We start from the raw sequence: 72,089 nt of genomic DNA, 5'->3' as shown, positions 1-72,089 counted from the left end.
GAATATAAATTGGTGCTCTCACAAAAAAAAGTATGGATGTTCCTCAAAAAATTAAAAATAGAACTACCATACCAATTCCAATTCTGGGTATTTAACCAAAGAAAATGAAAACACTAACTCAAAAAGAATACATATCTCTGTGTTCACTGCAGCATTATTTACGATAACCAAGATATAGAACTGAAGAGTTTATCAACAGATCAACGAATAAAGATGATATGCACATATATACTTGCCTGGAGAATCCCAGGGGTGGAGGAGCCTGGTGGGCTGCCATCTATGGGGTCACACAGAGTCGGGCACGACTGAAGCAACTTAGCAGCAGCAGCAGCACATATATACAATCGCATACTACTCAGCCACAAAAAAAGAATGAAATCTTGCCACTTGTGACAATATGGATGGACCTAGAGGGTATTAGATCGAAAAAGCAAAAGAGTTCCAGAAAAAACATCTATTTCTGCTTTATTGACTATGCCAAAGCCTTTGACTGTGTGGATCACAATAAACTGGGGAAAATTCTGAAAGAGATGGGAATACCAGACCACCTGACCTGCCTCTTGAGAAATCTGTATGCAGGTCAGAAAGCAACAGTTAGAACTGGACATGGAACCACAGACTGATTCCAAATAGGAAAAGGAGTATGTCAAGGCTGTATATTGTCACCCTGCTTATTTAACTTATCTGCAGAGTACATCATGAGAAACGCTGGGCTGGAAGAAGCACAAGCTGGAATCAAGATTGCCGGGAGAAATCTCAATAACCTCAGATATGCAGATGACACCACCCTTATGGCAGAAAGTGAAGAGGAACTCAAAAGCCTCTTGATGAAAGTGAAAGAGGAGAGTGAAAAAGTTGTCTTCAAGCTAAGCATTCAGAAAATGAAGATCATGGCATCTGGTCCCATCATTTCATGGGAAATCAATGGGGAAACAGTGGAAACAGTGTCAGACTTTATTTTTCTGGGCTCCAAAATCACTGCAGGTGATGACTGCAGCCATGAAATTAAAAGATGCTTACTCCTTGGAAGGAAAGTTATGACTAACCTAGATGGCATATTGAAAAGCAGAAACATTACTTTGCCGACAAAGGTCCATCTAGTCAAGAGTATGGTTTTTCCAGTAGTCATGTATGCATGTAAGAGTTGGACTGTGAAGAAAGCTGAGCACTGAAGAATTGATGCTTTTGAACTGGGGTGTTGGAGAAGACTCTTGAGAGTCCCTTGGACTGCAAGGAGATCCAACCAGTCCATTCTAAAGGAGATCAGTCTTGGGTGTTCTTTGGAAGGAATGATGCTAAAGCTGAAGCTCCAGTACTTTGGCCACCTCATGCGAAGAGTTGACTCATTGGAAAAGACTCTGATACTGGGAGGGATTGGGGGCAGGAGGAGAAGGGGATGACAGAGGATGAGATGGCTGGATGGCATCACTGACTTCGATGGACGTGAGTTTGAGTGAACTCTGGGAGTTGGTGATGAACAGGGAGGCCTGGCGTGCTGTGATTCATGGGGTCACAAAGAGTCAGACATGACTGAGTGACTGAACTGAACTGAACTGAACTGAGAGGGTATTATGCCAAGCAAAATACATTAGACAGAAAAAGACAAACAGCATATGATTCCACTTATGTGGAATGTAAACAACAAAACAAACAAAACAAAACAGAAAGAGATTCATAGAGAACAAACCGGTGATTGCCAGAGACAAGGGGAAGGGGGGTGGGGGTTGGGTTAAACAGGTGTGTAGGGGGGATTAAGAGGTACAAACTTCCAGTTAGAAGTTATAGGGATATAATGCACAGCACAGGGAAGGCAGTCAATAATATTTAAGTAATTTGTATGGTAACAGACGGCTATCAGACTTACTATGGTGATCAGTTTGTAAGGTATAAAATGCCAAATCACTCTGCTATACCCCTGAAACTAATAGAATATTATATATCAATTATGCTTCAATTTTAAAAATTGCTTCACATTTTAAAAGATAGTTGTTTCTTGGTCATGGTGAAGATAATAGAAGCAACTCAAGCTTTGGCAGCTTCAGTTTTGGACTCCTGCCTTAACATGCTACCAACCCCCATTCCAACAGGGAGGTTGCAGCTCACTGGTTTCTATAAGGGCTTATGTGACTGCTTCACAGTGGCCACAGACAGAAAACCCATAGGCCCACTCTGGCCTTGTAGATGCACTTGGCTCAAGTCACTTTTTATTTTATTGCTCCAACATTTAGAAATTGAAAGCATAATCCAAGTTTATGGATTCTGAGGAAAAAAAAAAAATCAGAAGATCTGGCAACTTTGGGCCTACATTCTTTTGTGGTCATGCTTGGCTAGAAGTAGCAGTGGCGGCCCCAATTGTATGCAGTACCCATCTCGTATTTATGTTACTTTGTACACACTTGTGTTTGTTCTCTCTGCTGCTGCTCAGGCTGGACCAAAACAGTCAGCCTTTTCCACTGTGAGTCAGGATGCCTGCCACAAAAAACAGGGGAGACCAGGCTATGGCCAGTGGAAATGGCCAACGCTCATGTATAGGCTGACTCCATTTCTACTCCCTGAGCGACAGAGAAGGTTCTTGCTTCCACTGGAAACTGACAGCATGGACTTTTGGAACACTGGGAAGGAGTTCCCTAAAGCATTAATGAGAGCTTCTTTTCCCTTTCTCGAGGACATTTTTTTTCTCCTTCGTATCCCTTGGGGGATTTTAAAAGAAGTATTTGGGAGGGAATTTCATGGGAGAGTCAGAGATTTTAATAAGAGGACTTAGAAAAATTTTGTCAAGTGCCAGAAGTTGTATTTTAAATTGATTTCCTCATCTAGAAGGGCCAACAAGCAGCCCACAGCCAGGCAGGCAATCGTTAAGGGTGGGGATGACTCATTCTGTGGGGTGTGGAGAAGATGACCCAAAACTTCGGAAAATCTAGTTTTAACTCTCATTAGGAAACAGCCCCAAACAAATTTACTCCCCCACCCCAGACTTCCCCCTACCTCCTCCAAGTGTATTAAATTCTAAGTATACCGGGGGCTTTCTAAGTCCTTTATGGGTCAGTAGAGTAAATTCCTTTTATATGGTTAGACTGCTGCTTGGAAATCATTGTGTGAGATTTTATACAGCAAAAGGATTCTTCACACAGGCTTGAAATCTCCTCTCCCCCCCTTTTTTTTCCTTGGTTCCCATAACACAGCTTGAGGTTTGAACACAACGTGGGCTCAAGCCTTGATGGAGATCTATGCCAGAGCTACCTACTTTGATTCTTCATGGAAACAAAGCCCTAATGAGCTCACAATATGATAAACAGGCCATTTTAGTGTTTCCAGCAGAATTATTTGGTAGGTAAAATAAGAAAGTATCCTCCTCCCAACTTTTTAAACTTCTTGCCCCAGAGCGAGAAGTGGCTGGTAATTAGGAACATTTCTCTTAGTCATCTAGCTACATGTTTAGAGATACCACTTTGCTACCAATAGATAAACCTTAACTCTAAAGGGAGTCATGCATGAACCATCTTATAGAAAGCAGTATACTGTAAGATTAGGGCTTTGCAGGTGGCGCAGTGGTAAGGAATCCATCTGACAATACAAGAAGATGCAGGAGACGCAGGTTTGTCCCTGGGTCGGGAAGATACCCTGGAGGAGGAAATGGCAATCCACTCAGTGTTCTTATCTGGAGAATCCCATGGACAGAGGAGCCTACTGGGCTACCCTCCATAGGGTTACAAAGAGTCAGACATGACTGAGCACACAATACCACAAGATTAGGAAAGAACTGTTTCTGTATTAAATATGTGCAAATTCTTTAAATCATTTCCTTAGCTCAACAATAGCCCACAAGAGTTTCATTCATGTGATAATCAAAGAATATTTACTTTCTATTTCATTTCTGGATTTGGGAAACTGAGTGGTGGCCAAGATCATGAGGTTCCTTGCCCTTAAGAAAGTTAACTTCTAATGGTTGCAGAGGTTGATGGCAGGGGTGATGGAGATGGACACTAATACATTCAAAGAAGAAAGCAAAGCATGGAAGTGACTAGGGATGCTTAGATTAAGCGCTGAGGAAAAGCCTCTTTGAGAAAGTAGGAAGAGTGTTTACTTCTGCATGATGAGGAAAATGGTAGCCATGAAAAGAGCCAGGAAAAAGCATTCTGGGAAGAGAAAATATCAAATGCAGAGGCACTGAAGCTGGGAGGGAAGAAGCTTGGCAGATTAACACAAAAGACCAGAGTGGCTGGTGTCAAGATAAAGAGTTGTACCAAAGTCAGATAGGTAGGCAATCTCCAGTCATAAAAGGAAGCCATCAGAAAGGTTTTCATGGTATAGCAATGCATCTTTTGGGAACTCCAGACCAGGGCTGGCGAACTACACCCTGCAAGCTAAATATGGCCTTCCACGTGTTTTGAAAGTAAAGTTTTATTGAAACATAGTTTGCTTGTTCATTTATGTAAGGCCTATGGTTGCTTTTGCACTGAAATGGTAGTGTTGCTTAGTTGCAACAGAGACTCAAGTGGCCCATAAAGATAAAAAATCTTAACAAGCTATCTGGCCCTTTACAGAAAAGATCTATCAACTCTTACTTTCAACTATGCATTCTTAAAAGTTTTTACGGATCTTGCGTTTGGTTTACACAAAACTGACTACCATGTTAGCCTTTCTCAAAAGACATTAGATAAAACTGCCAACACAGGAATATTTCAGAAAATAAAAACTTGTCTTGAAACAGGGATCAGACTCAGCCATATGAGATTATTTTATCAAGAATGTTTCATCACAGCAAGATGTTATCTCACATAGCAAGAAGTCTGTGAGTTTGATTATTTCCATGGGAAGACACTGTCATCCAGGTGCTTGACATTTTTCTGCCGCCTTCAGAATGTGGGAAAGCTCATGCCTCCTGGTGGCAAGATGGCTACCATGAGCTGATGACAGTTTAACCCCAGGAATTCCTGCAAACAAGAGGGGAGCTAACTGACAGCAAACTAGGCTGGGTATTTCCTCCCACGTGTCTTTTTTTAGGGTAGAAAAATCCTCTCTGACCCACTGCTCATGTCATCTACTTATATCTCATTGGCTAGATCAGCCTGTGTGCACACCAATATCTGGTAAGGAGAAAGGACTTATCATGATTGGTGTAGGCTACCTAACACTCATTACCTGGGAGCCTGCACATATACATGGAGAATGGATGCCTGAACAAGATCAGGTTTCTACCAGCAAGGAAGACAGGCAGGAAAGGCTGAGAGTGAGGCAACTAAGAGTACCTGCCACAGAGTGGGATCTTCATAAAAAAATCCCGTGCCTGTGCCTGTTCCCGTCTATTTGGAGAATGAATGGGAAAGGTGGAAACAGAAATTGAGCAGATGCCCTCACTGGGAGGTGTGTGGGCAGTGGCAGAATACAACTGATTGCTTAGTTCTTTGACAATGTAAATATCACCTATTGTACCCACAACAGGTTGAGTAATTCAGTCCAACATATGGAAAACTTGCTCTCAAGGAAACATATACATTCAGCCTCTCTGGTGAGTCATCTTTCTCCCAGACAGCTTTCTCCTAAGCTCGAAGAAACCACAATTATTTGAATGTGGACTCTTTTCAACTGAGTTTTTCAAGTAGGGGCTTGAAACCACATTGGGCTTCCCTCCGATTCCCAGACAGGTTCTTCTCAAACACATCTCTAGTTATTTGCGTTCTTCACCTCTCTAGCTGGCTGGAAACCACAGTCTGCTTCAGGATTTGTTTTCACCTCTGGGGAAAAGGTACATTTTCTCCTTCAGTCTCACACGTATTCACCATGTATTTAGAGTACCTACTACCTGGCCCTCAGAGAGCTTAAAGTCTGGTTCTAAGGAAGCTGAATTAGTTGCTGTGTTAATGGCATTTTCTGTGACAGCTGAGGAGTTATTGTAGAGGGTAACGTTAAAAGTTAAGAGAGCTGAAGCTCAGCAAAGATGAGACCAGAGAGAACTGTCTTGAGTTGAGCTGTATTAGATGAGTTTATATAATATCTGGTTTTGTTTGATTTTCTTTTTAGTAGAGGAAATTATAGCAACAGGGAAGTGACTCAAGTTCTGTGATGTTTATGGAGAGCTGGTCAAGCCAAGTCATTTTCATTTTGAAACGAATTCACTTGGATTGAACTGAATTTGCAAAATACAGGCTGTAGTCGTTTCAGCCTCTGAAGAGCCTAATTACCTTATTACTACTCTATGAAGAAATATTCCTGGTTTTGGCCTCAGTAGCCATCATTCACACCCTCTTTCTTTCCTTCATTTACTTATTTTATTAGAAGAACACCTGTTGTGTGTTAAGCTATATCCGGCACTGAGAAAACAAATGAATAAGACATTAAGTACCTGTTTTGAGCTAGGTGGAGGTTAATGCAGTGTCCTTGCTCTTAAGGATCTCCCAGCGTAGTTACTTGTCTGGCATCTAGACAAGTAACTCTAGCACACGGGAATGACATACAAAGAACATCCGTAGAATTGCCTCATAATTGAGAGTATGAAGTTAAGCACCAGATTCTGGACTCACACTTAGAATGTGACTTTGACTGAGTTACCGAGAGTCTGCAAGCCTCAGTTTGCACACTCGAGGACTGAAGCAACTCAGCCCGCACACGCTCACAAAGTGGAGGCATGGCTAGGGCATGCCTCACACGGTTGCTGTGAATGCTAAAGAGACAACAGCTCTAAAGTTAGTAGCATAACACTAGACACATGGTGAATGGTCCAGAGTTTGCCAGCTGTCGGCTGTTGATATGTGCTACCAGAGGGGCAGCACTGTCAGAAGACTGCTGGTCAAGCACAGAAGTGCCTTGAAGATCAAACTCTGTCACTTAATGTTCAGTGACTTTGGGCAAGTTATCACCCTCCCTATCATCCAGGTTTCTGCTCTGCAAGATGGAGGTAATACCTAATTCAAATAACTGTTTGTAAGAAGTAAGAGGAAATACATGGAGAGCTCTAAGCATGATGACTGGCCCATATAAACTCAAATAAATGTCAAGCATATTACTACAGCTGCTGTGGGCACTGAAACAACAAAGGCAACCACCCACAGGGCCAGGACACATTTCTTGGAGAAGATGACCCTCAAAACATGCTGTTTATGGCAAGGGTCAAAGTCATCAGCCTTCATGGCTGTGAAAACAACTCTATACCTGTTTTATGGATCATGGATCACTGGCATCTTGTTTGTGCAGTTTGAACAGAACATTAAATTATGGAAAATTTGAGAATTGCTGCCTCTGTATTTTCATGGGCTAGTACAGGGTGTGACAAGTCTAGACCCTTGTCCCCCTCCCTCCTAAATGGCCAAACTCTCCTAGAAATTTTCTTCTCAGGTTACAGAAAACACCTTCAAAGCATCAAGGTTACTATACTATGCTAACACTGACTTGTGATGTACTCCCTTCCTTCCTCCAAAGCTGTGCCAGTGCACAGGACTCTAATTTAGTCTGTGAGGAGCTCTGTGCTTTGGCAGAAATCCTAGGAAATGGGTGTGAAGGAAGCAAATAACTGGTGAGCAGGATGACATGGGAAACCTACAAGCACTCTGTGCTCTCCAGACCCTCACTGCCTGACAGGCAGCCAGTGTCTCTTACCGGAAGTGACATTACCAAGATGGCAACATACGCCACTCTCCCCTACTGGTTTCCTTACCACAGTGTTTGGGTATTAAGTGTTCTTTTGGAAATAGTATCATCATCTTTTCCTTTTAGGGGATAACTCTTTCTCTACTCACAGTTCAAGTATTTCAGTAGAGTTAGACCCATTGTAAGTGGTTCCCTAGTGGTACATGTCTGGCCCAGGCATAAGCCCACTGGATAATTCCCTTCTGCCAGCCTTGGTTTAGGAAGGGACACAGACTCAATTCAGGCCAACAGTATTCAAACTGAGGATTCTGGTCCTTTCTTCTAGGTCATACTTTATCCCAGAAGAACACAGACCTGCATCTTTCAGAAAGAACCACAGCTTATGTAAGAATGCAACAGATACCATGCAAGCAGAGGAGAGAGAAAGAGAAGCAAAGCTAGGGATGTTATTTAAGCTCCGAAAACCTCCCAAACCCTGGACTTGTCATTTACATGCACCTATAAGTTCACCTTTCTATTTAAGCTGGTTTTATGTTTTATTTTCTGTCTCCTGCAACCAGAAGAATCCTAACGTCTTCAAGACCAGTGTTTAAGTCTTGCACAAGGAAACTGGTGAGATGCATGCAGTCGAGGTACCATAGATTATACTTCTTACTTGGCTAAACCTTGTAGAATATAGCAAAAATAAGTCCAAAACCACTTTGGCAGCTCAAGGGGAGAGTATAAAAGCAGCGCTAGCAAATACTCCACTATCAATTAAAAGCCTGGACCTGAGATAGGCAGCAGCTAGTTTTTGTGTCCCTATTTCTATCCTCATCAATTGGAGTATACTCACAGCACCCCTTCCAGGGACGATTCAGAGAAAAAGGCAATCCAGGGGTTGGCTTGAATAAGAAGCCTGTCCCTGGAAAGTAGTCTGTGAATAAGACTTTTTACCCAGACAGCAAATTGTTTTCAAAAACCATATTTTGAATTTCTTTGAAAAATAAACAATTATCCTTAATTTTTAATCTTGAGGCCACACTGGGCTATTAATTTCTATTGGGTTTTCTAAAAACGAGCAAACACTAGCTGGCTGTAGGTTTGTTTCTAGGATTGGTATCAGGTTTTATTGTGCTATTTATTCTGAGTTGTCTTAACCTCAGACTGTTACTCAATTTTTAAGGATATTTTGTTTGAGGGTGAGGAAGGAACAGTAACAATAAGACCAGTTAGTTCAGTTGCTCAGTCGTGTCCGACTCTTTGTGACCCCATGAATCGCAGCACGCCAGGCCTCCCTGTCCATCACCAACTCCCAGAGTTCACTCAGACCCATGTCCATCGAAGTCAGTGATGCCATCCTGCCATCTCATCCTCTGTCGTCCCCTTCTCCTCCTGCCCCCAATCCCTCCCAGCATCAGAGTCTTTTCCAATGAGTCAACTCTTCGCATGAGGTGGCCAAAGTACTGGAGCTTCAGCTTTAGCATCATTCCCTCCAAAGAACACCCAGGGCTGATCTCTTTCAGAATGGACTGGTTGGATCTCCTTGCAGTCCAAGGGCCTCTAAACAGTCTTCTCCAACACCACAGTTCAAAAGCATCAATTCTTCGGCGCTCAGCCTTCTTCACAGTCCAAATCTCACATCCATACATGACCACAGGAAAAACCATAGCCTTGGCTAGACGGATCTTTGTTGGCAAAGTAATGTCCCTGCTTTTGAACATGCTATTTAGGTTGGTCATAACTTTTCTTCCAAGGAGTAAGCGTCTTTTAATTTCATGACTGCAGTCACCATCTGCAGTGATTTTGGAGCCCCCCAAAATAAACTCTGACACTGTTTTCACTGTTTCCCCATCTATTTCCCATGAGGTGATGGGACCGGATGCCATCATCTTCGTTTTCTGAATGTTGAGCTTTAAGCCAACTTTTTCACTCTCCACTTTCACTTTCATCAAGAGGTTTTTGAGTTCCTCTTCAGTTTCTGCCATAAGGGTGGTGTCATCTGCATATCTGAGATTATTGAGATTCTCCCAGCAATCTTGATTCCAGCTTGTGCTTCTTCCAGCCCAGCGTTTCTCATGATGTACTCTGCATAGAAGTTAAACAAGCAGGGTGACAATATACAGCCTTGATGTACTCCTTTTCCTAATTGGAAGCAGTCTGTTGTTCCACATCCAGTTCTATCTGTTGCTTCCTGAGCTGCATACAGATTTCTCAAGAGGCAGGTCAGGTGGTCTGGTATTCCCATCTCTTTCAGAATTTTCCCCAGTTTATTGTGATCCACACAGTCAAAGGCTTTGACATAGTCAATAAAGCAGAAATAGATGTTTTTCTGGAACTCTTTTGCTTTTTCCATGACCCAGCGGATGTTGGCAATTTGATCTCTGGTTCCTTTGCCTTTTCTAAAACCAGCTTGAACATCAGGGAGTTCACGGTTCTCGTATTGCTGAAGCCTGGCTTGGAGAATTTTAAGCATTACTTTACTAGCATGTGAGATGAGTGTAATTGTGCTGTAGTTTGAGCATTCTTTGGCATTACCTTTGTTTGGGATTGGAATGAAAACTGACGTTTTCCAGTCCTGTGGCCACTGCTGAGTTTTCCAAATTTGCTGGCAGATTGAGTACAGCACTTTCACAGCATCATCTTTCAGGATTTGCAATAGCTCAACTGGAATTCCATCACCTCCACTGGCTTTGTTGTAGTGTTGCTTTCTAAGGCCCACTTGACTTCCCATTCCAGGATGTCTGGCTCTAGGTGAGTGATCACACCATCGTGATTATCTGGGTCGTGAAGATCTTTTCTGTACAGTTCTTCTGTGTATTCTTGCCACCTCTTCTTAATATCTTCTGCTTCTGTTAGGTCCATACCATTTCTGTCCTTTATCGAGCCCATCTTTGAATGAAATGTTCCCTTGGTATCTCTAATTTTCTTGAAGAGATCTCTAGTCTTTCCTATTCTGTTCTTTTCCTCTATTTCTTTGCATTGATCGCTGAAGAAGGCTTTCTTATCTCTTCTTGCTATTCTTTGGAATTCTGCCTTCAGATGCTTATATCTTTCCTTTTCTCCTTTGCCTTTCGCTTCTCTTCTTTTTGGCAACCTCCTGCCAAATGAACTAACAGGTCTTCATAAAAGAATAACTATTTATTACTTGCTTATGTGGCAGCCACTGGGTAATTGTTTTATAGACTTTATCTCGTCTTTAAAACAACCTGTGAAGAAGGTATACTTCTACTTACATCTAAGGAAAATAAGGCAAAAAGATTTTTTAAAAATAAGCTTACAGCTTGTAAGCAGCAGACCTATGAGCCACATTCTGGTTCTATTCCAAAGTTAATTTTCTATGCTTAGTCACTATTCTATATTGCATCTTTCAAATCTGTACAATGGCATTACATGTGATACTACATAAAGTACTCAAAAGAGAATCTGTTTTTTTGGGAAAATTTGTGCTTATAAAAGATGCAAGAAACTAAAACATTTTCCCCAGTGTTCTTCCTTATGAGCCTACAATATTAAAATTTTTTTCTCATCACATAGGATCTTTGTTTTTGTTTGGTTTTTAAACACAAAAGAAGTTTTTATTATATTAATAGGTGCAGGTGGAGCTATATAACTCTTAAAGTATTATGCATCTTTATGCTTTTTGGTAGGCTGTAAAACATTTTATTACTGTGTTAAATCACTTGGAAACATATGCTTTCCAAAGATGAAAAAGAATGCTATTTTAAGACAGTTTATTAAAAACAATTACCCCGTTTAAAGCCTGTTTCTGTGTGTTTATTATATTGACTATTAAAATTACTTTGTTTTCTTGGCGCCCACAAATTAAGAAATGTCACATAGACAAGTTAATTCCTGGGAAACTCTTAAGCATTTTTATTGTGAATAAGCTTTTTCAAAACAGGAGGGTTGTTTGGTAATTTATTGTTGAAGTAGATACCAAGTGGCATTTTAGGTGTGAAAAGGAGGGTTCTCTTCCTGGGAGAATTTGGCTGAGCCAACAGATCTTACAAACTACTGGAGGGAGGATGAAATTAGAAATGGCTGTCACATCAGAGTGATTGCTCCGCGACACCCAACACCAAATGCTTTGATTTTCTACAGACTAAATTCAGGCAGAACAGTTAGATTACAAGTCTGCTAACCAGAGACACAATTTGTCTTTTGTTTTTGCATTTGAATGAAACTGTCATAGCCTAATGGTAATGAAATGCCATCTGGCATCTCTCTGGATGGCTCTAGGGAGAGCTGGTGGTTTTCACCCAGTTCTCAGAGCATAGTACTTTCCATCCCAGAAATCTCTGTTAGAGTGAAATTTGCCAAATGTAAAATAAGCACTGTTTAGAATACATTAACCTTAAGAGTTAAATGTATCAGTCAGCAGCATTGTTTGTTGCCCACTGTCTTCAGTCCTAAGGGGGGCGGGGGTGGATAGTGGAAAGTCACAATTAAGAGAGAACACATGGGTCGTAGACAGGGAACATTTCACAAGCGAAAATGTCAACTATCAAATTTTATAGCTTAAAGAGAATTTGGAAAACCGTTTTCCAGATTATTTTCTAAGGAGCAAAGCTCTGTAAGATATGACTAAGTGTTCTGGGGTCAAATAAGTTTAAAAAGTGTTGTGATGCCTTTAACATGTTAATATACATAGAGAATCTCCAAGTGTGGATCTATAAGGTGCAGGTTTCCCTGACTATCTGGACCAGATTTGGGAAATATTCCCTAGAAATTATCAGTCAACTTTCATCACTTTATAAATGAAGAAAATGAGGTAAAGTGATTTATCTGAGATCACGAAACTAATTATTGGCATAACCAGAAGCAGGACTTAGCATTTTCATTTTGAATCCAGTATTTTTCAGTTGAGACTGCTATATAATCCAAGTTTCATAGCATATGTATTAGAGTGATTTCTCCTCATCTCACTAAATGGATTTGTTGTATCATTATATGATTGCAGATTAGGAGAATGAAAGCAGGTCAGGGATTTAGAGGATAATACCTAAGGCCTTGCTTTCCCTCTGCTACTTGGGAAAAATTCACAAGTTTACTTATGTTCCTGAGCCTCGGTTTCTGCATCCATGAGGTAGGAATAATAACACCTGTCTGGTTGAATTGTTCAAGGATCTTAATGTAGAAGCTGGTGGTAACCAGATCATCGAGAATCTGAGCTCTGGCTAGGAGGTCAGTCTCACTCCCAAGGCAATGGAATTCACTGGAGGAGTTAAGAAGGTTGAGGTCATGAGTTGTCCAGATTGAAACCTTTTAGAGGAAAAGTATTTCCTCTCTTTTCTCAGTGCCTGCTCTAACACATATTAAATAGACATTTAATCGACAATAAAGGACAAATTACACAAAATGTAAATAGAAGTACACTGATAACAGCTTTGCCATGCTACACATACAAAATGACACAGAGAAGAGATACCATCCGTATTTGTGTCTCTTATGAAAAATATGTTTTGAATAATAAGACTCCTCTCTTTCAAGTTCTGTTTGATATTGGAAAAGGAAACATCAGCATGTTGAAAAATAATTTGGGTGCTTAACTGGCTGGGCCCAGGAGGGTAATTTATAGTACTTAATAGTGTAGTTAAAGTTAATTCCATTTTCCTAAGATGGATTGCTTTTCCAGTGCCCTGGCAGGTTACTCATTTCATAGACCTTTACTCAGAAGCATCAAGCTCCCCAGGACTGGATACAGAGTTGCTTTGTTACCTCACTTGAAGGATAGGAAAAATAAATTCATTTGTCAGGATTTTGTAGGGTCATTAACTTCACTCTGCCTTTACAAATAAATATGCCACCTTTAATTTTTCATGCAAATGATTCACCTACATCCACAGTTCCATGTAGCCCCCCTTAGGAGACAAATGTCATAAATCACAAGGAGCTTGGCTCTTTGTAATCCCACAGAGTTGGGTCCCCAATGCTGAGTAGTTGGAAATGCAGATAAAGAAGAAAGGGACAGAAGAGGTTAGATCTAGCTGCTCTATGTTGTGAGCTGCCTATGGAGAGGGCCATGTATGAAACTGAGGAAAGCCTCTAGCTGACAGCCAGCAGAAAACTGAGGCCCTTATGGTGTCAGTTTGATCCTCCCCCAGCTGAACCTCTGATGAAACTCCAGCCATTGTCAACACCTTGACTGCAGCCTTACAGATGATCCACTTCAGCCTCGAGTCTTTTCTAATGCTGTGGCATGGGGTGTCCATTGGAACCCACTCTGCACTCACAAATGCACAAGCCCAAATTGTAGGGGAGTTAATACCTGTGGGACCACTGTTGAACACTGGGCAATGGAGGATATGGATACATACTTCTCCCCTTCTTCCTTAGGCAATGCATTTCATAAAGTTCCTTAAGAGTTCTAATGGACTTGAGCACCCAAAGCCCATAGCAGGTGCCAACTTGACAAAGCTTCTTTGCATTGGTCTTTCTTCCTGTTTCTATCTTATCCCTTATTCACAGAAACCATGAAATAGTAAATATGGATTGTTTTACACTGCAAAACTGGAAGTATTGCTAAACAACATAGATAACTAATACTCCTAACTAATTCTAGATAGTAAATCACTCATAGCTCTGGGGAAAACAAATAAACCAGTACAACATTTAGCAGCGAATTTGTAATCTATGTTTATGAGAAACCAGACTGTTCCATATCATATTCATCAGTGTTATACGGATGCAAGTGATCTGCCTCTCCATCCCTCAAAGCCCTACTCTGCCCTTTGATTAATAACAATCAGTCAAACTAACTGCAATTTCTCCAGACAAAACTATATTCTTGTATGATACCACATAGTTCTGAAAATATAAGTTTTAGGGCTTCCCTCATAGCTCAGTTGGAGAAGGCAATGGAGACCCACTCCAGTACTCTTGCCTGGAAAATCCCATGGGCGGAGGAGCCTGGTAGGCTGCAGTCCATGAGGTTGCTAAGAGTCGGACACGACTGAGTGACTTCACATTCACGCATTGGAGAAGGATATGGCAACCCACTCCAGTGTTCTTGCCTGGAGAATCCCAGGGATGGAGGAGCCTGGTGGACTGCCGTCTATGGGGTCACACAGAGTTGGACACGACTGAAGTGACTTAGCAGCAGCAGCAGCAGCAGCATAGCTCAGTTGGTAAAGAATGTGCCTGCAATGCAGGAAACCCTGGTTCTATTCCTGGGTTGGGAAGATCCCCTGGAGAAGGGATAGGCTACCCATTCCAGTATTTCTGGGCTTCCCTTGTGGCTCAGCTGGTAAAGAATCCTCCTGCAATGCAGGAGACCCAGGTTCGATCCCTGGGTTGGGAAGATCCCCTGGAGAAGGGAAAGGCTACCCACTCCAATATTCTGGCCTAGAGAATTCCGTGGACTGTATAGTCCATGGGGTTGCAGAGTCAGACATGACTGAACGACTTTCACTTTCTTTCTTTTAGTCAAAAAACAGAATAAGTTACTGACCTGACATATATAAATTTTATGTTTTAAAATGGGAGAATCATCAGGGCAGTGTTAGTGCCCTTACAATTTTCTTTGTATTTACTTATATCAAATTATGTTAGAATAAAACATCTAAATGCTTTATCTAGTGCCATCTAATATGCACTTGGGCTGATAGAGTCATCTTCCAAAAGTAGGGCACGGAAGCCAGAAGTGGTTGGACTTTCTGTTTACAGAGTACTTTCTGTACCAAGTTCCACTGCATCTAATCTTCTGACCCCTGAAGACCCCTGACCTATCTCATTAGGTGGCAAACTCTACCCTGGGAAATGGGGGCAGCAGCAGATCGGCGAGCAGGAGGCCTCATGATAAGGTGGCCCAGTTCTTACTGTCTCTTCAACTTGCACTGGTGGGAGGGGGATGACAACAGAGCCTGTTTGGGAGTCTTCCCTTTGTCTAGTTGAATTGGCAGGAACAGATGCTTAAATGGCAGAAACATGCAAGTGTGGGTGTTTAAATGAGGTTATAAGACACAAGAAAAAGAGCAATTGCAAGTTGTAGGTCTTGGCTCCAGAAGATGGTTAGATCTAGCACCATATGAAGCTTCAAAAAGTCCCACTCATTTGTACATTAATCATTTGTCCATTTAAATATGTAGGTCAACTATTACTTGCCAGGAATAAGGTTTCATGTTGGGGATCAAATGGTATACAAGACAGACATGGTCCCTGTTTGAAAAAGTTTAACAGCAGCATATAAAGACCCCAAGCAATATGGTGAGCTGTAGGACTAGGCTCTGAGAGAGGCAGGGTAGGAGAGAACAGGCAGAGCTTGGAAGCCAAGGCAAGGATGTCTGAAGAAGTAAAATTTGTAAACAGCTCCCCTGACTTACTCTTTTGTACTTCTCACTGCTATTGTATTGCTGGAAACCTCATATTTTGCTTTTACCAAGTGACCCCATGCCCTTTGCCTTGGCACTCTAAAAAGTCCTGGCTTGTCAATATCTGAACCAATTCTATTTCATTGGAAGGTATTGGGGGTCACAAAGCATAGTAACAAGGGTATGGTGTTAGACAGTCTTGGCTTAACCCTTCATTTCTACCACTTCAAGTCCAATGACCTTGGGTAAGCTGTCCCATCTTTTTAAGAGCATAAGGTTGTTGAAAGCCTGTTGAGCTTGTTGCCTAGGAGACAGTGTGTCCTCAATCAATGATAGTCACTATTAATATTTTCTGCTCCTGGAGGGCTATAGCTGTTCATCAGCTAATGCTGACAAATCATACACAATAACATGTTAAAGGAATATTTTATCAACACCCTTGGGAGGAGCCTTTTTAAATGCTTAAACCCACAGAAAGTGAGCAAAAGTGGCTCAGTCATGTCCGACTCTTTGCGACCCCATGGACTATACGGTCCATGGAATTCTCTAGGCCAGAATACTGGAGTGGGTTCCCTTCTCTAGGGTATCTTCCCAACCCAGGGATTGAATCCAGGTCTTTCACACTGCAGGTGGATTCTTTACCAGCTGAGCCACCAGGGAAGTTCTACCACACAGAAGTTGTCCTCTAATGCTGGAACGTCAAATGGTAGGGGAGGCCTGTAGGAGAAAGAGTTCCCATCTTCCTTTGCATACTATGGACCAGGTAACATAGTAAGTGTTTTGCATGTTTTCTCTAACTTAATCCCCACAATAAATCTGTGCGGTAGAACTCCCATTAATTTCTATAGGTGAGACAACTGAGGTTTAACAGGTCAAGTCATGTGGCTGTCACTATCAGGAGGGATTCCTACACTCTTCCCCAATGAGGTTTCCAGAGTGAGGGATGCCCTTCAATTATGCTCCTGGTATCTGCACACCTGTGTACCATGGGGCAACCAAACAGGGCACATGGATCCAGATGGAAGTTTCCTTTTAGTTTCTGGAGAATAACAAGTTTGGCCCCACAGCACCTCCCCACCCCCGAAATGTAACAGTTTATAGTTTCGTGTGTCCACCACACTGCCTGCTTTCCAGTATTCCAGGCCTCAGCTTCTTCACCATCCTGTCCTGCTGTCCCCAAGCCCCTTCCCAAAGTCATCATTTGGACCCAAAAAAATGTTTGCCTGGTCAGTGCTGAAGAATTTAACTAGTCCTGAATTCAGCAAACAGAATTTGAAAAATGTTACCCATGGCTCCAAAGCAAAAACAAAACTACACTTAAAAAAAATCCTGGTTTCCTCCAGGCACATTTCATCTGGGAAGGGGTACAGGAAGATGAACAAACAAAGCCACTTTGTCTGGACTTCAGGCACAGAGGGAAAAAACCAACAAAAAGTAACAGAGCACCGAAGTGTCCCCTGTGTAAATGGACTTGGACATGGTGCTGGTACAGAAATGATGGGCATGCTTTAGGACCCAGATGAATTGCTGGGCATGAAATAATGGTTCTACATTGACTGAAAAATTTGAAAGCAAGTAAAAACTTTGAGGCAAACAAAAAGATGATTTCCCTGTAACCTTCCAAGCCAGCCAGTGAATTCAGAGGAAAAAGGAAGACAAACAGCTGAGACTTATGAAGGAGACAGAGACAGCCAGGGGAGAGGATGAAGGAGAGGGAGAAAGAAAACATGAATTACAAAGATGCTCATTCAGTCAACAAGTATTTGGAAGCAGTAGAATACCAACAGTTGAATGCCTGGGCTCCACTGCCTGCTGGCTGGGAGACTGGGCTTTGCCTTGTACTCCTCAGTCTGTAAAAGACGGAAAACACGGGGATATGACTGTTTTTACTTCTTAGGGGAGTTGGATAAAGCCCTTGGTGTACTATCTGAAACATAGAGCCCCCTAGCTGTTACTGGTATTATTTGTAGTATTATTTACTTGTTCACCATTTCCAAGGCACTGGGGGGAGGGCATTAAGGTCACAGAGACAAGAATGTAGCTCTCATCTAATTGAGTGAAAGAGTTAAGAGAAGTGCACTCATCCTGCCTTTGATTGCAGTTTTGAGTACCCTAAGTTATCAAGAATTACAGGATTCAATAAAGTTGCTCAGAGGAACAGAGTGCCAAAGAGATAGGCACATGCATTGTTGTTTTAAAGCGAGGCAGCAATCCTGGACACAGAATGCTCAGGTGGATCCACCGCATTCCTGGGCCAGGGCATCAGCAAGAGGGCAGGTGGTGGCAGAAAGGGGAAGTTGACACGCACAACTCTCTCTACCTTCTGGTCATCTTCCTATGTTATCCAGGTTGGTTCACAAGCACTTGCTGTCTTTCTTGAGCTAATTTAGTGTGGAGATAATTAAGTGCATGGATTTAGAATGACAAAAGTTGTCTGTTTTGTGTCTCTAATATTAGGTTTCTAAGCAACAACAAGCTGTCTAGTCAGATAGGTCTTCACAACATATTGAATTCCTCTGCATTACTGCTCAAAGGCAATTCACAAATGCTATTCAAATTATGTAAGAGGCTGGCCTAGAGATGATCTTTTTCTAGGCCAATATTCTCAGCTTTTTATGACAGTAGCAGCAATGGCAGCCCACTCCAGTGCTCTTGCCTGGAAAATCCCATGGACGGAGGAGCCTGATGGGCTGCAGTCCATGGGGTCGCCAAGAGTCGGCCACGACTGAGCGACTTCACTTTCACGTTTCACTTTCATGCATTAGAGAAGGAAATGACAACCCACTCCAGTGTTCTTGCCTGGAGAATCCCAGGGACAAGGGAGCCTAGTGGGCTGCCGTCTATGGGGTCCCACAGAGTCAGACACGACTGAAGTGACTTAGCAGCAGCAGCCACCTGAACCTTTAGCAGGAATCAGAGATTGTTGGCAAGGTTGTTAAAATCCAGATTTGCAACTGGAACTGATGCTTGCTGAAAGCATCAATGTAAATGATGAGTCTCACCCTCATCCCCTCCCAGGGCACCTGGAGCACAACCCTAAGGGAAATCCTATCACTGTTTTCTCCAGGGCTCCAGGGGATGAGCACATCTGTTGTTGACACATGAGAAACCTCAGCTTTCTTATCACTTCTCACACTCCTGGTGTGACCATGAGATTTTAAAACTGAAGGCAGGACCTCCAGGCAGAAGGAAGACACACCAAACAGGATTAAAACCAAAACACAGTTGGCATGCTGGGTGGGACCAGATACAGATGAGGAATTTACTGCCTTTCTCTCTATACTCTGAGCTGCTGGGTGTTAGTGAAGGGTTAAGCTAAGGACAAAATTAAAAGAATTGTATCTGTTTTCTTATACATGAAGAGGTTGCATCACTTGGTTTTTTTCTTAAAATCTCTGAAGGTAAAATTGCTACCTTTCAGTAATTTCAAGCATACCTCAGGGAACTCCTTTCCATACACAGACTGACACTGCCTTTTAAAAATTTTTGATGCACACTGGTTAATAATGTTAGCATGGGAACCATCCAGACCTGACTCACCACTTAAATTCTGAAAGAGATGGGAATAACCAGACCACCTGACCTGCCTCTTGAGAAACCTATATGCAGTCAGGAAGCAAGAGTTAGAACTGGACATGGAACAACAGACTGGTTCCAAATAGGAAAAGGAGTATGTCAAGGCTGTATATTGTCACCCTGCTTATTTAACTTCTATGCAGAGTACATCATGAGAAACGCTGGACTGGAAGAAGCACAGGCTGAAATCAAGATTGCCGGGAGAAATATCAATAACCTCAGATATGCAGGTGACACCACCCTTATGGCAGAAAGTGAAGAGGAACTCAAAAGCCTCTTGATGAAAGTGAAAGAGGAGGGTGAAAAAGTTGGCTTAAAGCTCAACATTCAGAAAAGGAAGATCATGGCATTTGGTCTCATCACTTCATGGAAAATAGATGGGGAAACAGTGGAAACAGTGTCAGACTTTATTTTTTGGGGCTCCAAAATCACTGCAGATGGTGATTGCAGCCATGACATTAAAAGATGCTTACTCCTTGGAAGGAAAATTATGACCAACTTAGATGGCATATTCAAAAGCAGAGACATTACTTTGCCAAAAAAAGGTCCATCTAGTCAAGGCCATGGTTTTTCCAATAGTCATGTATGGATATGAGAGTTAGACTGTGAAGAAAGCTGAGCACTGAAGAATTGATGCTTTTGAACTGTGGTGTCGGAGAAGACTCTTGAGAGTCCCTTGGACTGCAAGGAGATCCAACCAGTCCATTCTAAAGGAGATCAGTCCTGGGTGTTCTTTGGAAGGACTGATGCTAAGGCGGAAACTCCAGTACTTTGGCCACCTCATGCGAAGAGTTGACTCATTGGAAAAGACTCTGATGCTGGGAGGGATTGGGGGCAGGAAGAGAAGGGGACGACAGAGGATGAGATGTCTGGATGGCATCACTGACTGGATGCACATAAGTTTGGGTGAACTCTGGGAGATGGTGATGAACAGGGAGGCCTGGCATGCTGCGATTCATGGGGTCACAAAGAGTCGGACATGACTGAGCAACTGAACTTTAGGATTTTTTAATGCACACTGGTTAATAATCTTAGCCTGGGAACCATCCAGACCTGACTCACCAACCTACTTTCTAGCTAAGTGACCTCAGGCAAGTAGCTTCCCTTCAGCAAGTCCATCTTCTCACCTGTAAAGCTGGTGGGAGACCCCATTGCCCACCTGGGAGCATTCTTTTGAGGATTCAGAGAGATCTTGGTATGCAGTCCTCCTCTCAGTAATGGATACATAGTAAGTACTCAGTAAATTTTTTACCATTGTTAACTGTTTTACTATTACAAAAGAGATTGAAATAAATAAAATGCATAAGCTGACCTGTAACATAACTGGAAAATGCAACACAATGCACTTGTATTTTCTGCAGTTTAGAACAGAATAATCAATGGGACAAATGTTTCTTCTTGTTGAGTAGGAATTGCCATATGAAAGGACAAGTCCCTGTGAGGAGTAGAACAGACAGCAGAAAATCTTGGCTTTTGGCTGTCAGACATCAAGTAATTTATTCAGTCTTCTTGACCTCTGCTTCAATCTCTGTCCAGAAAAGCAACAGGTATGTTGCATGCAAGGAGGTTATTCCTTTCAAGTTTGATTTTGGAGTCAGAACTAGCTTCAAATTCTAGCTGCACAGAATACAAGCTGTATGACTAATCATTAGGGGCCCTAGTTTATGCCTTTAGGGGCTGGAGATTAATGGTGTACCTTCCTGATAGGTTTATTGGGAGGATTAAAAGAAAATGTGTAGGAAATGGTGGAGGCTTCTCAAATGGCAACTAATAAGATGTTTATCATCTTGAAATTTTTGCTCTCAGAACTCTATCTTAAATTGAGGATCCCAAATAGCTGTTGTTTGAAATTATTAATCTTTAATTAAAAATAAATGAAAATCTTATTAATTACAGAAATGAAATGAAAAACCTTAAAAATATTTGTTTATTAATTTAAATGTCACAGCAAACTCTTTATATGCCAAAAACCAATTTTAATGAAAAGTTCTCTTAACTATGGGGAAAAAACATAAGACTTCATTATTGCCTATACTTTTCAAGTCTCTTTAATGTCTTAATAGGAAGGAATGGGATTATATCTGCTTCAACTAAAATCTGTTGCAGTATCACACATCACACAACTTCTGGAAAACTTCACTCTACACTCAAGAGGGAATGAAAGTAGGAAAAAAACACATAATATCTTAGTATTAGAAAAATAGTTTTGACCTCATGGATTTCATGAAAGTGTCTCAGGGATCCCCACACTTTGAAAACAATGAATTTAAGGCAACTGTCTTTCAAAACTTTCTCAACTGCTGAAGATGATACAAAGGTTTATATAGCAAAAGAATGAGACCACTGCCTAAGAGAAAGAGAAACACCATCTAGACAAAGAATATAGTACATCTGAGGCCCACTGAAGAATCTACGTTCAGAAATAAGGTTGCACTTAAGTAAGAGGCAGGAGAACAGAAGGAGCCTGAACGTATTTACAGAATCAGGAAAGTGTGCATTATATTCTCCAAGCAGAGTGAACAGATTCCTGTGATGCTGATTACCCAGCCGTCATAGATCACTGCTTCTGTGCCTTTCTTCCCTCTCCACCTGTATCTCCTCTGCTACTGCCGCTACTGCTAAGTCACTTCAGTCGTGTCCGACTCTGTGCGACCCCATAGACGGCAGCCCACCAGGCTCCCCTGTCCCTGGGATTCTCCAGGCAAGAACACTGGAGTGGGTTGCCATGTCCTTCTCCAATGCATGAAAGTCAAAAGTGAAAGTGAAGTCGCTCAGTCATGTCCAGCCCTCAGCGACCCCATGGACTGCAGCCTACCATGCTCCTCCATCCATGGGATTTTCCAGGCAAGAATACTGGAGTGGGGTGCCATTGCCTTCTCCGGTATCTCCTCTACTCCACCCAGAACAGCAGGAAAATTCCCAGTTGCTCCCCAGATTATCAAATGAAGAAGTTATACCCCATTGGGGCATGGCAACTGAAATCCATTAAAAACTGGGTTTTTCAAAAACAGAGACATGGGTGCAAATGCTGGATTTGCCACTTAGAAGCTACATGGTCTTGGAAATTTCTTAAATTTACTGAATCTCACGTTAATTATGGGGACTGTGATGGATTAAAAATGAACATATTCACCAGAACTCCTCCCCTCAAAAGTGCAGAATACAATAATTAGCCATAAAAAAAGAAATTTTGCCATTTGCAACAACATGGATGACTCTAGAGGGCATTTTACTAAATAAGTCAGACAAAGACAAATACCATATATGATCTCACTTATATGCAGAATCTAAAAAGCAAAATGAAAACAGACTCATAGATACGAAGACTAAACAGATGATTGTCAGTGGGGAGGGTGAGTGAAATAGTTGAAGGGGATTAAGGGGTAGAAACCTCCAGTTATAAAATAAATAAGCCCAGGGATGGAATATATAGCACAACGTGGTCAATAATATTGTAATAACTTTGTATGTGGACAGATGGTTACTAGATTTATCATGGTGATCATTTCATAATGTATGTATCAAATCTCTTGTAGCACACCTGATACTAACATAACATTATATGTCAACTGTCTTTCAATAAGAAAAAATTTTAAGAGAAGTCTATTTTCCCATGCCTTGAATTGGGCTGGCCCTGTGTCTTTCTTCATTACTCTATGTGGTGGAAATGGCAATATTTAACTTCTGAGTGTGATTTCAAGAGACCCTACAGCTTCTATGCTCGCCCTGTGGAACCCTGAGGCCCCCACGCTGACAGGTAAGATTCCATGGAGGAAGAGGTCCAGCCATCTCTGCTGAGGACCCAGGCATCTTACCCCCATTCAGCCTCAACCAAGCAGCAATATCGAGAGCTCCAGCAAAAAGAGCAGAACCACCATCCATTCAGCCCACAGAACTGTGAGAAATGATCATTCTGTTTTAGGCCACTAAACAGATGGATAGTTTCCAGGGAAACCAATTTGTTCCAATTTGGCTGGGACTTTCCCATTTTTAGCTCCCAGTCCCACATCCCAAGAAACCCCTCAGCTCTTTTGTAGAACTCAGGCAAACACCTTAACAGGAATAAAAGTGTACAACTCAGTGTTTGAGAGAATTAAGGGTAACGGTGACGTAAAAGCAAAATATAGATGGAGTCCATACAATGAAAGGTTTTTATTATTGTTTTCAATTTATAAAATAACCCTATAATAATCTACTATATAATTAATTTTAACAGAATAAAGATTTCTGAAGCTAACTAAAATTTAATCTTTTATCTTTATCTATAAATGAATTTCTCATTCACGGCCCTAGTTACTTTAAATATACCAGAAAGCATTCTCTGCTGGAGAATACTACATTTCAAGCTAAGCACAAAGGTAGCAGGCCCCTGGGAAATAAAGAACCAAAAAGTGAAAGAAAACACTGGACTTAACCAAATTCAAACCGGCTGTGAGTTTTCAAAACAGTATCATTGTTGAATACGGAAAACACTTAATATTATGTCATTCTGGGTGGGTCTAGGACAGGACCTTTTTTGGACAGTAGTTTTCCCCAGGGGCATGTCTAGAGAAAACATACTCCAAGGAGATGATCTACAGGTAAGGTCAATGTAATGTTCATCTCGGGGTGGGGGTTACTAGGCAAGATGGTTGCTTGGAACTGTTCTTTAGGGAGAAAAGTGGAGGTGAGGGTGTGTGTTGGGGGGAGAAATCTTGTAAAAATCTGAAATTCATTAAATGATGGTGTAATCTTTTCCTCATGTCATAATTATTTGACTTAAAATATATATTAAATAGCCAAGAGGTAACATATCTTTCTGCCTAACAGAAATTGCCTGTTATTCATCCAATTAAGATGATTTCCCCACCCTACTGGCCAAAAGAACTTCATGTTGCTAAGGAAATAACTATCCTGTACATCACTAAAGTATTCTGACTCTGCAAAAAGCACATGTGAAATCATTCAGCAGGCTGAATAACAAAAAATGTCAGCCTCCAAGAATTTAATCAAGAAGGTATTTCCTCCTGCAGACTTCCGACAGCCAGCATGCTGAAAATGGCCCACACACATCTGTACTGCATGTGTCTTCCGTGCACAGGACCTATCAAGATACTAAGAAAAGCATTGCTATTGCTCTGCAAACAAGGTAATGCCCGATTCTTGAACAAGATCAAACTAGGATTCAATCAGCCAATTATTAACTGCCTTTGCTCCTTAGAGAGAACAACAATATACAAAGAATATAGATCTTAACTTTTTTTTTTTTTTTTTTTTTTTTAGATCTTAACTTTTTAAAGAATGGCAGGTAACGTGACACACTGGCAGCCTATAAAAGCAAGAGACTATTCTCCATGGCATGGATTTGTTATCTTTGAGGACACACATGATTTGACGGATATATGGATATTTGCATCTTTAACCCTGTCTACATCCATCCACCAGACATGATTAAAACTCATTTCACCAGATGTTGAAGAGTACAGTACCTTCACTTTGCAACACTAGATTATTCACCCCCAAATTAACAAATTTTATCATGCTGATGATCAGAAAGCTACAACAACTGCAATTGGAGGTGAACATTAGAAAGCAGTGGGTTTAAATATTTAGGATTTTCCAAATTAAAAAATCAGTGTCAGGAGCCAAGTTTTAGACTCACTGGGTTAGATTTTCTAGCCATTTCCTAAGATTCTGTGGGTATTTCTAGAATTTCAATTTTTATTCTCTAAAATTAACCACCTCATGGTTTGCTAGTATAAAAATATACACATTGATAAAGGAGGCAAGAATATACAATGGGGCAAAAATAGCCTCTTCAATAAATGGTGCTGGGAAAACTGGACAGATCCCTGCAAAAGAATGGAATTAGAATACTTCCCAACACCATGAAAGTGAAAGTGAAATTGTCTAGTCCTGTCTGACTCTTTGTGATCCCATGGACTGTAGCCTACCAGGCTCCTAGGCCCATGGGATTTTTCAGGCAAGAATACTGGAGCAGGTTGCCATTTCCTTCTCCAGGAGATCTTCCCAACCCAGGGATTGAACCCAGGTCTCTGGCAATGTTGGCAGACACTTTACCATCTGAGCCATCAGGGAAAGATAAACTCAAAATGGATTAAAGACCTACATGTAAGGCCAGAAACTATAAAACTCTTAGAGGAAAATATAGGCAGAACACTTGACGACATAAATCCAAGCAAGATCTTCTATGACCCCCCTCCTAGAGTAATGGAAATAGCAATCAAAGTAAACAAGTGGGACCTGATTAAACTTAAAAGCTTTAGCACAGAAAAGGAAACTACAAACAAGGTGCAAAGACAGTGCTCAGAATGGGAGAAAATAACAGCAAAAGAAACAACTGGCAAAGAATTAATTTCCAAAATACACAAGTAGCTCATACAACTCAATATCAGAAAAACAATCAATCAAAAAGTGGGGAAAATACCTAAACAGACATTTCTCTAAAGAAGACATACAGATGGCTAATAAACACATGAAAAGATGCTCAACATCACTCATTATTAGAGAAATGCAAATCAAAACTACAATGAGATACCACCTCACACCAGTCAGAATGGCCATCATCAAAAAGTCTACAAACAAAAAATGCTGTTGAGGGTGTGGAGAAAAGAGAAGGAACCCTCTTGCACTGCTGCTGGGAATGTAAATTGACACAGCCACTATGGAAGATGATATGGAGATTCCTTAAATAACTAGGAGTAAAACCACCATATGACCCAGCAATCCCACTACTAGGCATTACCCTGAGGAAATCAAAACTGAAAAAGACACACGTACCCCAATGTTCATTGCAGCTCTATTTATAATAGCTAGGACATGAAAGCAACCTAGATGTTCATCAACAGATGAATGGATAAAGAAGCAGCTGTACATATATGCAATGGAATACTACTCAGCCATACAAAGGAAAGCATTTGAGTCAGTTCTAAAGAGGGGGGTGAACCTAGTGCCTATTTTACAGAGTTAAGTAAGTCAGAAAGAGAAATATAAATATTGTATACTGATGCACATATATAGAATCTAGAAACATGGTACTGATGAATTTATTTCCAGGGGAGCAATGGAGAAATAGAGAACAGACCTTGGACACAGGGGAGGGGAGGAGGGAGAGGATGAGATGTATGAAGAGAGTAACATAGAAACTTACATTACCATATGTAAAATAGATAGCCAATGGGAATTTGCTGTATGACTCCGGGAAATTGAACAGGGGCTCTGTGTCAATCTAGACGGGTCAGATGGGGAGGAAGATGGAAGGGACATTTGGGAGGGAGGGGACATTGGTGTACCTACGGCTGATTCTTGTTGATGTATGACAGAAAACCACAAAATTCTGTAAAGCAAATATCCTTCAATTAAATAAATATGGTGGCAAAAAAATGAAAAAAATATACAAAGCTTCATGAACAAAACCAGAAATCAATAGTTCGGTTTTCAAAGAATAAAGCTTTAACAAACACTAAAGGAAATAAAAGTAAGGTGAGAATTATGCTTTTAAGGGAATAATAAAAGGAGACTGGAAAATATTTGAAAGATACATGTTTCATTGTAAATGTTTATCCTAGTAGCCACAAATGCCACCAATTTGGTAACATGCCAAAAAGCTTCATTCCTTTCCAACAGCCACTATCCTCTTTCATCTGAATGGGGATATAGGCTTTTAATCTGTGTCCCTTTCACCAACAATGTATTCTTCACATAGAAATGAGTCAGCTTATACAGTCATCAAAACAGTATGGTACTGGCACAAAACCAGAAGTATAGACCAGTGGAACAAGAAAGAAGGAAAGCCCAGAGATAAACCCATGCACCTTTGGGCATCTTATCTTTGATAAAGGAGACAAGAGTATACAATGGAGAGAAGTCTCTTCAATAAGTGGTGCTGGGAAAACTGGACAGCAACATGGAGAAGAATGAAATTAGAATACTTCCTAACACCATACACAAAGATAAACTCAAAATGGATTGAAGACCCAAATGTTAAGGCCAGAAACTATAAAACTCTTAGAGGAAAACATAGGCAGAACACTCTATGACATTTATCACAGGAAAGTCCTCTATGACCCACCTCCTAGAAAAATGGAAATAAAAGCAAAAATAAGCAAGTGGGATCTAATTAAACTTTTTTTACACAGCAAAGAAAACTATAAACAAAGTTGATAAACCCTCAGAATGGGAGAAAAGAGCAAATGAAACAACTGACAAAGGATTAATTTCCAAAATATATAAGCAGCTCATGCAGCTCAATATCAGAAAAACAATCCAATCAAAAAGTGGACAGAAGATCCAAACAACTATTTCTCCAAAGAATACATACAGATGGCTAACAAACACATGAAAAGATGCGCAACATCACTCATTATCAGAGAAAAGCAAATCAAAACGACAATGAGATACCACCTCACACCAGTCAGAATGGCCATCATCAAAAAGTCTACAGACAATAAATGATGGAGAGGGTGTGGAGAAAAGGAAACCCTTTAGCATTGTTGATTGCAAAGTAAATTGATACACCCAATATGGAAGACAGTATGGAGATTCCTTAAAAACTAGGAATAACACTATGACCAAGCAATCTCACTACTAGGCACATACACTGAGGAAACCATAATTCAAACAGATACTTGTACTCCACGGTTCATTACAATAGCTGACTGTGGCTCAGATCATGAACTCCTTATTGCCAAATTCAGAGTTAAATTGAAGAAAGTAGGGAAAACCACTAGACCATTCAGGTATGACCTACATCAAATCCCTTATGATTATACAGTGGAAGTGAGAAATAGATTTAAGGGACTAGATCTGATAGATAGAGTGCCTGATGAACTATGGATGGAGGTTCGTGACATTGTACAGGAGACAGGGACAAGACCATCCCCATGGAAAAGAAATGCAAAAAAGCAAATGGCTGTCTGGGGAGGCCTTACAAATACTGTGAAAAGAAGAAAAGCAAAAAGCAAAGGAGAAAAGGAAAAATATAAGCATCTGAATGCAGAGTTCCAAAGAATAGCAAGGAGAGACAAGAAAGCCTTCTTCAGCGATCAGTGCAAAGAAATAGAGGAAAAAAAAAACAGAATGGGAAAGACTAGAGATCTCTTCAAGAAAATTAGAGATACCAAGGGAACATTTCATGCAAAGACGGGCTCGATAAAGGACAGAAATGGTATGGACCTAACAGAAGCAGAAGATATTAAGAAGAGGTGGCAAGAATACACAGAAGAACTGTACACAAAAGATCTTCATGACCATGACTGTCACTCACTTAGAGTGAGTGATCACATGTGATCACTCACCTAGAGACAGACATCCTAGAATGTGAAGTCAAGTGGGCCTTAGAAAGCATCACTACAAACAAAGCTAGTGGAGGTGATGGAATTCCAGCTGAGCTATTTCAAATCCTGAAAGATGATGCTGTGAAAGTGCTGCACTCAATATGCCAGCAAATTTGGAAAACTCAGCAGTGGCCACAGGACTGGAAAAGGTCAGTTTTCATTCCAGTCCCAAAGAAAGGCAATGCCAAAGAATGCTCAAACTATTGTACAATTGCACTCATCTCACACTCTAGTAAAGTAATGCTCAAAATTCTCCAAGCCAGGCTTCAGCATTACGTGAACCGTGAACTTCCAGATGTTCAAGCTGGTTTTAGAAAAGGCAGAGGAACAAGAGATCAAATTGCCAACATCTGTTGGATCATTGAAAAAGGAAGAGCGTTCCAGAAAAACATCTACTTCTGCTTTATCGACTATGCCAAAGCCTTTGACTGTGTGGATCACAATAAACTGTGGAAAATTCTGAAAAAGATGGGAATACCAGACCACCAAACCTGCCTCTTGAGAAACCTATATGCAGGTAAGGAAGCAAGAGTTAGAACTGGACATGGAACAACAGACTGGTTCTAAATAGGAAAAGGAGTATGTCAAGGCTGTATATTGTCACCCTGCTTATTTAACTTCTATACAGAGTACATCATGAGAAACGCTGGACTGGAAGAAGCACAAGCTGGAATCAAGATTGCCGGGAGAAATCTCAATAACCTCAGATATGCAGATGACACCACCCTTATGGCAGAAAGTGAAGAGGAACTAAAGAGCCTCTTGATGAAAGTGAAAGAGGAGAGTGAAAAAGTTGGCTTCAAGCTCAACATTCAGAAAACGAAGGTCGTGGCATCTGGTCCCATCACTTCATGGAAAATAGATGGGGAAACAGTGGAAACAGTGTCAGATTTTATTTTTGGGGGCTCCAAAATCACTGCAGATGGTGATTGCAACTATGAAATTAAAAGACGCTTACTCCTTGGAAGGAAAGTTATGACTAACCTAGATGGCATATTCAAAAGCAGAGACATTACTTTGCCAACAAATGTCCGTCTAGTCAAGGCTATGGTTTTTCCAGTGGTCATGTATGCATGTGAGAGTTGGACTGTGAAGAAGCCTGAGCGCCGAAGAATTGATGCTTTTGAACTGTGGTGTTGAAGACTCTTGAGAGTCCCTTGGACTGCAAGGAGATCCAACCAGTCCATTCTGAAGGAGATCATTCCTGGGTGTTCTTTGGAAGGAGTGATACTGAAGCTGAAACTCCAGTACTTTGGCCACCTCATGTGAAGAGTTGACTCACTGGAAAAGACTCTGATGTTGGGAGGGATTGGGGGCAGGAGGAGAAGGGGATGACAGAGGATGAGATGGCTGGATGGCATCACCGACTCAATGGACATGAGTTTGAGTGAACTCCGGGAGATGGTGATGGACAGGGAGGCCTGGCGTGCTGCAATTCATGGGGTCGCAAAGAGTCAGGCACGACTGAGCAACTGAACTGAACTGAGGACATGGAAGAAGAAACCTAGATGTCCATTGACAGATGAATGGATAAGAAACTGTGGTACATATATACAATGGAATATTACTCAGCCATAAAAAGGAACACATTTGAGTCAGTTTCAATGAGGTGGATGAACATAGAGCCTATTATCCAAAGTCATGTAATCCAGAAAGAGAAAGACAAATAACAGACACATATATATATAATCTAGAAAGATGGTACTGATGAACCTATTTGCAGGGCAGCAATGGAGATGCAGACATAGAGAACAGACTTGTGAACACAGGAGGGAGAAGGAGAGGATGGGACGAATGGAGAGAGGAGCATGGAAATAAATACACTACCATATGTAAAACAGATAGCCAGTGGAAATCTGCTGTTTGACTCAGGGAACTCAAATGGGTGCTCTGTGACAGCCTAGAGGGATAGGATGGGCTGGGAGGTGGGACAGAGGTTCAAGAGGGAGGGGACATATGTATACCAATGGCTAATTCATGTGATGTGTGGAAGAAACCAATAAAATATTGTAAAGAAATTAGGCTTCAATTAAAAATAAATTAAAATGAGTCCATTTAAATTTTAAAAAGGTAATTAGTTTTATTACCATTTCTGCTTAATGGTTTGGATTTTTATTCTAAGAGCAATGTAAATTTATTTTATCTTGGCTGACAAAGCATTAAGTGACCTGGCCCTCATCTACCCTCTTGACTTGTCTGCAAATTACTCTGCCCCTTGGTCACTGTGTGCCAGTTACACAGGACTCCTGCTCTGCTTCTTGAGAACAACTGAGTGTATCTCACTTTCAGGTTTCTAATGTCCCTCTTTCTGTTGCCTGGAATGCCCTTTCTCTGGCACTCAACACGGTTGTCTCATCTCATCCCTCAAATCTAGCCCAGCATCACCTTGCCAGAGACGCTTCCCTGACGAGCTTAATTTAAGTAGCCTCCTCCCAGCTACCCTTACTCCCAATCACCTCATTCTGTTGCACACCTCTGTGGCTCTTATCAAAGAATGAAATTATTATTTCTTAGTTTACTTAAGTGGTGCTAGTGATAAAGAACTCATCTGCCAATTCAGGAGATGTAAGAGATGTGGGTTTGAACTCTGGGTTGGGAAGATTCCCTGAGGGAGACATGGTAACTCACTCAGGTATTCTTGCCTCGAGAGTACCATGGACAGAGGATCCTGGCAGGCTACAATCCATAGAGTCACAAAGAACTGGACATGACTGAAGTGACTTAGCACACAGCAGTTTACTTGTTCATCATCTGTCTCGAATGTTAGACACTGGAAGCATGGCCTTGATTTGCTCATTTACTTCTACTGGGATCTAGAATGATACTGGATTTTGGTTTCAGGAAAATTGCTGTCTGATATAGAGAGAGAATTGATTGGAGGAGGGCAAGGCTAGGGTGGGAAGACTGCCATCATCTAGTGAACCAAAGTGAGGGTATTGGGGATGGAGAAATGGGGATGGATGAGATGGATCTTCAGGAGATAGAATCAGCAAGACTTTATAACTGGTTGGATGAGGGAGATCTTAAGGCCAGAACCTGGTTTCTCCTTTTATGGTGAATTTCCCAAGCAAGTTCCAAGTTTGTATTAGGAATAACTTAAGATTTTCATGATATCAGCCTGCTCCTGACTGCAGCTGGTTGGTACAGGTAGTGACATATGGATATATACGGTATCCACATGTAGGTCATAGTAGGAGGGCAAGGCATTTTAGTTTTCCCAGGGAAGTCCTGGATTGTTGCCCTTGAATATTATTAGTACTACCTCCTTTCCCTCTCAAAAGTGTCCTTGTTTGAATGATAACACACTATGTGCTTAGGGACGGTAGGTGCCCCCAGAATTGTCTGGTATTAACTCTGCCCAATATGAGTGCCCAGTGCTGAATGGTGCCTATACCAGTAGACTCTAGCTTTTAAGAACACAAGCACTATTTGAACAAAGAAAGAGTGGGTCACACAAGGTGGTGCCTCTGTTGAGGCAGTCAGCGACATATTACAGAGCTGGATGTCACTGCAAGTGACAGTAGGTCTGAGAAGTTCCCCCTCCCTGGTCCCTGGCACTTTTGCAGGCTATTTCCATCACTGAGGATCATTTGACTTAATCTCTTTCGTGCCATTAAGGAGTTAAGTGACAAAATTACCACTCTAAGGCAGCAGGAACATGAAATGGGTCATCCTACATTTTGTAAGGACTTGCCTTCCATGGCTAGGAACCTGTACTAGGAGATCCATGAAGGCATCTCAACCTGTAATGGTGCATCACAGAAGCCAGCAAGACTAAAGACTTGACCTCATGCTATATTAAAGAGTTCAGAGTTAGCCACTGTGAAATGATAAATAATTTTAATGATGGTGAGCAAGAATGGAGATCCATCACCAAAATCTCTCTTTAACACATCCACAGATCCCAGACTTTGAAGAGATTTCAAACTTAGAAAATAAGTATGGCAAAAATGATCAAAATATTGTATAATTATCCTCCAATTAAAATAAATTAATTTTAAAAAGACAAAAAAAGAGAGTGAATTTATCAGTAATAATTTAAGGCCTTACATCTCAATAATGTCTTGAAATCTCAACATAAATTTCCATGCTTCTTAATTGTTGATCTGAGCTTTCAGTGAGCCATTGATCTATAAATTGCAGCAGTACCTTGACCTTCCCTCTACCCTTACTTTTTTGTTGGGAAAAAAATACTAGTTATGACTCCACCAGATCTTTCCTTAAAATCAAAGACTAGGTGATATTGTGGCCCAATTGATGTTTAAGAAAGCAGCTTAAGGTTTCAAATGCTATATATGCTTATGGAGTTTGTTTCGTCTATTAGCCTCCTATAAGACGTTACTGAGGCTCCCTTTCCTCTGTCTGTTGGCTACTGGCCACAGCCCAGAAAGAGAAACTCTGACCTGGGATGAAAGAGAGGTCGTAGATTGGCTGAAAATATAGAAACTTTGTCAATCCCTGGACAAAGGGATTCCTTGACCATAACTTGATTCACTGAGAGGCAGAAAACCTGGATGATGATCAGCAACTGAAAAGTCACCAGCTCTACAACTCAATGACACAGCTTCAGAAACTGAGAAAAGTGCTTATATAAATACATTTCAAGCATTGGAGATTTATACAAATTTCTATCCCCCTAAATGTAATATATATTGAATATATTGAGAGCAATACAAAAGAAAACAAAAGGAAATAGGGCTACAATAAATGGAATGGGGCCCCTGATATTTAAATCCAATAAAAATATCATTATTGGCAAAGTTTACCAAAGTGTCATCGGAAAAAGCAGTACTGACATTTTCTGTTCTTTCTCCTGTTTTTCCCCTTAAATTAAAAATCACAGCAAAATAAAGCCACCGACTGGACTCTGAGGAACACTATTCATTTTCCCCCTGACCCGATTAGGCAGAACGTCTTTTGAACGATTAGTTTTACCACTGCCAGAGAGGAAGCCCTCCAAATTAATGGTTGCATCGATTGTTTATGCCTCTGAGAGGCACATTAAAAAAATTCAGCCATGCTAAAAGAAATGCTGATCTTCTGAAAGAATTTTTTAAAAATCCATTAAATAAAATCAAGAGTTTTAGAAACTTGTCAGAACTTGTTTAAAATTCCACTTACAAGTTTGTCTGTCTAGAGAGCTTGAATGGGGAGGGTTTTGTCATTTCTCAGTGTAAAAAGCTTTAAACTTGAATTCTGGGAGCCCTGGACCTACTAGTGGGGATCTTGACAGAACTGCGATTCTGGCTCAAATGTGGGGCCTATCTGCCACCCAGCTTTCCCTTATTAACAAATAGGGTCCCTCATTTCTCCCCCAAGGGTCCCTCCTGGGTGGTTTCTCTTCTCTCTCTTTGGTTTTGGAAGACACACTTAGGGAAAAAAAGAAAAGGTTTCAACAAACATTGGTTGGCAATGTTTGGTTGGCACAGAGGGATGGGAATTTGCACAAAGCCTTTGTTGGGCAAGATTTCCTTAGCTCCCTGCCAAGGAAGTTCTAATTCTGTGTCTCAAGTCAGGGATGGTAACAATGGATTAGATGACTATTCCTTCCATCCTAAATTGTCTGTAAAGAACTGCACCATGTGTTTGCAGCAGGGCAAGGACCACATCAGAGACAAGGTCCCTTTCATTACTGACATATCCCATTTTGAAACTGGCCAATATAATGATGAAGTGGCTTATTCATGATACTATCACGCACAAAGTAACAGCTCACTGAGGACTCATGAAGAAATGTTCAGGGATGAGCAGCAGACTTCTGTTCTTGTTGAGATCTGATGACCACGGTTTATGCCGTGGCAAATGAGGGTTCATTAGATATCAAAGTAGTGCCCATTATTTAAAGTGGTACTGAATGCTCATTTCTCTCAATCCCAAACGTTATCTCCTAAACTTTTCTATGTGTGTCTTAACCAAACAATCATACTCCCTCTCAACTGCCCATGTGCTTCTTGGTTAATGCTTTGGCCTGGGTTGGCACAGAAGAGAAGTGTGAGTCTTAAGTGATACCTTATTTGAATGAGGTTCAGTAATGGGAAGAGAGATAATAAAAATCTAGAGTTTGTGGATCTCTGGTAAAAGGTAGAGGTCAAATTGACTGAGACTTAGTATCTGGCATTTGGAGACCTACAGTGAGCCTTGAAAGCATTCCTGAGCTCAGACTTGCTATTGGCAGGTCAACACAGTCAAGACTGTAAGACTGGTTCTTCACCTTTCAGTTGTATGCAACAACTGCTGTGCCAAGTAGCAGGGCTCTACAAAAGCCATAACCTTAACACCAATCACTTGTTCCATAAGAATTATGATGAGGTACCTTCAATTTTTCCCCTATCCAAAACCATAGCACTTCCTTACTCATAGCTGAGTGGTGGTATTTCTAGAAGTGCTGCTTTGACCATGTGGCATGAACACTCCTCATAGAGACCTGATAACTTCCTTCCAAACACAAGAGAAAACTGACACTTGTCAAATGAGTTTCATGTCAGCTACCTCAATATGACTGACATGCTATTTACTAGATTCTACCTAATGTCATCTCCCATTCTTGGTTCACTGTTTAGTTTTGAGGTTTGCCATCTTCTTTATACAATGCATAAAATAGTTTTCTTAATTAGTTACTGTATTGCTCAGGACCTTTTACAAATATTAAGAACAAGCTCTTGCATAAAGCTTTCCTGGAATCACTGGTTCCACTTTTCAGGACAGAAATAATAGCCTATGTTTCACTCAAAAATTCTGTGATTTATATTTCCTAGTAGGACACATCTCCTATTATACTGAAAGCTCTTGAAAACTGTCCTTAAAAATACTTCAGATGCCTAGTAGTTTAACAAACTGGATTGAGGGATAAAGAGAGTCAGTTATGTGAGCAGTCTGCTCTGGTAGAGAAAGTATTTTTATATTGTCATTGTTTAGAATTAATGGCATATGGCCATAGTGAAAAGCAGATCAATTTTTAATTGGTTTTAATATTATTTTAAAATTCTCTAGATTTAGACAAGGAACTTCCTTATCGTGTGTCACTTTTGTCAGAGTGCTCCCACCCCATCCATGTGCACAACTGTTCAAAGAAAGTCCAAAATGACCAACTTCCATTCAAAAACAAAGCAACTCTTTAAGATCACCGTTTGGCTTTTAACCAAAAGCCAAGGATTTCAAAGACTATACCAAAAGAAGCCAAGCACTGTGTACAACAATTATGTTATTCTTATGTAGATCTAAAATTGCAAAAGACACTGTGTGGACTTTAATGCCCTAGTTTATTCCTTCTGTGTTAATACAGATAAAATACACCACTTAGAGTCTTTAAAACCTCACACTTTCCTTTAATTTTTGATAGTTTTATCTCCACTATACCCAGATGAAGTTCTGGAGTTTTCCCTCATTTAGGTAAAACTACTAACTCTTAAGAAATGACCAAACCAAGTACAAATATATCTTTTTTCTCATCTTTCTCTGGGGACTTTCCTGAGACTTGAGGCTCCCCACATACAAGGTCATGTCCAATAGTTTAACTTCTTCTCACTGAAAACACTTTCAATAACTTTTGTTCATAGTATATCAATTAGGAAGTGTAAAGAACATGAAATTATGTGCAGAGGTAGGTACATGGGAGGGTTTTGCAGCTAGGCCTGAAATGGCACACTTCATTTTTGCTCATTCCCTGTACCACTCATTGGTAGAACTCAGCCATGAGTCACACGTAGCAGCAAATGGAAGCTGCTAAATGCCTGGCCAGGAAGAAGAGGAAATGGATGTTGCTGACCAGTTAGTGTTTGTACTATCCCATCAGATGGTTAGAGCCAGGAAGGCAGGGCATGCTAAATCCTGTCATGCAAAAATCTGTGCTTAATATAGTACCTCATACATGGTTGAGTTTTGTCAACTCTAGCCCACTGGATGGGAAGCAAGCATCTTATGAACAATAAAGAATTGGGCCTATAGAAAATTCAAAGACTTTAACCTCAGAGGTAAGACTTAATCTGCTAAAATAGAAGAGGAAACTCAGTAAATCCCATGAATGCTGATGAATTTCTAACATTTGGTTAGAAATGAATTTCAAACATTTGGTTTGAATTTTAAAAATCAAGGACAATTTATAGCAATTCACTTAAAAATTGTTTAGTTTTTGTTAACCTTCTAAATAATCAGCTTATACACAGACAGATACACATACACACTTATGGTTATATAAGCTAATCGCATATGTAAATGTACAGAAAATTTTGGTTTCATATGGCTTTTCTGAGACCAAAGAGAGAACATGTACACACTTACTATGAGTAAATAGAGCCTAACTCAGTATCTTAGTACACAGAACTTTGAAATAAATGGGAAAAATATTCTGAGTTTTCCATCAAGGACTTAATAATTGCATGTCACCCAGAAAATCTAGCAACGATTTATAAGCTCTCACAAATCAACCACTAAGCAGTGGCCCACATTTTGTTCTAAGCATTGCTACCTTATGAGAAAGGAACACTGATGCAGAAGTTCTGGAGCTGTGGTTAATTCTTTCAGGCACAATATGATCATGATGATGACTAATAAGCTACATTTTTAAGATCGTAAGAGAACTGTAGGTTAACAAGCAAATAATACTAATTATGCTAAAGTAATAGGCACTACCAAACCAGGATTCTGTGGAGATGGATTGCTCCTGTACACCAAAGAAACCCATAAAACCATTCCCCTTTCTATGCTCCAAGACAAAGATATCACACATGCACACTCTAAGAACAACTAAGTGGCAGATTCCTTTTATTTATCAGTGTACTGCTTTCTCCCTTGATATTATAATATTAACTGAAGATATGATATGAAGGTTATATAGATAAGTCATACTGCATCAAATCATTGTTCAAACAGGATTTTCCTGAACCATTTAAACTATTAGTACAGAATCAAACATACAATCAACAGGTACCAAAACACAGAATGAATAAATAGATAAACCAGAATGGTCCTCCACTTACCTGCAGAGTGCACCTGGATTTTATTCAGTGACGCTTTAGTCAACTGTATCTTCACCTTGATTGTAGCATCTGTATCACCATATTCCTCATTGTTGGTTGTGGAGCTTGCTGTACTTGGAAGTGCACTAATTTAATCCCTATAAATATGAGGAATATAACTTAAGAACATCAGGACTGAATTACTGCTCAGACCCTAGTCAGTGGCACCAATTAAGAGTAAATTTTAAATCAGAGACTCTCAAGCCGTAGGGGTCATCAGAATCATCTGGATGGTTTATTAAAACCCTGATTTAGTAGATCTGGGGTAGAGTCTGGGAATTTGCATTTCTAACAAGTTCCCAGGCGATGCTGATGCTATCGGCTGGGGGCCACACCTTGAGAACCAATATTAAGTCAATAAATATCTATTTGAAAACCCTCATATGCCTGGAAATGGAGAATAGATTTTTGCCCTTAAAGAGCCAGAGATGTCACCCAAACCATTGCACTTTCATATTAGTGTCTGTCATATCTACAATTAAAATCTTTAAAAAATATATAGTGTAAAACAAACATCTGAATAAAATGCTGGTATTAACAGTAAATTGTAAGAGTTCACAACATAACATTTAAAATCAAGGGAAACTGATTATTTAATACTTTTAAATACACATATTTCTGACAGTAAAAATCAAGTAAATTATATAAATATGAACATTACATTATATAAATATGAACCTTTTCCCCCCTTTTGGGGGGAAAATAAAATAAATCTAGGGATACATTACTTAAAATCCTTACCTTTTCTTCCACCAAAGAAATAAACAGAAAGTGACCACCCATCCCCATTTACTAGCATCAAAAGTTTCTTCCACATTTTGCCAAAATAATACTGCATCTTCCTTAGAATCTTTTTCAGCTTTATTACCTTCAGGAAAAATACCAGTTCCTCTTTGGCCTGATGTCCTCAGCTTGTTCTTGGGAAGCTCAGCAGCTTAGCACTCATTCTCAGTTGAAGTAACAGGACTGAGGTCATCAACTGCTATTGGGTCTCCTTCATCTCCTGTTTCTGGCCAGTTCCCTGCAGGCAGTGAACATGTTGACCCCCAGTGGCCAACAAACCCTAAACGTTACTATATGCTGTAAAGCCTCTGAAAGAGTGTATCTGGGGTCAAATTCAGTCATAGCTGCATTCCATTTGGCCGGTATGGTGCTTGGGGAGACCCGCACTGGTGAACCCTAAGGAGAAGCCTGCCCTGTACAGCGCACTTCTGGCTAATTGCTTCTGACCGCTTATTTACATGACCTGCCTGGTCTCGCGAGATGGCTGAAATTGCAGCACCTGAACAAATGGGAAAACCATGGCTTGAATAAATTAAGCAACTTTCCTAGAGGCAGCATAGTAACTTGTGCCACGTGCTCAGAATGACACTCACGGCTCAAGGTTCCTTTCCTGCGCTTTGCTGCATCCGCCACTTCTGGGGTTTCTGTAGTGATAACGTAGAACTTAGAAAAGAACTTAATCAGCGTTGTTTACCGATCCTGATGAGTTGTGCTTAAGGACAAAAATATCACGGTCATCATATCCATCTCTCAGGTATGCCATGTCAGCCTGATCAACATGGTACCTTCCTTAACTTGGTACCTTCCTCTGGAGTGTTTTGAAACAGGTTGAGACTCCACTTTCCGTTTTTAGGTTTGTGGAGGAGGAAAATATTATGTAAACCAGTGCAGGGTAAAGAAATAACTTGAGCACTGGCCTTGGAGTCAGTGACTAGAAAAAGTACAGGTTTTCACAAAGGCATTCTTTAAAAACAAAACAAAAAAGAAACTGAGCTTCAAATGTCCATGGCACAGTCTGAACTGGAAAACATTAAAGTCAAGAGAGAGAAGGTTTCTCCTTGGCCCTTCCTACTTTGGCTGTCTGAGCTATTCTCCCGATTCTTTTGTCATCGTTGCAGAGAGAGAATTCACCTATTCCAATTTGACCTTCTTATTCTTTTAACAGGCAAGGGAGGGGCAGAAGCAGAAGAACCAAAGGCAGTGATTCTCAAAATTAAGCATATATAGCAATCACCTGGGGAGCTTGTTGAGGCTGCAGCATCTTTGACCCTAGCTGCAGAGATTGCTGGTTAGTCTGGAATCTGCATAGCTCTCCAGCATCCACGGGGGTTTTTAATGTTGAGGGTACTAGAGCACACTTACAGAAAACCCTTCTGCTTTAAAGCAGTCCTTCTCAAACTTTACCCACAAATTTCTGTTAAAATGCATAATCTGCTTAAGTAGGTCTGGAGTGTGTCTGAGAGTGTTCTCACAATCTCTTGGGGGATGCTGGTCCAAGAACTACTCTTTGAGTAGCAAGAGTTTAGGGCTTGGACATGTCAGTTGTATTGCCTGAGTTCAAAACTCAGAACACACTGTTAGTACTTAGTCCTATGACTGTAGTAATGTTTTGGTGAGATAGTAAATATAAAGCTCCTAGCATATAAGGAGGCCTAACAAATGTTAGCTAGTATTGACATTTTGGGATATTCTGCTTTGAGTTTTGTTTGATATATGTATTCCTCAGTAAGAGGACTTACAGAATTGCATACTGGTGTCTTGGTGGTTTGGGCTTGTCTGGGTCACTTGAGTTTCAAGCCTCTTTCCCCCAGTCTCCTCTTCTTCCCTTCTCTACATTGAGCACATCCTGAACATGCCCAAATAGCCATTCCTTTCTCTGAAACCAGAGGTCCCTGAAGAATAGCTTATTAACTGGCACTCTTGGTTGGAGTAGGAGATAAAGAAACAGGATAAAGTTTTTGAGCTATGCCCAGGCTAACAGATTACAGACTCCATAAAAAAGGTACCACATCTTTCTGGAAAACCAAACTTAAGACTTTTCCACTTAATGCATCTTTTGCAATCACAGGCTCCCATGAACCCAGTTCTCTTCTGCTACACCAGGAGCACTTTCCCTCAGAAATCAGTAAAACTGCTTCAATTTCAGGCTGGCCAGCTGAGAGAAATCCAGGAAGCCACCTATCACCCACCACAAGTAACGGTGGTGAACAGGGGAGTCAAGTTCACTTCTTGGTTCTGCTTCCCAGTGCAAAGTTGAGACCACATGTCTGCCTCCTTCAGCCTCTTTCTGTAGGAGAGTGACTACGATAGTTAAAGAACAGCTAAGCTGAGCCTTATCTTATCTCTTCATTTTAATTGATGATTATTACATCTCAGTCTGCTGAAGCATCTTCAGGGAACAATTCTGAAGCTTTTAGATACCCAGACCACACTTCACAAGATGCAGATTAAGTAGGACTGAAATGAATACTGGATAGCTGTGTTTTTAAACTGACACACCGGGTAATTCTGAAGCAGGTGGTTCATTCTCTGATAAACAAAGCTTTATTAAGAGTAATGATGCTTAGGTATGTGCTGGTTTAACAAGAAAAGCTTGCCTAAAACCTTGTTTAGTATGAAGTGATCTGACTGTGGTCTTTTGAATGACCCCATATGGCTTCCCTGATAGCTCAGTTGGTAAAGAGTCTGCCTGCAATACGGGAGACCCCGGTTCGATTTTTGGGTCAGGAAGATCCCCTGGAGAAGGGATAGGCTACCCACTCCAATATTTTGGGGCTTCCCTTATGGCTCAGCTGGTAAAGAATCTGCCTGCAATGCGGGAGACCTGGGTTTGATCCCTGGGTTGGGAAGATCCCCTGGAGAAGGGAAATGCTACCCACTCCAGTATTCTGGCCTAGAGAATTCCATGGACAGTCCATGGGGTCACAAAGAGTCGGACACGACTGAGTGACTTTCACTTTCATGAATAGAAGCTAGCATTTGCTGACTGATCAGGGATCAAGTGACTATTCCTATTTATTCTCTTTATACCACTTTGTTACTACCACTCTTAGTTTCACAGAGTAGAATAAAGTCACAGCTCAGCATTTAAGAATCTCACCCAAATTTTACCATGAATTAGGGTCCAAGGTGGACCCCCAACTCTTGTCTGTCAGACCCTGAGTGAAGAGTCTTTTTTATTATGCTAAGCTTCAGTGGTAAAGCATCCTCCTGCCAATACAGGAGACATGGGCTTGATCCCTGATCCAGGAAGATCCCACATGCTGCAGACCAACTAAGCCCATGCACCACAACTATTAAGCCTGTGCTCTAGAGCCTGGGAACCACAACTACTGAAGCCTGAGCACCCTAGAGCTGTGCGCCACAAGAGAAGCCACTGCAGTGAGAGGTCCATGCACTGTAACTAGAGAGTAGCCCCCACTTTGCTGCAACTAGAGAAGAGCCCCAGCAGCAATGAAGACCCAGCATGACCAAAAATAAATACCATAAAAAGACTTCCCTGTGGGCTCAGCAGGTGAAGAACCCATTTGCAATGCAGGGGGAGACACAGGAGACACCGGATCAACCCCTGGGTCTGGGAACATCCCCTGGAGGAGGAAATGGCCGACCATTCTAGTATCATTGCCTAAAAAATGCCATGGCAGAGGAGCCTGGCAGGCTATAGACCAAAGGGTCACAAAGAATTGGACATGACTGAGTGAGCACTACCAAAAAATATATATTATGCTGAGCTTCTCACACTTTAGCTACATTAGAATCCCCTGGAGGGTCCATTAAAACAGATTGCTAGGTCCTCAGAATTTATGATTCGGTATGTCTGGTGTGGGACCTGAGAATCTGAATGTCTAACAAGCTCCCAGCTGCTGCTGTTGCACTTTGAGAACCACAGCACTAGAGTTTGCTGTGGGGTCTTTTTCTATAAGTCTGATGCTGTGTCTCTTTAGCAGTCCTATCTACTCAGCTGGGACAATTCAAAAGCTTTCTTTTTCCTTCCACTGTTGCTTAGTCAATAAGTACATGACAAACAGCCAATAAAGTCACCGTTAAGCCAGTTCTTAAGTGCCTTCAGGTGTTACTTCTGTTGTAATATGTCACCCTCTCCCCTAAAGCAGAGAGAACAATGGTACTTTTGTGGTGGCTCTTTCCCAAGAATTCTTCTGCTCTTTTATTTATTGCTTAAAGAATGCTGAACTATGTTTCTATTCCAACTAAGCAATGGTGAGTGATGCATGCATGCTTAGTCGCTCAGTTGTGGCCAACTCTTTACGACTCCATGGACTGTAGCCTGCTAGGCTCCTTTGTCTATGGAATTTTCCAGGCAAGAATACTAGAATGGATTGCCATTTCCTCCTCAAGGGAATCTTCCTGACCCAGGGATCAAACTCATATCTCCTCTGTCTCCTGCATTGCAGGCAGATTCTTTACCCACTGAGCCATTAGGGAATGGTCAGTGAAATGCCATCCTAATCACTTCTGTTCAACCAGGTACTAAAGAAATTATCCAGCTCCTATGTCTTCTTCCTCCCTCAGTTTGGTGATGGGATCTGGATCAGTTCAGTTCAGTTGCTCAGTTTTGTCTGACTCTTTGTGACCCCATGGTCACAGCCATAGACTGCAGCATGCCAGGCTTCCCTATCCATCACCAACTCCTGGAGCTTGCTCAGACTCATGTCCATTGAGTCAGTGATGCCATCCAACCATCTCATCCTCTGTTGCCCCCTTCTCCTCCTGCCTTCAATCTTCCCCAGCATCAGGGTCTCTTCAAATGAGTCAGTTCTTTGCATCAGGTGGCCAAAGTGTTGGAGTTTCAGCTTCCAGTGAATATCTGGGCTGATCTCCTTTAGGATGGACTGATTGGATCTCCTTGCAGTCCAAGGTACTCTCAAGAGTCTTCTCCAACAAGACAGTTCAAAAGCATCAATTCTTCGGCACTCAGCTATCTTTATAGTTCAACTCTCACATCCATGCATGACCACTGGAAAAACCATAGCCTTGACTAGACAGACCTTTATTGGCAAAGTAATGTCTCTGCTTTTTAATATGCTGTCTAGGTTAGTCATAACTTTCCTTCCAAGGAGTAAGTGTCTTTTAATTTCATGGCTGCAGTCACCATCTGCAGTGATTTTGGAGCCCAGAAAAATAAAATCTCTCACCGTTTCCACTGTTTCCCCATCTATTTGCCATGAAGTGATGGGACCAGATGCCATGATCTTAGTTTTCTGAATGTTGAGTTTTAAGCGAACTTTTTCACTCTCCTCTTTGATCTTCCCTTTATTATGATGGCCCTGTGGTTCTCTTCTCCCTTGGAATTTCTGGGGTTTACTCACCCTCAGGGCCTTCACTCTAACCATGAGCACAGACTTCTTCATAAGGAGGGTAGATTTCATCTGCATTACCTTTTGTTCTTCCCCAGGAATTGCATGTATGGCTTGCTAAACTATCCCTACAGCAAGCTGAGGGAATATCAACCAGGGTTGAGGAAGTAAGATGACTCTGTGAAGTTTGTAAAGGGTGTGATGGTGATTCTCTCAGGACACCTAAGTCGGCAAGCTCAGAGTCAAATGCCTGCAGTGACTCTGTTCTCTCCTGATGCTTTGTGCACATTGTACAGCAATAAAGCCATGTCTCTGAGGTCCCTTCTTTTGCAGGATTCAAACTGCAGTTTGATTTGATGGATCTCATAACAGCAGTTCAGCAGGCCTACTGGATGACTCCTCTCCAAGTCAAGAATCTACCAGTCTGACTTCAGCTTGGGCAACAGCTGGTGGAGCAGAAGACCTAGGTGCCAGACCCCCTGTGTCACTTACCTAAAGCAGCGTGATATGACCACTCTAAGTCAGCATCACAAATGTCAGAGACATTTATACCTATTGCCCTCAGTGAAATAGGATAAGAGGATGGAATGGGATTTTTTTCCCAAGTCCTTGGAATATTAGACCCTCAGAAAATATAAGCAGAATCTGAGCCCCACTAGGCACCTAAGTCCATTTCTCTAATCTTTCTCTCTGGGGGAAAACATTTGAAATGGTCACAAAGTCTGACTTGAGATTCACTGAAGTTCAGAGGGCAAATGGTTGGAGGCCACTAAGGATGTAGGTTAATAACTGCGGCAAGAGTCCAAGTCCATGCCTGCTACTCATTAATAGTGTGACCTGGGTAGAGTGACTCACAGTCTTCAATTTTCAAGTTTTTTTTTTTTTTTTTACTACAGAAATATAAATATGAAACAATTGTGTAAAATAATACATAGTAAACATTTAATAGATGCTAGTTATTTTTTACTGTTAACAATTTTTCCTGGTGGCTCAGATCATAAAGAATCTGTTTGCAATGCAAGAGACCAAGGTTCAATCCTTGGGTTGGGAAGATCCCCTTGAGAAGAAAATGGCTACCTATTCTAGTATTCTTGCCTGGAGAATTCCATGGACAGAGTAGCCTGGTGGGCTACAATCCCTGGGGTGACAAAGAGTCAGACACCACTGAGCGACTAACACATACACACACACACACATTTTCACATATATTTATGTTTCACATATCTATTTCATGTATAATTATAATTGCATGTAATTTCAGGGAGTTCATGGATTTTTTTGAAACCTATTTATGAATATATGAATACTTGGAGCTATACAATTATATATGATATAAAGTATATGGTGTTATTGATTCACCATCTGATGGGTTGGACTTTGCAGTATATATTTTCCCTCTTTTCTCAGATGATTTCAAATGTACTTCTATGACCAACTGAATATGAAACCCCAGTGTAGACCAGAAGCCCCCTGAATTTTGCCAATCTGGCAAAAGCAATCTGGACTTCAGTTGTGAGACCTGTGATGGAATAGAACTTTCCCCATGAGTCCCTATGGTGTCATTGTCATCTTTCTCTCTGATTTCTCTCTGGTCACTGCTGACCCCTTTGCATACTGTTTCTCTTGTGCTCTGTGACATCCCATACATAGAACTGAACCCCTCTAGTGGTTTTCACAAGAAATCTACACTGAACACTTTGAGTCTCTGGTGAAGGCTCACATTGCTGAACAGAACTTCTCACCATCTTGATCGCTCCCTACACCACCACCCCCTCTTCTTCAGTTCAGTTTAGTCGCTCAGTCATGTGTGACTCTCTGTGACCCCATGAATCGCAGCATGCCAGGCCTCCCTGTCCATCACCAACTCCCGGAGTTCACTCAGACTCATGTCCATCGAGTCACTGATGCATTCCAGCCATCTCATCCTCCCTCATCCCCTTCTCCTCCTGGCCCCAATCCCTCCCAGCATCAGAGTCTTTTCCAATGAGTCAACTCTTCACATGAGGTGGCCAAAGTACTAGAGTTTCAGCTTCAGCATCATTCCCTCCAAAGAAATCCCAGGGCTGATCTCCTTCAAAATGGACTGGTTGGATCTTCTTGCAGTCCAAGGGACTCTTAAGAGTCTTCTCCAACACCACAGTTCAAAAGCATCAATTCTTCGGTGCTCAGCTTTCTTCACAGTCTAACTCTCACATCCATACATGACCACTGGAAAAACCATAGCCTTGACTAGACAGACCTTTTTGGCAAAGTAATGTCTCTGCTTTTCAATATGCTATCTAGGTTGGTCATAACTTTTCTTCCAAGGAGTAAGCATCTTTTAATTTCATGGCTGCAGTCACCATCTGCAGTGATTTTGGAGCCCCCCAAAATAAAGTCTGACACTGTTTCCACTGTTTCCCCATCTATTTGCCACAAAGTGATGGGACCAGATGCCATGATCTTCATTTTCTGAATGTTGAGCTTTAAGCCAACTTTTTAACTCTCCACTTTCACTTTCCCTTTGCTTCATTCATATGTAGTCCTCAGTCATATGGAGACCTGCCAGGTTATCACTTTCTATAACATTCATTCATCAAGAATGGCTTTTACAAAGTAGCACAATTTCTTTCCTAAGAGAAATTTGGTGAAAAAGTTTTCTCCCTCTTACTCTGTATGAGTTAAAGTCATTTGTTACTGGGATGTCTTATTCTATGTTTTCAGTGCCTGGGAAGTACCCATCACATAACAGATGTTTACCCATTGGATGACAAAAGGGGTAAGAGAGGGAAGAACAAGGGGAGGTAGGGAGGAAGAAAGGAAAAAGTGGAAGAGGAAAGAAATCCCCAGACTTGTTCTAGATTCAGATCATAATTTTTTTAGCCAGCTGAGAAGCTATGATCTAAGGAGATTTTTGCCCTCTGTTTTTCATTCCCAATACCTTAGCAATTTTTTTCCTAAGCCAATTTCTAAACCTCCCAATAGAATAACAAGGTGGTTCTTCCATTTGACCCCCACAAAGCAAGAGAAGTTCACAATCACTTCCTAATCTCCTTGCAGGTAATTAGTCGACTCAGGGGGCATCTTCAAGAAGCCAGAAGCATGTTGACTTTAATTTCCCTTTCTGAGATTCTCTTCCCTCTGTTAACTTCACCTTTTCTTGGCCAAGGTAAAGTTAATTTATGGGCATAATTTATCCTTCCAACAGGTTTTATTTATTTATTTATTTGAATAGTTATCCCCTCAATTCCTGCAAATTGTAATACTCTTGGTGTAGCTTTTCTCTTTTCAGAATGAATGTACCTGTGAGTGAGTCTACTTCAATTCAGCAATAATCAATATTTGATAGTTAATATATAATAGCGAATACAGACAAGTACCACAGATTTTATTAATATTTTTGAAATTATTTTCATATAATTTAGGTACATTTAAGAAGTGTTGTTCTCTAGACTTATGGTTGCCAAGAGCAGGGTTGGAGGAAGGATGGAGTAAGAGGTTGGGGTTAGCAGATACAAACTATTATATAGAGAATGAATAAACAACAAGGTCCTATCATATAGCACAGGGAACCATATTCATTATCCTGTGATAAACTATAATGGAAAATGATATAAAAAAAAGATGTATGTAATCACTTTGCTGTACAAAAGAAATTAACACAACATTGTAAATCAACTATCCATCAATAAAAAAAATTAAGAAAAGAAACAGAAATGTGGTGTTCATTATTTCGTTGGAAAGCCTCCTAGTAGGATTCTGGGAGAGATTAGGGTTGATCCTTACAGACAGGGTTACCCCATGACATATTGGGGATGGCCTAGATTGAGGAAGGGTTGTGAATTAAACAGAGGAAAAGGAAGGTGAGGCTAGAGCAGCCACGGCAACTTCCTGTTTTTTAGGAGGACAGAGCCTAATCTCAACCTCACACAATTACACACACTCCCTACATCAGCCCAGGTGGCAGAGGAAAATGAAAGTCAGGTCTTTCCCTTGTGAAGCTGGATTGATATATTCAGACAAGTAAAACTGAATTGAGTGACCAGATGGTGATCCTGTAATTTCAACACATATATAAGATTTATATCTGCACTCAGTTTGTGTGCTGTGTGAGCAGAAGAGACTAACTTTTCATTTCTGTATATTGAGTACTTGGACCAATGCATACCCCCTGATTGGAAGTCAGAACTATTCCTGGAGCTGATTTGAACTGGTTAACAGTTGCTTGATTATATATAGGGCTGAGGATATCACAGCAGCTCACTACTTTAGAGAAATAAAGAGGAAATACTGCCTCTCAAGGTTGAAATATGAAAGAGAATCCTCAAAACCTTTGGAAGATATTGGTGGGAAGATTCCTGGTTTAGTTTCTGTTTACATCAAGCTTTATACCAGATGACAAGTTTAGTTAAGTGGAAAGAAGATTCAGTCCTTGACTCCATAGTCTGGAGAGATATTCAGAGAGGTATATGGATAATTAAAAATACATGATAAGGGACCTCCCTGGTGGTCCAATGGTTAAGACTCTGTGCTCCCAATGCAGGAGCTTGGGTTCAATCCCTGGTCAGGGAACTAGATCCCACATGCTACAACTAAGACCCAGTGTAGCAAAAACAAACAAACAAGCAACATAAAAAACATGATGTGACATGAATTTCTAGCAGTTGACCAGTGAAGGAAAGTTTTCTTAGTGGACTAGCATGATAGTCAGTTGGTAAAGAATCTGCCTGCAATGTGGAAGAACCTGGTTCAATTCCTGGGTCAGGAAAATCCGCTGGAAAAGGGATAGGCGACCCATTCCAGTATTCTTGGATTTTCCTTGTGGCAAGGTAAATCTGGATTCCTGGTAAAGAATCTGCCTGCAATAAGGGAGACCTGGGTTCGATCCCTGCGTTGGGAAGATCCTCTGGAGGAGGGACCTGCTACCAATTCCAGTATTCTGGCCTAGAGAATTCCATGGACTGTATAGTCCATGGGGTTGCAAAGAGTCAGACATAACTGAGCGACTTTTACTCACTTCACTTCACTGCATGAAAATTACATTTGTAAATGTAAACTTGAAAACTTGAAAGAAAGGAAAGATAATCATTGTATGTATATATGAAAACAGCTGTATATTTAACATATCACTTTTCTAATGAAAACCCTTTAATATTTTCCCACTATCTTCTGAATAAAACTGAACTCCTTCAAGTTGAAGCTCATGAAACTCACTGTTACCTGTCATTGCCACCTACATCTCCAATATCATCTCCTTCCATTTTCCTTCCACCATCCCTCCCCACATCAGGCACACTGTGAAATTCCATAGCTCTGAGAAAGAAATCTGCCTCCCCACTAACATTATTTCAGGGTATATGTGGAATAGCATGGCACAGAAGAGTCAAATTATATGTATTTTCTCAAATGGTATAAATAATAAAGTCTTCAGGTGCTTTTTTATTATTTTACCCTGGGTTTGCCTTTCTTTACACCACTCTTGATCTAAAACATCCTTAAATTGGAAAAGTCTGAGACTAATTCCTTGGAAGAAGATATATCTTCTTTCCTTGAGCTTTGTTCTATAATGATAGACCTGCCTACACTTTATATCCAGCTAGAATTAGAAATAGACATGGGTTTTCCCCTTGACTGACTTCGAGATAAAAGACAAATGGACAAGCTCAGAGGATTAGGAAGTCTGCACACATTTTAATCCACGCTCTGCATTGTGAAAGCCTTTTGCACAAACAAGTATGAATGTGGTGAATGGAGCCATACTACAAACAGTAAAGAGAGCAGTGAGGAGATTACTAATGGAGACGCTAAAATACAGACTCCCTTTAAGCCTCAGATGCCACACCAACTCTCCAGACCGCCTGTGATCTATCACGTGAAAACATCACCAATCAGCCTCCCCTTGCCTTTGATAAATGCTTGAGCCTCTAAACCATGCTCCATGAGGAGGGCTGACCCTTGACACATCACCCTGCTGAGCTTCTTAAAGGATCTTGGGGAAGGAAAGTTATACTACTATCATTTTTAACATCGAGAATTCAGTCACACTGTACCACAGTGATAAATCTAGAATATGAGTCTAAGATGCTGATGTTTTCATCTTTCTGTCACTAGCACTGAGCAAAGTATTCAACCTAAAAGAGGTTAATCAATCAGCAGATCACCAGCTCAGTTCCTTTTTAGAAGGAATTTGCTGGGCAGTGGAAAGGAACCTACTTTGATTCAGAACAGAAATGTTAATGTGGAGTTCTTTACTTATTCTGAAGCCCTCTTCATAGGATTCTAGGAGAGATTAGGGTTGATCTTTACACACTGGATGTCAGTGTGATGCCAACTAATGGAATTACCTAAATGGCAATGCAGTGTAACAATAGGAAGACAATTAAACTTTCCTGGATTCTTCACTGACAGTCATGAGTCCACTGCATATATTCGAATGGATATTCTAATGAGCCACTTGAAGAAGTGGGTAGGACTTTCAAGGGACATGGGCAGTCACATGAAATAATCACCAAATACCCTTCCAAAAAGTTGGTCCTATTTGTCTGCATGACCTTACTTTTTCAGCAGGAAGAGGGCAAGTGAAGGGGCCAGAGTTAAACTCATAATGTTAGTGGAGAGGTTGAGTGCAGCCACCAAGCTGTTTTTCCCTGCCAAGTATCCATGCCTCTCTGATGAAAAAATGTGGAAGAGCTATTTGAAAAAAAAAAAAAAACTTAAAGTGTTAGTCTCTTAGACTTGTCCAACTTCTTGCAACCCCATGGAATGTAGACTGCCAGGCTCCACAGTTCATGGGACTTCCCAGGCAAGAATACTGGAGTGGGTTGCTGTTTCCTTCTCTATGGAACTTCTAACCAAAGGATTGAATCTAGACTTCCTTCACTGCAGATGGATTCTTTATCATCTGAGCCACCAGGGAAGCCTGCAACAACTATTTGGAGACTCTTTTTTTTAATTTAAAATTTTTTATTGAAAGATAATTTCTGTATAGAATTTTGCTGTTTTCTGTCAAACCTCAACATGAATCAGCCATAGGTATACATATATCCCCTCCCTTTTGAAACTTTCTCCTGTCTCCTGCCCCATCCCACCCACCTAGGTTGATATAGAGTCCCTGTTTGAGTTTCCTGAGCCATACAGCAAATTCCCATTGGCTATCTATTTTACATATGGTAATATAAGTTTAATAACAAAGGTGTGATCACTAACCTAGAGCCAGACATCCTGGAATGGGAAGTCAAGTGGGCCTTAGGAAGCATCACTACAAACAAAGCTAGTGGAGGTGATGGAATTCCAGTTAAGCTATTTCAAATCCTGAAAGATGATGCTGTGAAAGTGCTGTACTCAATATGCCAGCAAGTTTGGTAAACTTAGCAGTGTCCACAGGACTGGAAAAGGTCAGTTTTCATTCCAATCCCAAAGAAAGGCAATGCCAAAGAATGCTCAAACTATTGTACAGTTGCACTCATCTCACACGCTAGTAAAGTAATGTTCAAAATTCTCCAAGCTAGGCTTCAGCATTACGTGAACCGTGAATTCCTGATGTTCAAGCTGGTTTTAGAAAAGGCAGAGGAACCAGAGATCAAATTGCCAACATCTGCTGGATCATCAAAAAAGAAAGAGAGTTCCAGGAAAACATCTATTTCTGCTTTATTAACTATGCCAAAGCCTTTGACTGTGTGGATCACAATAAACTGTGGAAAATTCTGAAAGAGATGGGAATACCAGACCACCGGACCTGCCTCTTGAGAAATCTGTATGTAGGTCAGGAAGCAAGAGTTAGAACTGGACATGGAACAACAGACTGGTTCCAAATAGGAAAAGGAGTACGTCAAGGCTGTATATTGTCAACCTGCTTATTTAACTTATATGCAGAGTACATTATGAGAAACACTGGGCTAGAAGAAGCACAAGCTGAAATCAAGATTGCTGGATAAATATCAATCACCTCAGATATGCAGATGACACCACCCTTATAGCAGAAAGTGAAGAGGAACTAAAAATCCTCTTGATGAAAGTGAAAGTGGAGAGTGAAAAAGTTAGCTTAAAGCTCAACATTCAGAAAACGAAGATCATGGCACCTGGTCCCATCACTTCATGGGAAATAGATGAGGAAACAGTGGAAACAGTGTCAGACTTTATTTTGGGGGGCTCCAAAATCACTGCAGATGTTGACTGCAGTCATGAAATTAAAAGACGCTTAGTCCTTGGAAGAAAAGTTGTGACCACCCTAAATAGCATATTCAAAAGCAGAGACATTACTTTGCCAACAAAGGTCCATCTAGTCAAGGCTATGGTTTTTCCAGTGGTCATGTATGGATGTGACAGTTGAACTGTGAAGAAAGCTGAGTGCCGAAGAATTGATGCTTTTGAACTGTGGTGTTGGAGAAGACTCTTGAGAGTCCCTTGGACTTCAAGGAGATCCAACCAGTCCATTCTGAAGGAGATCAGCCAGGGGATTTCTTTGGAGGGAATGATGCTAAAGCTGAAACTCCAGTACTTTGGCCACCTCATGCCAAGAGTTGACTCATTGGAAAAGACTCTGATGCTGGGAGAGATTGGGGGCAGGAGGAGAAGGGGATGACAGAGGATGAGATGGCTGGATGGCATCACGGACTCGATGGACGTGAGTCTGAGTGAACTCTGGGAGATGGTGATGGACAGGGAGGCCTGGCGTGCTGCAATTCATGGGGTCGCAAAGAGTTGGACACGACTGAGCTACTGAACTGAACTGAATATAAGTGTCCATGTTACTCTTTCCATACATCTCACCCCCCCGCCCTCTCCCCATGTCCATAAGTCTATTCTCTATGTCTGTTTCTCCATTGCTGCCCTGTGAATAAATTCTTCAGTTACATTTTTCTAGATTCCTTATATATGCGTTAGAATATGATATTTATCTTTCTCTTTCTGACTCATTTCACTCTGTATGATAGGTTCTGGGTTCATCCACTGACTCAGCAGAACTGACTCAGATGTGTTCCTTTATATGGCTGAGTAATATTCCATTGTGTATATGTACCACAACTTCTTTATATCCATTCATCTGTCAATGGACATCTAGGTTGCTTCATGTTCTAGCTGTTGTAAATAGTGCTGCAGTGAACAATGGGGTACATGTGTCTTTTTCAATTTTGGTTTCCTCAGGGTATATGCCTAGGAGTGGGATTCCTGGGTCATATGGTAGTTTTATTCCTAGTTTTTTAAGGAATCTGCATACTGTCTACCACACTGGCTGTATCAATTTACATTCCTACCAACAGTGTAAGAGCACTCCCTTTTCTCCACACCCTCTCCAGCATTTACTGTTTGGAGACTTTTTGATGATGGCCATTCTGACCAGTGTGAGCTGATATCTCATTATAGTTTTGATTTGCATTTCTCTAATAATGGCAGTCTTGAGCATCTGTTCATGTGTTTGTTAGCCATCTGTATGTCTTCTTTGGAGAAATGGCTAAGTTTTTTTTCCCCACTTTTTATTGGGTTGCTTGTTTTTCTGATATTGAGTTGTATGAGCTGCTTGTATATTTTGGAAATTAATTCTTTGTCAGTTGTTTCATTTGCTATTTTTCTCCCATTCTGAGGGTTGTCTTTTCACCTTGCTAATAGTTTCCTTTGCTGTGCAAAAGCTTTGAAGTTTAACCAGGTCCCACTTGTTTACTTTTGTTTATATTTCTGTTACTCTAGGAGGTGGGTCATAGAGGATCTTGCTCTGATTTATGACATCCAGTGTTCTGTCTGTATTTTCCTCTAAGAGTTTTGTACTTTCTGATCTTACATTTAAGTCTTCATCCATTTTGAATTATCTTTGTGTGGTGTTAGGAAGTGTTCTAATTTCATTCTTTCACATGTAGCTGTCCAGTTTTCCCAGCACCATTTATTGAAGAGGCTGTCTTTGCCCCATTGTATATTCTTGCCTCCTTTCTCAGAAATAAGGTACGCATAAGTGCATGGGTTTATTTCTGGGCTTTCTATCTTATTCCATTGGTCTATATCTCTGCTTTTGTGCAAATGACTACAGCTTTGTTGTATAATCTAAAGTCAGGAAGGTTGATTCCTCCAGCTCCATTCTTCTTTCTCAGGACTATTTTGGCTATTCAGGGTCTTTTGCATTTTGATATGAATTGTCAAATTTGTCATGTCAAATTGTTATCATATGGGTTTTGTCTTTCAGTTTGTTAATATAGGGTATATCCCACTGATTGATTTGTGTATATTGAAGAATCCTTGCATTCCTGGAATAAACCCAACTTGATTGTGGTGTATGAGCTTTTTGATGTGTTGCTGAATTCTATTTGCTAAAATTTTGCTGAGGATTTTTGCATCTATGTTCATCAGTGATATTGGCCTGTAGTTTTCTTTTTTTTGGTTGTCTTTGTCTGGTTTTGGTATCAGGGTGATGGTGGCCTCATAGAATGAGTTTGGAAGTGTTCCTTCCTCTGCAATTTTTTGAAAGAGTTTTAGAAGCATAGGCATTAGCTCTTCTCTCAGTGTTTAATAGAATTCTCCTGTGAAGCCATCTGGTCCTGGGCTTTTGTTTTTTGGGAGAATTTTGATCACAGCTTCAATTTCAGTGCTTGTAATTAGGTTGTTCTTAATTTCTATTTCTTCCTGGTTCAGTCTTGGAAGATTGAACTTTTATAAGGATCTATCCACTTCTTCCAGGTTAACCATTTCAGACAGTTGTTGATAATAGTCTCAGAATCCTTCGTATTTCTGCATTGTCTGCTATAACCTTTCCTCTTTCATTTCTAATTTTGTTGATTTGATTCTTCTCTCTTTTTTTCTTGATGAGTCTGGCAAAAGTCTTGTCAATTTTATCTTCTCAAAGAACTAGCTTTTAGTTTTATTAATATTTACTCTTATTTCTTTCATTTCTTTTTCATTTATTTCTGCTTAGATCTTTATGATTTCTTTCCTTCCACTAATTTTTGTTGTTGTTGTTCTTCTTCTTTTTCCAGTTGTTTTAGGTGTAAAGTTAGGTTGTCTATTAGATGTTTTTCTTGTTTCTTGAGGTAGGATTGTATTGTTATAAACTTTCCTCTTAGAACTGTTTTCACTGCATCCCATAGGTTTTGAGTTGTCATGTTTTCTTGCCGTTTGTTTCTAGAAATTTTTTTATTTCCTTTTTGATTTCTTCAGTAACCTGTCAGTTACTTAGAAATGTGTTGTTTAATCTCCATGTGTTTGTGTTTCTTACAGTTTTTTTTTTCTGTAATTGATATTTAGTCTTACAGCATTGTGGTTGGAGAAGATGCTTGATACAATTTCAATTTTCTCAAATTTACTGAGGTTTGATTGGTGGCCCAAGATGTGGTCTATCCTGAAGAATGTTCGGTGTGCACTTGAGAAGGTGTATTCTTCTGCATGTGGATGGAATATCCTGAAGATATCAATGAGGTTCATCTTTTCTAATGTATCATTTAAGACTCGTATTTCCTTATTAGTTTTCTGTTTTGATGATATGTCCATTGGTGTAAGTGGAGTGTTAAAGTCTCCTACTAATATTGTGTTCCTGTCAATTTCTCCTTTTATGTCTGTCAGTATTTGTCTTAGGTACTGAGGTGCTCCTATGTTGGGTGCATAGATATTTACAATTGTTATGTCTTCCTCTTGGATTGATCCTTTGATCATTATGTAGTGTCCTTCCTTATCTCTTGTAATCTTTATTTTAAGGTCTATTTTGTCTGATATGAGGATTGCTACTCCAGCTTTCTTTTGCTTCCCATTTGCATGGAATATATTTTTCCATCCTCTCACTTTCAGTCTATGTGTCTTTACGTCTGAAGTGGGTTTCTTGTAGACAGCATATATATGGGTCTTGTTTTTGAATCCATTCAGCCAGTCTGTGTTTTGATTGGAGCAGTTAATCCATTTGCATTTAAATTAATTATTGATATATATGTTCCTATTGCCATTTTCTTAATTGTTTGGGGTTGATTTTGTAGATCTTTTTTCTTCTTTTGTATTTCTTGACTATGTAAGTCACTTTAACATTTTTTGTAAAGCTGGTTTGGTAGTACTGAATTCTCTTAACTTTTGCTTGTCTGAAAAGCTTTTGATTTATCCATCAACATATATATACATATTTTTATCTTTCATTTTATTTTTACTTTACAATATTGTATTGGTTTTGCCATACATCAACATGAGATCCTGGCCGGGTACTGTAATCTTCATTGTAGATTTTTCCCTTTCAATACTTTAAATATATCCTTCCATTCCCTTCTGGCCTGCAGAGTTTCTGCTGAAAGATCAGCTGTTAAGCATATGGGGTTACCCTTGTATGTTAGTTGTTGCTTCTCCCTTGCTGTTTTTAATAGTCTTTCTTTGTGTTTAGTCTTTGTTAGTTAGATTAGTATGTGTCTTGGCATGTTTCTCCTTGGGTTTATCCTGTATGGAACTCTTTGTGCCTTTTGGACTTGATTGATTATTTCCTTTTCCATGTTGAGGAAATTTTCATTTATAATCTCTTCAAAATTTTTCTCATGCTCTTTCTTTTTCTCTTTTTCTTCTGGGACCCCTATAATTTGAATGTTGGTGCATTTGATATTGTCAGAGATGTCTCTGAGACTATCCTTAGTTCTATTCATTCTTCTTACTTTACTCTGATCTTCAGAAGTCATTGCCACCATTTTATCTTCCAGCTCACTGATTCATTCTTCTACTTCAGATATTCTGCTATTGATTAGTCCCAGAGTATTTTTAATTTCAGTAATTTTGTTGTTTGTCTCTGTATGCTTATTCTTAATACTTCCAGGTCTTTGTTAATTGAATCTTGCATTTTCTCCATTTTGTTTTCAAGGTTTTTGATCATCTTTACTATCATTATTCTGAATTCTTTTTCAGGTAGTTTGCCTATTTCCTCTTCATTTACATGGACTTCTGTGTTTCTAGTTTGTTCCTTCATTTGAGTAGTATTTCTATGCCTTTTCATTATATATTTTTTTAACTTACTGTGTTTGAGGTCTCCTTTTCCCAGGCTTTAAGGTTGAATTCTTTCTTCCTTTTGGATTCTGCCCTACTAAGGTTACCGCTAGACCATTCAGGTATGACCTAAATCAAATCCCTTATGATTATACAGTGGAAGTGAGAAATAGATTTAAGGGACTAGATCTGATAGATAGAGTGCCTGATGAACTATGGATGGAGGTTCGTGACATTGTACAGGAGACAGGGATCAAGACCATCCCCATGGAAAAGAAATGCAAAAAAGCAAAATGGCTGTCTGGGGAGGACTTAAAATAGCTGTGAAAAAAAGAGAGGTGAAAAGCAAAGGAGAAAAGGAAAGATATAAGCATCTGAAGGCAGAGTTCCAAAGAATAGCAAGAGGAGATAAGAAAGCCTTCTTCAGTGATCAATGCAAAGAAATAGAGGAAAAGAACAGAATGGGAAAGACTAGAGATCTCTTCAAGAAAATTAGAGATACCAAGGGAACATTTCATGCAAAGATGGGCTTGATAAAGGACAGAAATAGTATGGACCTAAGAGAAGCAGAAGATATTAAGAAGAGGTGGCAAGAATACACAGAAGAACTATGCAAAAAAGATCTTCATGACCCAGATAATCACGATGGTGTGATCACTCACCTAGAGCCAGACGTCCTGGAATGGGAAGTCAAGTGGGCCTTAGAAAGCATCACTACAACATAGCCAGTGGAGGTGATGGAATTCCAGTTGAGCTGTTTCAAATCCTGAAAGATGATGCTGTGAAAGTGCTGCACTCAATATGCCAGCAAATTTGGAAAACTCAGCAGTGGCCACAGGACTGGAAAAGGTCAGTTTTCATTCCAACCCCAAAGAAGGCAATGCCAAAGAATGCTCAAACTACCACACAATTGCACTCATCTCACATGCTAGTAAAGTAATGCTCAAAATTCTCCAAGCCAGGCTTCAGCAATACATGAACCGTGAACTTCCTGATGTTCAAGCTGGTTTTAGAAAAGGCAGAGGAACCAGAGATCAAATTGCCAACATCTGCTGGATCATCAAAAAAGAAAGAGAGTTCCAGGAAAACATCTATTTCTGCTTTATTGACTATGCCAAAGCCTTTGACTGTGTGGATCACAATAAACTGTGGAAAATTCTGAAAGAGATGGGAATACCAGACCATGTGACCTGCCTCTTGAGAAACCTGTATGCAGGTCAGGAAGCAAGAGTTAGAACTGGACATGGAACAACAGACTGGTTCCAAATAGGAAAAGGAGTACGTCAAGGCTGTATATTGTCACCCTGCTTATTTAACTTATATGCAGAGTACATCATGAGAAACGCTGGACTGGAAGAAGCACAAGCTGGAATCAAGATTGCCGGGAGAAATATCAATAACCTCAGATATGCAGATGACACCACACTTATGGCAGAAAGTGAAGAGGAACTCAAAAGCCTCTTGATGAAAGTGAAAGTGGAGAGTGAAAAAGTTGGCTTAAAGCTCAACATTCAGAAAACGAAGATCATGGCATCTGGTCCCATCACTTCATGGGAAATAGATGGGGAAACAGTGGAAACAGTGTCAGATTTTATTTTGGGGGGGGGGCTCCAAAATCACTGCAGATGGTGATTGCAGCCATGAAATTAAAAGACGCTTACTCCTTGGAAGAAAAGTTATGACCAACATAGATAGTATATTCAAAAGCAGAGACATTACTTTGCCAACTAAGGTTCATCCAGTCAAGGCTATGGTTTTTCCTGTGGACATGTATGGATGTGAGAGTTGGACTGTGAAGAAAGCTGAGCGCCAAAGAATTGATGCTTTTGAACTGTGGTGTTGGAGAAGACTCTTGAGAGTCCCTTGGACTGCAAGGAGATCCAACCAGTCCATTCTGAAGGAGATCAGCCCTGGGATTTCTTTGGAGGGAATGATTCTGAAGCTGAAACTCCAGTACTTTGGTCACCTCATGTGAAGAGTTGACTCATTGGAAAAGACTCTGATGCTGCGAGGGATTGGTGGCAGGAGAAGGGGATGACAGAGGATGAGATGGCTGGATGGCATCACGGACTCAATGGACGTGAGTCTGAGTGAACTCCGGGAGTTGGTGATGGACAGGGAGGCCTGGCGTGCTGCAGTTCATGGGGTCGCAAAGACGTGGACACGACTGAGCGACTGAACTGAACTGAACTGAAGGTTGGTCCAGTGGTTTGTGTAAGCTTCATATAGGGTAAGATTTGTGCTGAGTTTTTGTTTGTTTGTTTGTTTGTTTTTCCTCTGATGGGCAAGGCTGAGTGAGATGGTAATCCTGTCTGCTGATGATTGGGTTTGTATTTTTGTTTTGTTTGTTGTTTAAATGAGGAGTCCTCCACAGGGTGCTACTGATGGTTGGGTGATGCTGGGTCTTGTATTTAGGTCGTGTCCTTTGTGTGAGTTCACTATTTGATACTCCCTAGGGTCAGTTCTCTGGTAGTCTAGGGTCTTGGAGTCAGTGCTCCCACTCCAAAGGCTCATAGCTTGATCTCTTGTCAGGAACAAAGATTCCACAAATGATTTGTTATGGCATTAAATGAGATTAAAACAAATATCCAAAACTGAGAGACCAAAGATGAAACCGAGACAAATGGCAGTTACAAAATCAGACAAATAATAATTAAAATAACGGAATATACACATATACATGTATACCCATGAGCAAAGTGAAAACAGTCCAACCAAAATAAAGTACAGTAGATTGACCTGGCGAACAAAGTAAATAAAAAATTATATTTACCAGTTAAGAACAAAACTAACTAAAGCACTAACTAACTAAAGCATAAACTGGAAAACAAAACTAAAGCAAGGTGCCAAGTGGGGAATAAAGCAATGAAAAAACAAAACTAACAAATATGTTGAAAGGAAAAGAAAGAATTGATATGGAAAGTTAAATAGAGGTAGATGAAGAAGATTTATATACATTGAAGATTAACTGCAAGGGGAAAAGAACAATAGGAAAGGGAAACAAAGGAATAAATGTAGAAAAAATATAATATGTATTAAAAAATAAAAATTATAAAAAAGAGAAAAGAGAAAAAATGGAAGAAGAAATAAAAAAGGGGAAAAAAAGGAAAACTCCACAGAATTGCAAAAACCCAACATAGAGGCAGAGGTTTATAACAATAATAAAAAGTTAGACTGAATATACACATATACATATACACCCATATATACCCATAAGCAAAATTAAAACAGTCCAACAAAAATACAGTACAATAGATTGACCCAGGCAACAAAGGAAATCAAAAATTATACCTACCAGGACAAAACTAACTAAAGCACAAATTGAAAAACAAAACTAAAGCAAGGCGCCAATTGGGAATAAAGCAATGAAAATAAAACTAACAAAATGTTGAGAGGAAAGGAAAGAAAGAATAGATATGCAAAGTTAAATAGAGGTAGATAAAGAAGATTTATACACAGCAAGTATTAACTGCAAGGGGGAAAGAACAGTAAGAAAAGCAAACGAGAAATTTCATGTCTTATTTCAGGTAGTTCCTAAAGTTTCTCCTCGTCTCTTTAGGGTTAGTTCAAAGAATTAAGTAACTGTGGGAGTTATGAACTAGTGTTTTGTGTCATACTATGAATATGTAGCTCAGCAGTTATTTGTGTGACAGAAAGGATTTTTTTCTTTTTTGCATTCAGAAATGAACATTGACACTTAATATCATTTACTTATAGTGAGGCATTCTAATGATGACAGTATAAGTACATCAGTTTTTGCATCTCTCAATGTGGCATGGATTTTTCTTTCTACAAAAATAATAATAGGTTTAAAAAATTAAAAATTAAAGTTGAATAAATAGAAGGTGGCACAACTGTTTCGCTTGCGGGGACTCTGGCAGCACTGAGTGTTAGGGACACAGACTGGCTCTGCCACAGGAGTTATGGCCATCTTAGAGCCTGGTTTTGAACCTCTTGTAGCTGGTGGTCAGGCTTCTTTGGCCAGTCTTTCTTCATAGCTCTGCCTGTTCAGGCACATAGAGGGGCCCCCTGTCTGGGGTCCTACTCTGTAGATCAGCACATAGTCACTTAAAGGAGCACCCTGGGTGGGGTTCTGCTCTGTAGTTTAGTATATCATGCTTTATTGGGCCAGCTTATCTATTGTTCAGCTGCCAATGCTGGTGTGTGGGGAGAGAGAGGCTATGGTGATGGCTCCACCGCCTACGCATAACTCAGCAGTATCGCCTTTCTTCCATGGCTGCCTGGCTGTCCTCCACAGGCATTACCCACCACAATCTCCTCTCTCACCTCCTCTCAATCCATCTCTCCACAGTCAACAGCAGTCCTTGCCCTGGGGTCAGTCCGCAATCCCCAAACTCCAGCTCCCAGCTGCTGCACCTTCCAGGGGACCCGCATCCCTGTTTGGAGTATGTATGGCTGGGGCAAGGACTGTCTGATTCTCATTTCATTTAGGCCTGCTACAGACCAGGTGTTTCACTCTCAGCCTCAAATGTTTCTCCTCTGACTCAGACAATTGCCCTGATGTGGGGATCGGACCCCTGCTTCAGTTCCCCCACCCACTGAAGGTCCAGTCCTACTCTCACTCCTGTTTTTTCCCCTAGTTCCTTCATCCTACTGAGTTTTGCATAGTCTATATATTCTTTTCCTCTGGTCAGGTACTCCTGTCCACTCTCAGCTGGTTTTCTGCATGCACTTCTGTGTCTGAAGGTGTATTCCTGATGTATCTGTGGAGAGAGATGTACTCCATGCCCATCTACTCATCTGCCATCTTGATCTTGGAGACTCTCTATTGTGTATGCTGTGATCAATTCTTCTGTGGAGCCTATGTGTCTGGATGCCATCATGGATCTGGCTCGTGATATGGGGTGCCCTACAGTGTGCTAGCCAGCTATAAGCCATGGTTCCCATGCCACAAAGGATTACTATCATTAATTCATCCTTCTGGAGGGAGGCTAATCAATGAAAAGTTTGAGTTAAAACAGCCTCAAAGAATTAGGTTTATAATTTTCAAGTTCCTGCCAAGAGGAACTGGTTGAGGGATTGAGGGGGAAGGAGGGAAGAGAGAGGAGAAGCCACATTCATAGAGAACACTGCAAATGTCTTAATAAATAGATAAGAATCTTGTTCATTTAGCATTTTCAATATTAGAATGCAAACAGGACCAAAGCAGGGTCTGAGAACCATATGTTCTTCCCTAATAGGAGAAGAAAGATTCTACGAAGTGATGCATTCTCAGACTTCATGACTGGTACAGGAAAGCACTGAGACAGGCTTGGTCAGTTATCTCAGAAGAGACAATACATGATTAAGCTGGTAAACATCAAAGGAAAATTGATTTCCCCTCAAGTGCCCTCTACAGTATTCAGTTCAGTGCATTTCAGTTCAGTCGCTCAGTTGTGTCTGGCTCTTTGCAACTCCATGAATTGCAGCACGCCAGGCCTCCCTGTCCATCACCAACTACAGTATTAATTCATCTCCAAAAGATTAGAGCTGTTTTAAAAGTAGTTCTGCTATCTTATGAATTCCTACTCATCCTGCAAAACCCACTTAGATACCTATATTGCTAACCAAGAAAGCATTCCCTAATCTCCCCCAGCTTACAAAATTAGTCTACATTTTCTGCTTGCAGGTATTTTATTTGTATCATGTTGAATTGTCCTGTGTTCATTTGCAGGTCTGTCTCTTTTACTGGACAGGAGACATTTGAGTCCAGATGCTGGCTTCATTTAACTCTGGGTCCTTGTTTTAACCTAGAGTTTGGCTCACTGTAATGGTTTGGTACGCATCTAATTAATAAAGGAACACACATCGTAAGTACAGTATTTATTCTGCAACTTTTGCTGGCCATAAATAAATATTCCAGTTTTCTTTCTGGATGTAGGTTATAGCTTAGTTAGTCTGATGTAATTAAATTATGTCATGGATAAGATCATTTAAATAATTCTCCCAAGGTGGTAGGACTTGTTAAATGGCCTAACCATTTTATTAGTAAGTTCATGACAAACTCATTTAGTGATAACAACTGACCTATGCTGACATTCATTTCAGTTCAGTTCAGTTCAGTTGCTCAGTTGTATCCAACTCTTTGCGACCCCATGAACCGCAGCACACCAGGCCTCCCTGTCCATCACAAACTCCCGGAGTTCACCCAAACCCATGTCCATTGAGTTGGTGATGCCATCCAACCATCTTATCCTCTGTCATCCCCTTCTCCTCCTGCCCCCAATCTTTCCCAGCATCAGGGTCTTTTCAAATGACTCAGCTCTTGGCATCAGGTGGCCAAAGTATTGGAGTTTCAGCTTCAACATCAGTCCTTCCAATGAACGCCCAGGACTGATCTCCTTTAGGATGGACTGGTTGGATCTCCTTGCAGTCCAAGGGACTCTCAAGAGTCTTCTCCAACATCATAGTTCAAAAGCATCAATTTTTAGTTTTTAATCATCCCATTTACTATGAATATTCATATATTACATAATAAAAATATTTGTGCATTTGATTATTGTGTACCACTTCACATGAAATTCCAAAACTGTATAATACCTCTTGCCTCAGGGATTTCAGATAAGATACCATGAGCCTGTACAGTATGATTTCATCAAAAGAACCTATATCATGTAGTAAGTGTCTTTATATTGTTAGTGCTTATTTCAGCAAAGCAACATCAATCATGTTAAATTGGTGTTAGTCACTTGACTTGTTTGTGTTTTTTTGTTCAATTTGTCAACATACTTTGGGTTTAAATTCCTATTAATATCTAATTTTATGTTTATAATGTCTAGGTATATATTTGAGATTATTTTTTATAAAAATAGTAGTCCAAGCCAATAAAAAATTAATAAAATCAATGGAAAGTTGTATAGCTAAGTTATACATAGCTATATAGTTTGTATATACTATATAGCCCTTACACAGTCCTGAGGGACAGTATAAATGTTTGTGTGTATGATTATATTCATATATATGTATATGTAAATAAATAGTGTATCCTGTAATAAAGATGGTCATTGTACATATTCAGATTGGTCTTCCTCTTCTCTTGACAACTGTACTTATTTTCCTCTTTTGCCAAAGGCATATTGAGTCCACCTAAGTTAAATAGATACTAGTGGCTTACTATGAGGTGCTCAGCTAAGAAACCCTATCTGTATCTACAGTCACAGAAATGACTGATTGTTTCACTCAACTAGTCCTTTGTAGATCCCATTCCCAACTCTCCATGTACACAGAAGTTTTTGGAGAAATGATTACAATCAGTCCGTTGATTTGGAACAACAAAAGTAGGGCCACAAATTGGAACACTTGTGCATTCACTCTCAGCCAGAGGATGGAAATCTAACAATACCATTTGTGGGACAGTTTAGAACAGTAGTTGTGTATAGGTTTCCATTAGATAAAATAAACATGTGAGACAGGCAAGCTGTAAGAAAGAAAACAATGCAGGGAGATGGGGAATGGCAAACTGAAACTGTTTCCGTCTCAGAGTGGAAACAGGCAGGGCTGGGACAACAGAGGGGAAACAGGCAGTCATGGGAATTTGTACAACACCAGTTAAATGTTGCCATGTTTGGGATTGTAGGCCCAGAGCTGCTACAGCTTTTGTTTTTATTTTTTTCCCTAGGGGAAAAAGAAGAAACCAGAGTTTTATGTGAATTCTCCTGCCTTTCCATATTGGCAGATAATTCAATAAAAAAATAGCACAGATGAAATAAAATACATATGTGGGCCAGATTTGGTCCTTGGACCATCACTTTGCATTCTGTGACTTAGCATCTGATGGCAGTCATTAGCATCCTGAACAAACTTGTCACACATGGCCCCCTATTCCTAACCATGGATGAAAGGAGATAGAAACTCTTCTCTTGTGGTAAATCATTTTATTTTCATCGGAGGTGATAGCTTTGGTTTCAGCCCAATAATTCACTTCTGGAAACCAGAAATCTCTTCCTGCTTTTATTAATGTTTTTGGCTAGTTGTGTTAGAAATTAAACTGGATTGGAACAAATTGAAACAAATGCTCAAGGGCCAATTTTAGGGGCCTATAAAACTCCTCCTTTCAAAGTGAATCCTCAACTAAAAATCATCCTCTTCCCATTGCCTTTGTTTACACTTCTCAGAGTGTATATAAGGTGCTGAATGTTCAACACTGTATGTTTCATTGGGCCAACAGAACCTGTGAAATCAATCTGTTCAGTTACCAAATGACAAACACTTGATGATGGAATGGTTTCACTCATTTCCTTGAGAGCAAAACTGTTTGGCTACATGTTTGCAAAGTTGTTAAAAAAGACAGTTTTCACATTTGAACAGTTGCTTGTGTTCTGTTTCTTTCTTTTTGCAAAAATACACCTGAATGCCTATAATATAGTAGGGGCTATTTTACATACTGGGGATACAGCAGAGATTGAAACATACAAGGCCCCTACATTCCTGTAAGTACCAATCAAATATGCAGTAATAAGTTGATGCCACGTATAATACCTATATTCCAAGCAGAAATATAAAATATGTTTTACCCCAAACCAAACCTAAAGTCACAGACTACCCTCTTCTCAAAGGATAGATGAAACAGTTGTAGCCATCCTGGGAACAGGAGGAAATGAACACAGAGAAGGAAAGAAAGAACAATGAAAAATGGATAATAGTGAAGATAATGAAAATGGAAGATACATATAAAAGCAGGTGAGCACAGGCAGCTCTCAGGACCAGGTAGTAAAGAGATTCTTGAGACTTCATTTATGTATCTCTGGTTCTCAGTTCCGTATTTCATGAATTAAACACTGGTAAAAAGAAAGGGCTACTTTTGTAAAGTTGAGCCTGTAGTTCACTGTAGCTACATTAGTAACTATTTCCTAGGCAGAGTTTAAAGAAAATCTCTGTTGGAATAAATAAATCAGTAAAAATGTCCAAGTAATAATCACAGTTTAATTTTAAGAGGCAATAGGACAGAAAACAAGCTATTACTGACATAAACAAAGATTAAAGATGGTGCCTGCTTATCAGAATAGCTCAAGCAAAGAAACTTGACAAACCTGGGTTCTACTGTGTCTTGAGTAACTCTTGGTCAATTTGACTTTATCTTTTATATTTGAGTTTTTTTTTTCTGAATAAAACTCTTGGAAAAATATCAATAGATTGGCTGAGATCATCAAAGCAAAACTGTTTTACAAGTCAAGTTTCTCTATCAGCTGGTTTTCCCAAGGCTGATTATAGCATTTGTATCAATAAACATAAAATTAAACAGTTCCTGTGTATTTCTGGAGGCACAGCCTGAAACTGCCAAAGCCAAGGTACTAGGAAACCTTATTTTTTAAGAATTGAGAAATGTCTCCTCCAGCTTATAGAAACATAGATTTGACCATGACTTTTCTTACTCCCCTAAAACTCTGTCTGCTCAAAAGGATAAATAAATGTTAAAAAAAAAAAAACTTTGTAAGAATTTTTGTTTTCCTATTTATAATCAAATGAACAGAAACTGAAGGAATTATTCAGATAATCTTATAATATTCACAAATAAATTTCAATTTATAAATAATTGAGAATGGAGTGCTTTATATTGTTGGCATAATTTGGGTAGTACATCTTTCTTTTTCATTTATAGAACCTAGAAAACAATAGAATATGCTCAGGATCCAGGAGAAATGATAACTTCTGAAAATTAAAAAATGGCTTCCAAGTGGTCATTCATTTAGTCATTCAGTAAAATATTTACTGGCCACTTACTATAGGCAGATACTCTGTGTGACATTGAAGAAACAGTGATAAATAAAATGGGTACAATCCTGCCCCTATGAGGCTCACAACCTATGGAGGGGACAGATAGCAAACAGGACAGTACAAGTGTGATGAGGGTTGTGAAGGAGAAGTTCAGCTATAATGGAAGAGACCTATGCCTAGAGTAAAGGATACCTGCATGAAGAAAGTAGCATCTCTGCTGAGACTTGCAGGTTACATAGGAAGTTGGAATGAAAGGAGAAAGGAAGAAGGAAGGGAGTGAGTGACACCATCCTGGATGCTCTAGCCCAGCTCTCAGCTGACTACAGCTGCATAAGAGAAGCAAAACAAGAATGATAGGAAAATGGTAAAGCCAAGCCAGCCCGCAGAATTATGAGCACTGAGGTGTTCATTGTTGTAAGCCCACTAAATCTGGGGGTATTTATTATGCAGCAATAAATAAACAGAGCACAATGGCTTCCATTCCGCAAGTAAGAGTGATCTTGATCTTTGTTGATCATGGAGCTGGATTTTGAAACCTAACCAGGAGTCTCAGTGTATCATGTATGTGCCTTCCAGATATGTTTCATGGGTAGAAAGAAAGCTAGAGAGAACAAGTATTAAGTGTATGTGCTTGGATATTGGCAAGTTCAGGGATCAAGGGAAGGAAACCCGGTGCTTTTTTCTAAGGCCATGCAGCAGAGGTCTGAATCCTCACATCTGGGTGGGACCTAGTGCAGGCCTATGGAGCAACGGAGACCAGAGCAAATATGGCCACGCTTGACGTGTCTTGAAGGTTGTATGACTTTCTGTGCTTCAGAATGTTCCTCTGAAGTGGGAGGAGGAACCACTTCAGAGAGGAAGAGTTGAGGCATCATGCTCAATGAAGTTGAAATGGCAAGCAGGCCAGAGTGAAGGATCATGAGTGGGTTTCCCTTAGTGTGGACTCCCTGAGGCAGTGGTAGGAGGTGGGGAAGGTCAGGATGCTGTGATTAGGAGTCTCAGAGAAGAGAGTCTTCTTGTTCCTGGGCTATTCATCCCCAGAGCAGCTGTTTGCCTTTCTGTTGCTTTTTACTATCCCCACTTTTCATAATTTTTCCCTCTAGAAAAGGTAACCTAATCTTTCTAAATCACATTTTCTGTATCTTTAAAACAGGTAGAATAACAATATCTACTGTGGGAATTAAGTAAGATGATGCACATAAAGCACTTATAGAACTTGGCATATAGTAAAGGCTCAATAATCATTAAATATATTATTATCCTACTTGGAAAACCCTTCTAATTGATTCAAAATCAATTAGCTAAAAGCTGGTATAGTCTGCTTTTAAAGGATAATGACCATTGGTTAGCCTAGGATTAAACTGATGGAGAAGTGTATTGGTGGTCATATCAATGATTATTCTGTCCTTGTGTAAATGTCCTTAGAAGATATCTCTGAGAAAGCTAGCAGGAGAGACAGAGCATATTAGACAGTGAGCAATATTTCCTGAACATCTACTAAGTGCTAAACACTGGATGGACAAAAAACATCTTTCTCACAGAGCTTATAAGCAAACAGAAAAACAAGTATTAAAGAAATAATTACCCAAATAATTACCAATTGTGTATCAACCACTAGCTACTATGAAGTGCCTACTGCCTACTTTACCCATTTAGTACCATTTTGTATTTTCCCAACAGACTACTGATCCAGGAATCTGATTTTGTTTTTCTTTTAAAAAAAAAAAAACAAAACTTGGATCCAGGCCACTATGATCAATATCTAGCAGGCATTTACTTTCTCTGAATGTCAGTCTGCTTATCAGCAAAATGGAGATGTTATAAAAATTCCAATCTCAAAGGACTATTGGAGGGCTTATTAATTGAAAATGTATATGAAAGCATCCTCAATGCCTTGCTCATAGTGAGTACCTAGTAAATGTTAAGTTCTCTTTCTTCTACCATTTCAGGTGCACATGAAACTTTTGAGTGGATTATTGTGAATATTAAACTTGAAGACAGAGAAAAGGTTAATAAGCATAATCTACATAAATGAAGTCTGTGTGTTTAATTGAGAGAATTAGGTGCACTAACTTTTTTTTTGGCACTGTTTCTGAAAACTCCCTCTCTTTTATATTTTTCTGTATTAATTATATTTTGTTGTTTTAGTAGCTAAATTGTGTCCGACTCTTTCGTGACCCTATGGACTGTAGCCTGCCAGGATCCTCTGTCCATGGGATTTCCCAGGCAAGAACACTGGAGTGAGTTGTCATTTCCTTTTCCAGGGGTCTCAAAGACTTAGACACAACTTAGCAAGTGAACAACAACAACAACAAATAATTCTATTTTAAGCCAGTCACTAATAAGAACCAAACCAAAATCATTTCTGTTAAGCAGCAGCAGGTTAAAATTTGTCTTATCATCACCCAATAAGAGGCTATCTCCTAGTGAGGAGGAAGTCTTCACAGTGTGTCTGTGTGTCTCTCTGTGTGTGTGTGTAGATCTGTGTAGTGAGTGCTTGGGGGTGGAGAAGAGAATCATTCATGTGGCAGTTTGAGCTAATGGAAGAGTCAAATTGTTTCTTTGTGAAAGGGAAACTCAGTGATCATCAAATTATGAAACTGCAATTTGGGAATTTTTTTTTATAGTAAGTGGTTTAGTAAGCCAACATCTTGTTGGAAAATAATTTCCTCACTTACCTGTGATGGTTCTAGCTGACAATTTCAGAACATATTGGAAATTTGGTCAATAATAGCAAGATATTGAATAATTATATAATAATAGAATTGGAAGAGTCCTAACATTTTTTCCCCAGTTCTTAATACTGGTTTTCTTATTTGGTAAATACATATACTCACACACAATATTCTAATGTGCCTTATTATACTTTACATCAAAGTTATTTTAATAATTTTGATGACTCTAGCAATTGAATTTTTTTAATTTTATGTTTAGTTAACATTTATTCATTTTACACATTTTTTTGTAATGAAAACTTTTAAGATCTACTCTTTTAGCAACTTTCAACTACAAAATGCAGTATTAACTGTACCATGATGTAAATTACATCTCCTAAGCTTATTTACCATATAGCTTGAAGTTTGCACCTTTTGATCACCTTCACCATTTCCTCCATCCTTATCCTTTAAGCCTTTCTTTTTTTTTCTTTTAACTTTTATTAATTTTTTATACTGTATTGGTTTTGCCATACATTGACATGAATCCACCACAGGTGTACATGAATTCCCAATCCTGAACACCCCTCCCACCACCCTCCCCATATCATCTCTCTGGGTCATCCCAGTGTTTGATATCTTAAAATATCCCCCTTGTTATTAATTGCATGAGCAAGAACAAAAGAGAGAAAAGGCATTTTAAAGTATCATATTTGCCTTCAGCAATTTCATAGCTTTCACCTTTAATTAACTGAAATTGGCAACAGAACTCTCTCAAAGTGTGTACTTTTTGTCAATGAGTGTATTGACAGCTATTATAAAGTAGCTGTATTAAGGAAGTTTACAGATAACTCAGTGCTACAATCAAACTATACCAAGGGTTGCCGTCTATGGGGTCGCACAGAGTCGGACACGACTGAAGCGACTTAGCAGCAGCAGCAGCAGCAGTGTTCAAGACACTTGGCAGAAAAAGGAAGATCTGGCTAACACATTGCATTTTCTTCCCTGGGAAAATAATTTAAGATGATTTTGATAACTGGGCTCATTAATATAGCCCAGTATCAAAATATTCAGTTATGAAACCAAATAATGTGTATATTTAATGTTTGTATGCACTTTAGGAATATGGATCACAGATGTTGTTTGGAACCAACTGAAACTCAGAGTGTTTTTAAATAGCTAGCAGGCTCTAAATATTAGATAAAGTACTTGAAATTTTTTACTATAATATCACAATATCTAACTAAAGTCTTAAATTATTAAGAAAAAAAGTGTCATGTAGGCTAAAATCAATTGTGCCGGCTGGTGGGACCTCAGATGTTTATAAATTCTCATGTGCAGATTTTCAGTCTTCAGAAGACCTTTACTGTACCACTTGGGATTTGGAGAGACAGCCTTCAAAACAGTAATTTGCTTTATTATTTATTATTTCATGTTTTGTGCTCTATCCATGGGTAAACTAAGGCCCAGATTATTGAGAAAGACTAATTAAGAGTCTTAATTTACCTGGATTTGGAGCAAATCTGGATATTAATATCTTAACTGTAGTCTAAATTTTTGTAAGTTTATTATTGAATAAACTATTATTTAACTTGCAGTCAAAACTATAAGCTACTGAATCTTGTATTTCCATAGGGGAAAGTTTTCATTGTAATGCAAATTGAAGAATTCGTATTTTCACAGCCATTCACTCCGTCTTAGAGACTCAGTTTAATGGATAAGAAAATATACTTGTAGCATGAAACAAAATAAAAAGTGAATTTCTTACATTCAAACATCACCAAAATATCCACAACACCAGGCTTGAGAGACTGTGACCTCTTATGCCTAGAAATTGGATTTGGAGACTTCCAACAGCTTGACACTAAGTTGAACCTTGAAATATTCTCAAGAGCTCTTATGAAACAGCTGCAAAAAATATGTGAGCAGCTGAGCGCCTGAGCATTTGTTAATAACAAACAAATGGGTATATTAGCAAGAGGAAAATAATTTCCCAAGTGCTTTGATATGGAAGGCTCTAAAATTTTCTGAAGTGGTTCCTTTTCTTTCTGTTTGTCAATAATAAGCATTTTTGGTGTGCCTAAAATTATAGGACATTTTTACCAAAAAGCAAGACTAATTAATTGATTCTATAGGTCATTTTGGTGTTTTATATTTGAAATATTTAAATTTCTGACTACTATACCAACACACCACTGTGGTAAAAGTGAAGACTTCCAAATTATAGAAAGATTGTTATTTTTTTCTCAGGAGAAAATGGTGCATCATAAATGGGTTAAGTCTCTGGGTACTTTTAAATAGAAGGGTTTCTGCCAATGTCATTATGGATGAGATAACTATCTGCTATTACTTTGCAGAAACTAGGGTTTATTTCCCCATAAAGTCATAGCCACTGGGATTCCTTTTATGGCCATGTAAAAGTGGACCAACTGTTTTAAAGCATGAGAACATTTTCTCTCTGAATTTAGGTCTATGCTTCTTGAGGTGACACCAATTTCTGAGCACTCACTTGGATTCTGTATACAGAATATCTTGCACTGAATTCTCCTGTTCTAGGCATACAAGCATACTGTTTAGATGCCAAGTCCCACATCTGCTATGAAAGCCATTTCAACTGGCTGCCCCCAATAAACTCTAAGACTCAGCTTCTCTTTGTAAATTTCCTGTCTTTTCAAGTGATCTGAATCATTTTCTTTGTTTCAAACTTTAGTTGTCATTTATCATGTATCTTCTACAACAGTGACTGCATTAGACATATAAAGCTAAAGAGAATCCTGTACTCTGTACTTACAGTCCAAGGGGAACTGTCGTAAATGTGAATATCTGCCTGACACCATGCATTGGTTCTGTGAAAGAAGCAAAGTGAAGAACTAGACTCGTATCTTGGGCTGTCTCTTACTAGCCTTCTGCCATACATAGT

This window comes from Oryx dammah, unplaced genomic scaffold (genome assembly GCF_014754425.2).
Source record: "Oryx dammah isolate SB20612 unplaced genomic scaffold, SCBI_Odam_1.1 HiC_scaffold_5, whole genome shotgun sequence".
Lineage (NCBI taxonomy): Eukaryota > Metazoa > Chordata > Mammalia > Artiodactyla > Bovidae > Oryx > Oryx dammah.
Note: the sequence above shows the minus strand (reverse complement) of the source record.